Here is a 72,089-nt window from a genome sequence, read left to right as displayed (position 1 = left end):
TTCTGTGAACTAGGTGCATTTTGCCTAACTGTTTTGGTTCATTTTGCCCCTCTGATATGGTGCATTTTACCTCAGTACAATTAGCATCTTGACACAATCATGTACATATACAACTATTTTGTTTTGGTCTTAAATTTATGGGGTTTTTCGCTAATAGGACTAAAGTTCCATAAGCGATTACTACCTTGCACCTAAAATAACAAAATTAATAGATTAAATCAACACACATTAGCAAAATTAATTGAAAACTAATCGTGTTTTTTAAGAAGTGCATCTTTTCTTAGGAACTTCTACAAAATGTAAAAAAAAACTTTTACACTACCTAACGAGAATCTTAGCGATCTACAGAAGGTGAATGAAAGTTATAGAAAACAATCCAACATCGTTTTTTGTTGTTGTTTTTTTTTACTGGAATAACCAAAATTCAAACAAATGTATCATGTTAGAGCCAGAACAAAGCCAAATGTCAGCCATGATTTTCAAACAATGAAAAGACATCCTTACAACCCTAATCAACATCTTAAGCATAACCAATAGACAGTATGTTCTAAAACTTCACAGCGTAACGAATTGCGCTCCCGAACGGTATTGTTGAACATCACTCAATCATATTTCTATACAGCAAAAAGATGAGTCCTTTTTTGACATTCAAAAGAAAGGGTGCAAAAATAAAATTCATCTCTAGGCAAATTCCACCCGAAACAATGGGACTGCTCATCATCTTCCCCATCATCCTCATCATCATTGGCATTTTTGAGTGGGACACCGATTATGGACTGCAGAAAAAGGCGTTTTTACCGTCTCAAATTCCCTTGAGCTTTTGTTTTTGCTGCCTTCCGTCGACACCGCCTCACGCATAATGATCGTATCCTTTTCCACACCGAATGTACGCACAAATACGGTCACCTGCTGGCTTTTGGGCAACCATTGCCACTAAAGCGATACGGCACGGTAGAAACCTTTTGCCTCCCTCGACGGACACGGAAGATATGAGCAAACAGGACTTTAAAAGTGAGTCTGTCAGAAACGGGATGTAGTAACAAAGCCTACCCATCCACACGCACACAAAAGAAACAACTCACTGACCAGGATTTTAACACTGAAGCAAAAGCGCACCATAAATCAATGATGGGATCTTATCGTGCCTGCGTGAGCGGTGACCGTACAGAGTGCCGCTGCTGGGAAGGATTCGAAGTTAGCGAGCAGCAGTAACAAAAAATTGGCATGATTTCACGCATTTTACCAGAAAAAAGTCTCTAATCAACCCGCACCGTTGGGCGTCCAGTACCCCCACACCCCCTCGACACCGTCCATAAAAAGTAAATGAAGGATGTAAAATTAAATCGAAGGATATTCTAATGACCACCAACCGAACCGGAAGTATCACGGTGGCCGTTCATGGTCAGCCGGAATTTTCCACCATTCTTCGTGCGGTACGGTAGATTTAACACCTAAATTTCCCACAAAATAAAGCTTTGTTCTGGTGGACCTTTTGCTTTCCGCACGCTTCCGCTCCGGCGCGGTGTAAAGCTCCACCACAATCTGACGGTAACTTTTGCTTCCTTCTTGTTACCGCTTTTTTCCTTCTCCTACTCCTATTCAAAACAATTCCAGCAAAAACAAACCTGTAGGTCCTTTCGTCCCCGGTAGGGCGCGAAAGGAAAAGTGCGAAACAATTCCTCCACGCTGCGCACATTACGCTGGACGGGCGTACATAATGGGTTCGCCTGGTTTCGACCGCCTGTTCAAATGACTTAGATTTATGACCGTTCGGAAATTAAGATTCCGTTCGGTATCGCGATCCACGTCGCGGGGAGCTCACGTCTTTTCGGCGATTGCTTATGATATGCTCTTTTCTGGTTTTACCGGGCAGGGATGGAAAACCGCTAGAGTTGATTTGAGTATTTCCTTTCCTGCACGTTTTTTTCCGTTGATTGACCGATCCAGTCGCCATTGGGTTTCCAGAAGCCCTGCACGGTGTAATAATTGATTTCCATTATTCTGGGTTTAAGGGGAAATACTCACCTTGACAAAACCAGCCTACCTTGAGTTTGATTTCAGTCCAAAAATCCAATGCCTGAGACTTGCTTCCCAGGATACGTGAACCTTTTCATATCACACAGACCAATGGTACGTGACCCTGGACAAACCTTCTCCGTGTGCATTCCCGGCAGGAGAGATGGTTTAGCCATTTTTCACGCTCCTTAGTAGGTAATGATGGGTTTGCAGATTTATAATTAGCGATAAGCACCAAAACCGGGACTAAGGTCCCGGGTAGTTGGGCAGGCCGAAAGTTTTGGCCCACCCGTCGGGTGGGGCAATCATTATTTACGACTGTGCAGCTGTGTCTGGGTCGCTTAAGCTATGGTTATTGTTGAGGGACAAAGCGGTATTGATTAGATTCAAGTGAAGATACTCAAAAGTTGCGTGCCTTTTAAATGACAGCATTAATTTGGGAAGCATAAGTATATTTTTAAAGAACTCTTGCGTGGTATTTCAAAATGAATTTTAGGAAATAAATAACTGACTAATTTCAAAATTAATTGTTGCGGCAGATTTCTCAGCATATTCTTATTCGCGTAATCACTCTTGGGAAATATTATAATTATCAAACTAAATAGATATTATGTTGTTTCTCCTTCATTTAATATTATCTGCTGTTGTTTGATGTCTTTGAGTCATGTTAGTTACGGTTGGGTGTGATTTTTTTATCAGCATGTTACCTTTCAAGGCTGTTGCATGAAGATTTGCTTTTTGTTGTTGCTGTTTTTAAATGCGACTTTTATCCTTGTCATTAATTTTGTAGCATTTTAATTATCCTTTTACGTTTAATTGTCATCTCATGTAAACTTTTTTTTTATAAAAAATCGCAGTATGAATGAAAGAAAGAACATAATAAAAACAGACCAATTTCATATGAGGTAACTCAATAACATCCAAGAAGTTGTGTAGCAATATCACAATTGTTGGAAACTATGTTACACAAAACAACTAGCTACAACAAACAATAGAACCGTATGTTCAGCCAAATCTCGTATGCCAATAAAAAGTTTTAAGTGTTCTTGGAAACAAAATTATTCATTCCATTCCATTCCCAACAGCGTCAATTCGCGAGGAAGTGTTCACTAAATAAATTATGCGCCTCACAAGTGACAGTTTCTTTTATTTCTAATTTTAATAGCTAGAAACTTTCCACCCATACCTTTCCTGCTCTAGATAGCTCAACATCACGAAATCGTGACACCCACCCACGTCCGTTAGCAGCAGTAACTCAATCCTCCGCCCGTACTCCCAGCACCGGCACGGTGAAATAAATCCAAAGTCAAACGTGAGAGAAACGTGCGATAAGCAAACATCTCTGTTGTGTAGTTTACAGCTTCTCCCGCTGTCCCGCGTGGCCCAGTCAACGGGCGGACCACAGTCAAACTGTGTGCAATGCAGCTGCAAGTTGGCTATCGCCTGCACAGTGCCAAAACTTGAACGACAGCAGTACCTAGGTGCACGGTTTTGGGGTTCGGTATATCGGCTTCAGCTTGCGGTCGAGCAGCGGTGCTCCTGCGGTGCGGTGGATCCAATTGTGTATCTCCATGGTAAAATGATATGATTATTACAAAAGGTACAACTTTTCACTCGCTCGAGGGTGCCGGTAATACCCCGAATCCCAAGCACCGAAGGGGGTTTTCGGTTGCACGCGCGCTTCGTGCTTCGGGACGAGTGCGCACGGTACGCGGAATTTTCCACCTGCAACCACCGTGCGGCAGCGCTTCTTGCTGGCGCTACAGCTGGAAGAAAGTATCTCCAACACCATTCCCAGTTAGCTGTAGGAGCAGCAGCAGCATCCTGGCGGGAAGGGGCAAGTTGGGATGAAAAGTTACATCCTCTTAACATAACCCATACCGTACCGATTTCCCTGGGAGAACGAGAGCGAGCGACAACCAAGGGCAAACACTCCGGTACAAAGCGGAAACGATGAATTGTAGATAAAACTGTGCAAAACGATAGTGAAACTGTCGCCGGCGGTAGTAAAACGTTGCTCGGGCAAGGATGCGAAAGTAAAGTAAAAAAGCACAAAAAAAAACAAAGCACAAGCTGCACAAGACAAATCTAGCAAGTTGTGTCTTATTTCTGCGGAATACAAATTGCACAAGTTTTTCCCTCCGTTTTTCCCCCAAGCTCCCTCTGTCCTCCCTGGAAAGTGCATTCGGTGCATTTCGAGATGTGTCTCTGCAGCGTGCACAGACTTATCTCAAATAGCGCGTTGGGGGTTTCACTCCAGGGATGTGGGTAGTTGTAAAACTACTCATCACCAAGACCACGTTGTTCTATGCAGGGTAACTCCCTTGCGAAAGGAGAATGACAATGGCTCAGTGGAAGAACTGTTATGGAAAACCATAAGGAGCGGGAATGCCTTTCAATTGGAGCTACTGCTCCATCATTGGCACCATTTTCAGTTCAATTAAATGCACTCGGATGCAGTGTGATTGGTCGTTTAAGATGTTATCACAACGCATTAAAGACGAATAAAGCTGTCAAGTGTTTACAATGGATGGAAAACGCAATATTGCTTGGTAGAGCTGCAAAAGAAAGACTTAAAATTTTGTCTTTGGGAGGTAAACTGAAGTATTTCAGAACCTTCAACACTTCGGTACATCGTTCTGTTGTTTAAAGACTTTTAATGTTAATAACCTCACAAAATCGGATTTCTAATGCCATGTTGGTCGTCTTTTATCGATTTAATTTTATTGAATATAGTTTAAGGATTCAAAAGATGTGTGGACGTATTGGAAAACTACTAAAATATTATTAAAAACATAGTGCCTATTATAAATTCAGGATTCTATACATCCCAACGAATCTTCAAAATTTGTCCCAAATCTTGCAAATATCCTGATATGATTTGAACTATCACTCATCCGTAGACATTTTTCCCAACACTTCCAATCCTCGTTTCCTCCCTTTCGTTCATCCATCCTCTGACTTAGTGCCAATCAGTTTCACACCTACGCCGCAAGGTACGGAAATCGAGGCTTTTTTGCGAATGAAAAATAAACCCAACCTCCGACCAGGAAGCGGACAGGGACAACCGGATGGGACAACCGATTTCCTGCCCAGTTTGAAGCGCGTCGAAATGAGGATGTGTTGGGTTTTGCTTTCATTGCTGTTTACAATTTTTCATTGCAATGCTTTCACGCACCCGCACATCTACTCGGCGGGTTCTGTTCCCACTTCCCACGACCAAAGGCTCGCCTTAAAACCGCAAGGGTCGGACAAAAGCCACCGGGGAAAGGAGAGCAACCCGAAGGGACACGCAAAAATTGGCAAACCCAAGAAGCTGCAAATAAAGCACATACAGCCACCGTGCAACTAGCTACGGGGGTAATTTTCTGGGACATCGACAGTGTAACCGGGCGACCGTTTTCCAGTTCCGTTTTCGACCGTTTTTTTCGTCGCACTTAATGTTGGGTTTGTTTTTTTTGTGCAGCTATACTTTTCTTCTATAGTTATTCGTCCTATTGCAAAAACTGCCTCGGGTTGTATTTGACAAAATGTAGGGTTAATGTAAATATGATGCCTTTCATCTTTTGCTTCAGCTGTTTCTTTTTATTCTTCCTCATTTATTTGTAAACCATCCCGCTTTTTGGCCTCTCGCAGTGGGTTGTGGTTAGCTCAATTGCTTAGACAGACTTTTTGATTGCTGCCGCTGGTCTATCAACTTCTACCTGTGGTCTTTTCTCAAATAAAATGTAAAGAAAATAATAAAACATGGGTCTAGTTAAACGGGGTTTGCGCGGCCTGCAAATTTCCCTTTTCAAAGAAATTGCTTTCATTATGTTTTTGCTCTACTTTCTTCCTTCCGTGCCGAACGCGGGCAAAATTTCTCTTCATTTCTGGCAGTAGCTCATTCAACAATCAATTTTGCTCACAGCTGGCGGCTTGCTTTAACCAGTGCGCTCTTAACCCGTAATCATTTTCTGTCCGATGCCTCATTCTGATTTCCGGTGTCGATGGGGTTTATTTCCTGCGTGGCGTGGCATCGCAAACGTCGCCCATTATTGAACCCGTTTCGTTACTCTCGGCAAGTTACCATAGTACACACTTAGCGGCGTAAAAGTAGGTCAGAGGGCTCAGCTTTTCAAATAAATTGTAGAGTGTGAAAATAATTCTGAGGAAAATCCACCAAAATATGAACTAAAGATTCGATTGTTCCCTTGAAGCATGAGTTGTGCGTTTTTACGTTAGGATTTTTTAAAAGTTGGATCATTACATTTATTTCTGTATTTTTATGTCATTATCCGTAAATGTTATGCCGTTTCTTAAATTATTTTTTACATTCGTTATGCTTTAAGTTACATATTTTGTTTATGTACTATAAAAGGCCTAACTTTCTTCCTTTTTTAAGAATTTTTTGCGGTAAATTATTTTAATAATTATTGAACTAAATAACAAATTATTAAATAAAATTGAATAAATATGGCAAAAAAATCTCTTGATATGATTCTACTGGATAATTGTCTATTAAATATTTATCATAATATTTTTGAGCTCGTTTTCCTTGAAACTGTTTTATGTGAACATAATACAATACAGCCCTAAACATTTTTAAACCTTTACTAGACATGCGAATGAAAGCAAATCAAATGTTATGTATTTAAAAACAATTTACAGCAACTCATACAAGCAAATCAATGTTAACAGAAAATTCCTACAAAATGTTGTTTGTATTTCTAAATTCAAGCAAATACCGGCATCACCAGAACGCTATCTCATTGCACAAACGATCTTAACTAATTTAATGACATTCGGGTCGATAGAACAGAATAATAATGTTTAAACTGCAGCTGCATCCCTAGGTGCACCAAAAGCAAACACTAAATCTTCACTACCGGTATCTTCTCTGCAATTCAGCAGCAACAAAAACAAAAAAGCAGGAGCACCACAAAAGAAGAGCCTTCCGAATTTGTGCATCAAAAATGCACCCGACCAAACCCCCTAAAGCAAACTCATCCGGGAGTCAGCACACGGCCAAGCATGTATAAAAGCCCAAGAGTCATAAAAGCCCGACGGTCCGTTTTCCAGCCCGATCTCAAAACATTTGCCCCAAAAAGGGGAGGAAACCCGGGGACCGAAGGCTCCGGTCAAAAGCATCGCCAAAGACACCGTTTTTCGGGCAAGATGCGGACAATAAGCAAACACACAATATCGGACCACGGTAAAGGGGCACCCTGCAAACCCAAACGAATAAAACAGCACAATCCAACACACAGATGAATAAAATTCTACTTGCCACAGTCGGAGCCAGTGAGGACCGATCGGGCAGGACAGCCAGCTGCCAAGTTGCAAGGCTTGCCGTCAATCCAATCGTGTCCCGCTTTTGCAAGCAGTGCAACACGCTCGGCACAAAAGAAGATGGGAAAATAAATCCACAACCAGTTTCGTTTGCTGGCAGCAGAACAGCAGAAAACAGAACAGCAGACAGGAAGCGCACACAATATTGTTCCGGAGGCGAAAAAGTCTACCGCCGGGGTCCATCCCAAAAGATTCTCCGCAATGAAGCGGTACCAAGGCGGGTGCCAGTGGGAACAAATAAACTATTTCATAAATAGAGACTAATTGCATAAAAATATATTCTCCCGTACTACTCTTCTCCCCTGCTCACGAGGATTCGTTTTCTTCGGGTTTCTGTTTTGCTCCCGCTTCCCGTTCCGGTTTCGTCCGAGCCCGGGTGCGGTGCGTTTGGTTTCTTTTATGCAACGATCCTGGTGCTGGTTTTCTTTGCGTGCTGTGTTGTTTCTTACTTTGTGCCTTGAAAACCCGGAGCCTGCGGTACCGGATCCCTTTAGCTTAGCTTATTGGTGGCTTTTTTTGTTGTCAACGCACGGTTTTGCAAGATTTCTTTATTTACACGGGCCGTAAGGTCCCTTCGCTTGCTTGGCTGGCTTCGGACTGATGGTTCCCGGGTGGTTTCGAAATAGACTGTTTATGTTTTCGGTAAGCAAGCGAGGACAAAAAGGGATTACAAGGTCGTTAAGCAGCTCGTCCTGTTAATAAGCCGTCTTAAAGGCTACCGACACTGACGCCACAATGGATTTTGGGGCGCAACCGGTTCGAAGATATCTTTCGGACAGTATGGACTGTTTTGTTTTGAGATTACTTTGATGCAAACATCAGACCGCCGTTTCGCACCTTTTCGTAAGCACTTTTGCAGTAAAAACATGCACACACGTTGTGCATCTGTTTTTTAAATGTATTCTTCTTGCCGGGCTTAAGATTGTCTCGGAAGATTATACACGTTGACCACAAACTGGTGACGAGAATGCGAAATCAAACACGATCGAAGACAGGAAGCGATCACCGCAAAACCAAAGCCCGTGATCGACCCCGATATGATCGATGGGAAGGAAGTACGGTGCTTCCCGTCAGACCTGCCAACCGATCGTTCGTATGACGAATATGAAAAATCAACAAAACAGCGCTCGAGCACTGCATCCGCACCTGCCGGCCGGTGGTGGTCGTTTGTGATTTGCCCAGTGTGTCATATATTAGTTTGCATAGCAATGAAATCGAATCTTTCTTCCATCAATGCAGCCTATTCGCTGCGATGAGCAGGAAATGAAATTGCCGTCAGCCAAAAAGGTCCTTTTTTTCGCTGCAATGAATACTGCAGGGGTGTGGTTGTGCAGTTGATTTGTGGAATGCAATTCGATATTTTACTGAAAGTGCTTTTTGGCTGATTGTTTTGTTTATTTTTATTATTTTGTATGTGCTGTTGCCGGTTTGGGTTTGAACGACGAACGAACGAAACATACTGCTGTCGGTTTGGGTTCGAACGGAGAGCACTGCTATGTAAAGTGAAACTCTTACGCCATGGTGTAGCTTCATGAGAATGAAATTTGCTTTATTTAATTTTACGGCAGCATTGCGCAAAAAGTATGTTTTTATATTGGTTTTCTTGCATTACATAATTAAGTTCAAACATAGTTTAGATAACAAATTTATAATATAAATTTCACTCTTATTCATGATAAATTGTTAACAGTTTCGTATTAATCATACTTAAGGTTCATTTGGACCTATATTTTAACATTGGAAAATATTAATGGTGTTATGAGTGTAAATAAATAATAATAAATTAATAATAAAATTGGTGAATGATTATTAATTTAATAAAATTTATAATAAAATTCAGTTAATATTATGATTTAATACTAACTGAATTTTATCCCTTACAATTTGGTCAATAAAAACAAAGCCCAAACGTTGATTCGAATGCATTTATTATTGAATGACCTTTTTTGTCTTTACTGACCTAAAGGCTAAGGACCAATTGTAACTGTTGCTTTTTGATGACAGACAGATGTAAATAACTTGTAAATAATTAACATTGCTCTAAAATAACTCGCTCAAGACATCTTAAATCGTATTGACAACAGTTTCTCTTCCGATTTCTCGGCTATTTCAACAATTTGAGGATCTCTTAAGAATCTAATCCATGATAAAATACTTTCTTATTGTTCTAGGATCGCCTAGGAGTTCTAGGAGTTGAGGTTCATCGACAGAAAATTTAAAAAAATATGATATAAAAACCTTAACATGTTTCATTGGTAGCTTAACTCATATACTTCAAGGGATAAATATGTTCATTTCTGTTTTTGGTGTGCAAAGTACAACTCAGTTGATATCGACATATGAAGTCGTTCTTATTTGTCGCTCCAATGCAAATTAGATTTAAACTGCGCATTTCATGAATTTTGAGATAAGCAGATAAGAAAGAAAGGACAAGGTATTTTGATTCCTTTAAAAAGGGGCTTAATGCAAAACAAAAAGGTTAATTGAAATGACAAAACTCAAATTTTATTACAATTTCCCAACCTAGTTCAGAACCTTTTTAGATGCCAAGAAGCTCTTTTAAGGACTAACTCGCTACAACATGGTAAATCTGTAACATATCTCACCATCTTTTTGGATAAACTCAGTTGAAAACACATGCTATCCATGGGTTCTCGCCTTCCAACTTCAACTAAGAGTACGTATAAGGTAAACCATATTCCTTCTCTTTATGCTAATCATGATTATCGCTTTTTGTACAGGTAAGCGAAAAACAAACAGCGCACACAGCCGGTTTTCAATCGAACCATCGTCACGCTCGTCTACGTTTTCACCACCCTGATCCTATGGTCTAGATTTCCATTCCAGTTTTTCGCCCCTCTTCCTTTACAGGATACATTACTCCCGGCCGTACTGTGTACTATGTGCTTGCCGAGCTCAATAGCGGCGTGCGTCGACTGATCTTCTCCAGTTCTCTGATGTTTGATAGCCGTCGGGACAAATCCTTACCCAGGGACTCCATCTCAACGCCAGAGTCTTTGATACGTTTCACTGATTTTGAAACGGTACCGGCCCGACCGAACGGCGCGCGCGATCGACTTCCCCATTGCGGGTGCGGCAGTGCTCAGTATTCATGAGATTTACCTTTACGCTTACCTTATGCCTAACCTCCAGTTTCTTTTTTTCACCATCCACAAAAGTGTAGGAAAAATCCTGCCTGACAGTCCTTTCAGAGGGAAGTTTCGTTTTTTTTTGCTCCGTACCCAGTTCAAAGTGGCCCAACCAAGGTGTTTTCCATGTACATGAATTGCTTTTTATTTATTTACGTTCTTTCGCTCGGGAGGGTGTGTGTGTGTGTGCACACCGCCTTTAAGCCGGCTCCTTTGCAAGCTTTTCAAAGCTGTGTTTTTTTCCTGGTTTTTGTCTTGGGCGACCCACTTACCGCGGCAAAGGTTCAACGGCCGCCATCCATGGGCCGCCATCCGGAGTGTGTGTGCCTGTTGTGGGTCACCTAATCGGTGTGCGGAGAGTGATTATGACCAAATATTTGCGGGTTTTAGTTTCACCCGACCGGCATTGAATGTAAATCATTTTTAGATATCCTGGCCCGCTGGCTGACGTGAGCTGTGACGGGGTAGCGTGTCTGCGGTACACGGTGCAGACGGTGGGATTTTGTGTGTACCGGGATTCGTTACGCCATCCGTCGACTTAGGAGGTGTTCCTGCTGTGTGCTTACGGCTTCTGTTCTACTGCGCTAAATGCAACACAGTGTGAAAGGGCGCTTGAAAACGGTGCAAATCTTTCGCTTTCTTTCGTTTTGTGGGTTCAGCAATCTTCTAGTGTTTTCTTGTCTTTCTTCTTGTGCTGGGTGTTTAAACAGTAAAACAGCAAAAGTCACGGAAGCCCTAAACAAGTCTTGAATCAGGATCGAATGTAGATGTAACAATAAGACAGAGAGATCGGTTCAATGTGTGATTTTCTTTAAATAATACTCACTTGGACATGATGGTAGTTTGATACTAAAATTTTCTGGTATTTTTTCTTCTATCCTCAAGAGAAGTATCTGTTTAAAGGGAAGTTGTCATTTTTAAAAGACATTATTTCTTCTGAAGTTTTGTTTTATTTTCATTCTATACTCTGGGTCAACTAGCGTAAAATGACTGAAATCGGTGATTATGGCTAAAGTATTATGGAAAATTGTTTTGGATTAGTGATGTGCTCTCTACAGTTAATTTACTACTCCGGAAAAATCGGAACCACAAAGTTCGGTCCCTAGTCGGAGTCGTCTGGAGTCATCTGATGTCGGAGTCGGAGTTGTCCGGAATTGGAGTCGATAGTAATCTGGAGTCTGAGTCGTCCGGAGTCGCCCGGAGTCGGCCGGAACCAACGTTAAACTGAAGTCGAAGTTGCCCAGATTCGGTCAGGGATGGATCGGTATTTCATTTCAATCAGCATGTTATTGTATTTTTCTTTGCATGTGCACTTCGTAAACAGGTATTTGTTTGCTTAGCGACGACAGTATCTCCAGATTGTCTCCAGCCCTGACGCTATCTGTCCCCGGAGGACTATAGACTCTGAACGACTGCAGACAACTCTGGACGGCTGCGGATTGCTTTGAACGGCTACAGATAATGCTGGAGCTGTAGGAGTCAGTTCAAAAATTTTCAGAGTAAGATCAAAGGCGTATCAGAATTTTTCCAGTTTTATCTGTCACCAATTTGGACACTATATACTGGTAATTCAATATATTGCTTCTTCTTGTAGGCGTACACAATTTAGAGCAAAATTTGCTTGATTATCGAACCGACTGAGACTAGCTATCTAAATCTACTATGTTGAGGAAGGATTTATACGTTTAAGGATTTCGGATCATACCAGGATTGAGCTCAAGACAAGTATGTTATTGATTCTTACACCTTAACGAATCCCGGGATCCATTTGTCAATCAAGAAAAATCTTAGTTCTTGTGTTCATAATTCCTTATGATCTATGGAAATTTATAGTTAATGTGCATAAGCTTGAGCTTTTAAATAGCTTATTTGTCAGGTGCTGTAACCATTTTGAAATCATCTTACTGTGCATCGATGTATCAGCACATCCATTTTCCTTTCTAGCTTACACTTCGGAAATGCTTAAAAGTTGTTGTCAATACTTCTTGCTGACAAGAACAACACACCATCTGATAGGCACATTGTCTGCACTATCCGACCTAAATGCTGGTAATATACTGCCCATAACCAACCATCTGGGACCTCTGCGCCTTCAGATTGCCATCAATCTTGCAACCGCTAATATGCTATTCGCACTCCAATTGCGCCATGGTACATATTTATATCTTTCAACCAGCCCCCAAACACTATCTCCCCCTTCACACTCATCACGAGCACTTCATAGAAAATCCATAAGCAAAGAAGACGGCCTCCCGAAAGCCCTCTTTCATGGCATTTCGATATGGGCCCTCACCATATTAATGGCACACCATTTCAGCCGGCAAGCTTCATTTCGCGGCACACTCATTGGGTGAGACATTTCCACCGGCACGCCACTAATCTTGCAGTGTGTCTGTGTGTGGTGAATCCCCTGAAGAAGCTTTTGCGCCCGCCTAATGGTACCAGACATACAGCAGTGCTATTTGCGATGTAATGGTTGCGGTATATTCGATTTATATCCTTCGACACACAAACATACACTCACACACACATGCATGCTACTCTTGTTCTTCTATAGTTCTGTGGCTATTGTCCGCTCATCGGAAATTCATTTGAGCTGATTTGGAGCGTCTACTAAAAGGAAAGGGAGGTAAGCTCTTGCTCCCTTCTACCGCAGTGGAACTTATTTTCCGAAACAGAAGCAGACACCGAACTCTCCACCGCTGCCTGCTCTCACATCGAGGAAAAGCCGATTTTCTTCACCCCGAAAATAAGACCAATTGCCTCCCACCCCATAGCCGCAGGGGCAGGAGCCGGGAAAAGGACCTGGACCAGTATTTGCGGTCTAAGCAGTATTATAAAACTCAAATAATGATCATTTATTTCACTGTAATTCTATTATGGAAGATATGGTTCCGATCGAGTCGTCCGTCGTCCTCGCCGTCCTCTCCAATCATTGCGCCTGCATGCGAAAAATAAAACAAAAGCATCCCTTTTTCGCCAGCTCATGTGTGCGTTGTCTGTGCTGGTGTGTCTGTGTGTGCCTATGCTGGCGGCTTTTTCCCGAGCTGCGGCGGCATGCGGCACAGCATAAAGGAAAAGAAAGAAAAACTATAATTCTCCGCGTGCGTGTGCTAAGAGGAAGAGCCTCGCCCGAAGGAAGTTTACCAACGGTACCGTACAAACACAAGATCCGACCCCAGGCCGACGGTCGGAAGAGAAACAAACCTAATCTTGAAGCTTGAGCGCGTCTGCCCTCATCTGGTGCTGCCTGATATCGTATTACCTTCAGCCAAGGATGGTTGCAGAGTGGGTCGAAGTCGAAAGAGAAAGATAGAGACAGAGAGGGAGAAAACGGTGGCGGCAACCAAACTCCCAGACAACAACGGCTTGGACGAGCTGCCTTTGATCCTGGCTCATGTTTTCCCTACTGATTGATTCGTAGTTATTGCTCGTTCGGTCCAATTAGGTCAATCAGACTGAGAAGTATGAGACGCGGCCGGACAGGACGGGAGATGCTGTAAAAGCGAAACCCCGGACGCATCGGGTGACTTCGAAGCCTTCGCTGGAATTGTAAGCAGCAGCCAGTAAAGCATGACCGGACTGACCTACTTGCTGACCGTGCGTGCCAGCAGGAATGGGGAACGAATTCGCTCGGCAGCGGAAGTATGAATAATAGCGAGCAATTTGCGTTAATACTGCTATTGTTTTATTGAAAGCAAAATGCTGCCGATACGATCCGTGCCGTGCGGTATAATTCGGCAATTAAAAATGGCGAATGGAATGCTACTGCGTGGAGTAGCTCTTATCGTCATTTATCAATTTCATAGAACGAACAGTTAAATTCACCGAAAAATCGTAAAGTTCATGTTTTTTGGAAGGGCTTAAGCTTAATTTTTACAAGAATTAAAATACTTGCTGATGCACCAACTCATAACCAAGGATAACTTTTAATGTTTTTTTTACTATTTATCACAAGCTTCAAATAAATTTTCAAATAATTTAGACGAATCTTAGTTTCCAAACGTCTATATCGATAAGTTCTTAAACAAATATTAAGGTTTGAGGTTGTCAAAAATATATGACACGAAACAAATTAATCTTTTTACAGCCAGAACAATTTAGAATCCTCCCCAAAAACTTATTGATAATATTTTAATGGAACAAGCAACGCTCTCAATGTGTACATCAGTCTTTAAACAATCCTTAGAGATCCGATGTATTCTGGTAGAGTAATGGATATGTCAGCAACATCAAAACAATGGTTCAAAGATTTTGCCATTTACAAGACAGGATCATTAACAGAATAAAAACATAGGACATTGCCGACCTACGCTTTGAGGGTAATATGTTGTTCTTCAAGGGATAACTTCAAGGGTTAAGTTATCTATGTAAACCTGCTTCAGATTACCGAACGGTCCTGATCTACTAGATATTGAATAAAGTACCAAACGAATAGAATAAGGACTTTTATCTATTAGAAAATACTTTATATGGGTCAGGAATAAACATCAAACGCTCTCAAACTCATCCTCAACCCTTTTCATATACTTAATGTGTTTATGTGCCAGTAGCAAATCGGAAAGTTCTTAAGAAATTTAACCTAATCGTAGAAATGAAGCCATTACGCTTATCCATTCGCAGTGAGCCCCTTTATGACCATTTTCACTCTTGACCTGCCAAAGTTGCCATAATGTGTTTATCCGTTGACCTGACTCAATTTGAAATGCTCACGATGCCTTTTAAAAAGATATCATCCAATACCCTCGAACAATTGCATCTAGCCATCCCCGCCCAGGCCCAGAAAAGCTTCCTTAAATCAAGACAAGTGCTGCCATTAAGCAGGATAAGATAACACGCTGCAAGAGACATTTTCTGACGCCACAAAACACGCTGTCCTGCGGAGCAGGTGAACCGGGCTTTCGGTGTTTTTGAAAACATTTTCCAGGTTACTCAAAACAAAACCACTAAAATGCGTTTTAAGGAAAGGAAGTAGAACGAAATCATGTTTTTTGCCTGCAGACAGGTGAAACTGTTTTTGAAAACCCAAAACAAAATGGTAAAACAAAACAAAACCTTTTAGCGTCTCCACGCAGCAAAGCACAGGCACACAGGATCCTAAAAACGCAGGCGACACCGGTGTTTTGCCGTCCACTCGAACGCCTTCCCTACCTTTCGCGTTGAAATCTAATCTTAACGATAAACAGACACCAAGGCACGGCAACGGAAGAGGATCCCCGTTCGGCAGGGGTAAGATTAGAAACATGGCCAACCGAAAACACACCGTCCTTACACCGTCCGCATACACACACACACGGGCGCGTGTGCCAGGCAGAATGCATCCGGCATTCGATAAACAGACTTGATGGTTTTTCGTGCCGCAGGTACTACGGACCACGAAAATGCAGACGGACACGCGAAGTCTGACCGAACAGCAAAGAAAAAAACAACAGGAATAATAACAAGCCAAGCGACCGGGCACTGCCGTGTTCCGGGACCGGCAGAAAAGCGACAGAATGTGCAGTGCGTGCAGAAAAAACAAAACAAAACAAAACAAGAGCGATTCCGCAGAGAAGAACATGCCACGCAACGCATAAAGAAGCGGACAGAGAGAATGATGAACAAAAATCTTGCACCTGGCCTCTTAAGTGCATAAATTTCGTGCGGTTTCCACCTTCCGGGGCGGTACGTTTGGCAGCGTGGTTTTGCAATCAACCGGGCAAAACCCGGGATACCGGGAGAAATCAGTATAAACCCTGTCCGTGCATCTCAGCTTCATCTGCAATTCAGCCTTCAGGCCACCTTGCACCGTGGCCTGCGCGGATGCTTTGCTTCGCGGTAAATGTTCTTTGCGATGCCCCTTTTTTGCCTTGGTTGCCTGGTGCGATCGTGCGATCTGCTTTTTGGACGGTGCATAATCTTGTACTCTTTCTTGTTACTTTGTTATTTTTGGATATCGCAGAAGGCTTTTTGTTCATGTTTTACATTAAATTTATCTGCTGATATTGTAACTTTTTTTGAAACATTTGTTACAAACTTTAACGGTATATTTGATTATTAATAGAGCTATTTTTTCTTCTTCTCTTGTTAGATATTTTTGTTACGATTTATAGTTTTGTAACTCTTTTATTCTATTTTATTTTATTTTCCTTGTTTTCTCATGCTTTATTATTGATTGCCATGCTTACTGTAGCTAAAAGATTATTATTCAACAAACAGACATTTATACTTTTCAAATTCCAGAATTGGGTTTGAACTTTTAAAGTAATGCTTAAACCAATCTTTTCGGACTGGAATATCTACAAACGCTGGTAAATGACGGCTCAGTGCATCTTTTTAAACAAGCTTATTAGCGGATCAATTGAGGCCTCGTGCATTGTTGAAAATATTCACTTTTTGGATCCAGGCCGAAATTTAAAACCAAGAGCATTATTTAACACCAAATTTAGATCAACAGAATTTGGTTCCAAAGATCCATTACGCCAAATGATAAATAGTTACTCCTCTTTAAACAACATTGTCGATCTCAGCGTTAGTGTAAGTTAGCTTAAGTTAATATTGCGTAGCACATATTGATGACCAGAAGCTTCATGTTCTTTATTTATTTTTTTTTATCTATTTATTCGTTTGCCTAAAATCCTCGTTTGTTCCTTGTTCTTTGTCGTTATTTATGACGCACATTTATAAAATAATAAATTAGAAATTATAATAATTAATTTTATTTATTAATAATAATAACAATAATAATAATAATAATAATAATAATAATCAAAATAATAATTCTAATAATAAAAAAATAACAATAATAATAATAATAAAAATAATAATAATAATAACAATAATAATAATAATAATAATAATAATTATTATTATTATTATTATTATAATTATTATAATAATAATAATAATAATAATAATAATAATAATAATAATAATAATAATAATAATAATAATAATAATAATAATAATAATAATAATAATAATAAAAATAATAATAATAATAATAATAATAATAATCATAATTATAATTATAAAAATAATAGTAATAAAATGTTATTGTACCATACAGAATTATCTAATATATTTTCCTATAAGAAACTTTCGTTAAGAGATGCATTAATTCGATTTGAAATGCATTCATTTTTTGCATTCTAAAACTTGATCACATACTATTTGCAATAAAACATTTGTTTTCCATTCATTTTCAACCTTTCCATCGCAAGCTTTTTTTCTATTTCTCCACGCGAATCTTTCCAGACCCCAAAAAATGCGCCAAAATGTGCTTCTTCTTTGAGCCAAAATTTCTTCAAAAACCCAAAATCCTGCGGGCAATCGGGACCGCTTGCAAACCAAACCATTGCATCGTCCATGCTGGTTCGAAAACAATTTCAATCACTTGCCACAGCTCGACCGAAACTGTTGCACCTGCCGAAACCAGTTTGGAACCGAAACAGTCCTCCCCGTTCCCCGAACATCCTTGCTGCTTGAGTGCTGTGTTTTTTCTTCTTTCTTTAGTTTTGGCCTTACCACGCTTGACTTTTGATTGAGAGTCGCCGATGCACGCCGGCGGGTGAGTTAATTTAGCCCGTTCGCTTTTGTGCGTCCGTGAGCATCCGCACGCCAGGACCGCACGATGATTATTCGGCCGCACGCATGCGGGTGCCGCCAAAAATTGCATCCTTGTTGGGCCGCGCGATCTCGCACATCTCGTTTGTAACTTTCGAACACCCTTTTTCTTCTTCTGCTACCGCCCGGATGGTGCTGGGCCCTCAGAATTTGGTACCTACGCAACCCTTTCCCAACAAGGGACAGGGACGCAACGCAAATAATTGTACAGGTGAGCATTAATTTTGTTTTCGATCGATACCACTGTCACTTTTCAGCGGTATGTTTGAGGCGCAACACACAACAAAAAAGTGGTTGAATAAAAATGCGGGCAACCCAACAGTTCATTGCTGAAGCCTTCATTTTTTCCTTCACTTCTTATCGACACAGACAGACGCGCGTCCTGCTGCCGTTGCTGCTGTGTCACTGTACTAATAGGATCGTTTAAAGGGCAACGGCGACAAGATGTTGTGTCGCGCAAGGTTTCACTTTTAAGGCACCGAAAAGACAATAAAGGACGACTGCTGTGGCTGAAACTGTACATGAATGAATGGAAAAAGGGGTTTTGCGTGTTGGAAGCGTGTCACTAAATTGATGGCTGACAGTGACAGACTGAATGCGTTCATCATACGGGACCATCATGATGAGACAGCAAGCCTATTATTTAAAATGAAGCATTAACTTTGTGGTTCCATTATTTGTCTTGATGTATTAGTGTTTAAAGTGTCGGTTTACATATTTCAGAAATTAAACTGTAATTAAATGGTCTTATATTCGGTTCATGTTAAGTAAAATCCTCCAGATTGAATCATTCGCTAATGTTGAGCATAAGGATACAGTATTCTATGGATATTCATAAATCAGCACCACGAAAAATGAAGGCATATTCTCGTGCCACTTTATTCTGAAAAGGCTGCACATTTTTCTTCCCCGTTTGGGAGGCTTTTAAACCTCGCGATTTTTTTTTTTCAATCATCTCAATTCACAGACCTACACTTTGTATGCGTCAACCCGGGCCAAGGTCGCATCAATCCTTTCTATTTCATTTTTTTGCGAACGACAAAAAGCTTTCCTGCCAATCGAAGTCAAATGCGCTCACCGCCCACCGAAACGAATCGAGAAGTGCTAAGGAAACAAATCAATCCTTTCTATGCGATTGAAGTAGTTGGCAAAGATGCTTTCCCCCTGGTTCAACACGCCCCAAACACACACACACACACACCCTGGTGATCGAATATCCTCAAGCAAGTAGGGTAGAACCGCTGATGGAATTCCATTTCGGAGAAAAGCAGTTTCGGGTTTACACTATCTGACGGCAGAGGATGAATTTTGTGGAAAATTGTAGCTGAGTTAGAGTGAGAAAGGGAAAGGGAAACAGCAAACGATCCCCATAAGTCACTTATCCAGCCGGGTATAATCGTGAAGAAAAGGGTTGCCGAGGAGGAATATCTGTTTTCAGCCGGTCTATAGTCATATTTTGTTCATTTCACATGATGAAGACTTCGCAGTGAGTTTTATTTTATAACGTTTTAGGGTTTGATTTTGTTATTTTCGTTTAATGAGTCACGAGTACAATGTTTTACATTGTTTTATTGTCCAGTCCTGGTGCTACAACCTAGTTGATCTGGATGATTATTTTGTGTTTTTTAGTTTCCAATGATCTATTTTGATTCTTTTCGACAGCTGTCCTACAAACTTATCCATTTTATTAATTTATGTTTTTCCAAATTTATTTTTGCTGCCTCACTTTGCTTTATATACATTTATATTTTTTACCTTTGCAAAACAAGTTTCCTATTTACAAGATTTACATTTTTAACAGTATGTTTTATTTTTTCCTCTTTGTTTATTCCTTTCATTTAGCATATCACTTTAAATCATTTTATTTCTTATTGATGTTTTTTTTATTCACATCAACTTTTGGTTTTGAGTTTGTACAAGTTCTAAAGAATGTTATGTTATCTTTTTTACATGTTTTTATACCTTTTTTTAATGTTTGTTAGAATTTTTTTGTTTTTTTTTTCTCTCATCTTTTCATTTCATTAACTATTGTCAATGTTTTGATTGATTATAACATTTGTTATTTTGTTGATGTACGCAATAGCGTTTATATGTTTTATTTGTAATATTGTTTTATAGTGAAAAAAACATGACCTTACTAAAGGAATGCTCAAGGTTCCTAAATCTATTTCAACTGCAAAAATGCCCATCTTCAAAAGCAGCTCCCTTGCACACTACTCGGTGATAGAATTTAAAGTGTCAAAAGCGTCGTACTGCTGACGAGTAAAACGACCCAAATATGTGCAAGAATGCAAGCGTCCTCCAGGAAGCAGAAAATGGATAATACAAGCTGACGGGAGGAAAAAAAATGTTACGCCACTAGCGTCACGCGGGCGAAAGTGTTGAGCTGGAAAATATTCAGCAAAGCGAGCAGTAGGGAACAGCCGCAAGTACGGCAGGAGCAGCAGCAGCAGCAACACTGTCAGTGGAGATGAAATCCTATAAACCTATAAAAGGAGATTGAATAGAAAATTGAAGTAATAAATTTTGAGACCTTAATAAATTAAAGTGATTTTTGCTCACCGATGCTACTTTTACGCTTGTGTCGTTGCTGCGGGGATGCTGGTGAGCTATTTCTTTGCCCCGTTTTCCCCATACCCTGCCCGGTTCATTGGTCGAGCTTCGCCCAGCGAGACAGCGACAAAAAGTGTTCCTTTGAGCTAGCCAACATTATAAACACATAGACGGGCACACACATACACATACACACCCATAGTTTATACCACCCACCGTGCCTGAGGGGGTCAGAACCGGGAATTGTGTTGACAGTTTTCCTACCCCGGGCACAAAGGATGTAAAACCCAAACAAACTTCTGGCGAGCGAGGTAGCGCGGAGAAAGCAAAAAAGGTCCACTGGCGTCCTAACGGGGACACCCTTCGTCCCAAAAGATAAATGTCCAAAATTGACCAACGGAATTGCGGCAAACGGCGCTGCGATTATGGAACCGTGGACGATGGATATGCACATTCTTTGCCCGGGGAAAAAAACGTGAAGTGTTGCTAGGCTGTGTGTTAGGTTGCGTTAAGTGAATTGTTCGGTAAAATTTACGACACCGTCAGCGATTGTGGTGTAGGTCCGGTCCCGACGGTGTACCTGGTTGTTCCTGTCCTGGCTGCTTGATTGAAAGTAAGAGTGTGCGAAAATGAAGAACAAATAGGAGGGGGAAAAAAGAAGTCAAGAGTGAAATTGACCCCTACGGTAAAACGATAGACAGTTGGCTGTCAATTCCACCGCTCGATGTAGTACGCAATCGTGTGTCAACCCCGCGTGCGTGTGTGTGGGATCGGTCTGGGTGGTTTTGGGTTAGGATAGGTGCTGCATGGAATGGTGCCATTGCTTTATTTATGGCAAACGTCTCAGAAAATGGTTTTCAAGAAAAACGAATAGGGCCATACAATACGGTATCATGAAGTGGTGAAGAAAGTGTCCGATTGCAGGGATTAGAGGGATGATTGTTTGTAAACAGCAGAGCTGAAGTGAGTAAGCCTTTATAATGCCACTCGAAAGAGCTATTTAAGTTTTAGATCAATGCTAGCTTCTTCATGATCGGCTGAATGTTTGGTTTCCTTTTTTTTAATATAACAGCATTTAATCACATAGAAACAATAGAAAAAAATTTATCGTTGGCAGTAATCTTGTACGAACAACTTTGAGGTTGGTTTTTCTATTGACTCTGGTTATTTATTATGTTTCATGACATTATAAGAAATATCAGGATTTCTCAACAATTCTGAAAAACTAATAATTTTCCATTAGCTTTTCAAGCACCTAAAGTACAGTGCTGTAAACTGCTTTTAACCGTTTTACCCGATCCGTTCGTGCCTGCAGCTTTTTTCCCCGCCAATATTAAAAGCTTTTGGTGTCGTTTTGTCGCTCATACTCGTGATGGCATCGGTGTCAAATGTCGCGCATACAAGCAACACTCAAATATTGACAATTTTCCATTGAAATCCTTTCGGAGAGGATTGAAACGGCTCGATGATTGAATCATTGCGTTTGGCTTTGATCTTTGGTGTTGGTGCTTCTGGGCACCTCTACAGCACGGTGTAGCGGTGTAGGAACAAAGCGTATAACACTTGATGGTTCTTTAATTATTTTTTTTTAAATTATATTGTGCAATCGTTTGTGCTAATTCGCTGAACAGTTGGGAAAGCTTCAATACATCGGTATAATTGGATTTTTGATTATAAACCGTTTGCTGAAACTCATTCGAAGGGGAACGGTAGTTGCAGTTGCGTGGATACAATGATTGCTTCAAATTATTTCATAAGTGTCCTGCTATGTAATACGTACATTTATGGGGAATTTTTCTAAAAATATCAATCGCTTAGAATAGTTTCCAAATTCGATTGTTTGGGGCAATTGATATTAGAACTAAATTGCCGATAGTCACTCGTCTCTCTCTCTCTCTCTCTCTCTCTCTCTCTCTCTCTCTCTTTCACAATTATAAAAAAACATTTCGAAATATTTTCAGAATTAAAACCAAAATATTATGAAAGTTACTGCTGTGTTTAGTGTTTATAAATCGATGGTTCATAAAGCCCTCTCGAGGCAAATTATTTTTACAGTATACAATAGATAACGAACAGAACATTAATATATTGTTACGATTGGACACATTTCGAATACTTAAACGTGAAGTCAGTTCTGCTATCGTTATGCCAGGCTCGTAATCGAATTAAGTAAAATGCACATAATACTATCCCAAGAAACATTTCCCATATCTTTTACACTTAAACATGTCTTAAAGCATTCTTTACTATGAGTGACTGAGCCACATAGTTTTAACATGTCTTTTGAAGATGCTTAGCAGTCTTTAAAGTTGTTAAACCTTCAAAATGTTCTGAAGACGCTTATAAGACTGTCTGTTAAAACTAAAATTGGAGTTTTGATGGCTAGCTTTAATCAACCTGTAAACGCATTGTTAAGCACGTTTAAAGGCTTGTTACTTCAGACTATTACGCATATAAGGCTGTCTATTAAAACTAAAATTGGAGTGTTGATGGCTGACTTTAATCAACCTGTATATGTATTCTTAAGCACGTTTCAGAACTTATTATTTGAGACTAAGGCATCAATATCAATTGATCTTATTAAATGCATATTAAGTCTTGGACGAAGGGAACTTGAAACAGGCTATACAGATTGTACTTGAAATACGGTATTAACGGAAAACGTTGATAAGCCGAGTATTTCTAATCTCTTCGTAAATTGTATTTTGGGATTTTCAGCCAAACAATATTTAATTTTATTTTCCTTTTGCTTGCAGGATGGTTTTATCCCCTGCAAGGATTATTCGATATATGTCTATTTTTATTATTAATAAAAAATGAATAATATTGAGAAAACCGCGATTATGTAAATATGCGTATACCAGATTCCGCGTATCTCTGACACTGCCTGTACGAGGAGATTCTTAAAACTTATTAGTCTGCACAAGCGCTTTCTAAAGCTATGTGCTGTTTAAAAAGATCTTAGCCACACAGATTGCATTACAAATCAACTGAACTTTTAATCAGGAAAGTCCTTCTGATCTTAAGCTAATGGAATCCATTTTTATTTATATGATTGTTCATTTGTGTGTGGAATATGTGTCAGCCATGTTGATATTGTTATAAACAAATTCATAGTTAACATGACAAATAGAAAAAAATGGCAATTTCCAAAAAAAACCTTCAACTCATGTTTATTACGACACTCCTTTTGGTGCAAATTGAGGGTGTTTAAAACGAATCTGTATTTTTCAATAATCTAGTTTTAATTTAAAAAGCTGTATACTATTGAGGCGCTTTGATATTTTTCAAATTATTATAATGTATTTAAACAGTGAAATTTTCTTGGCATGGATTTTTGCTCGTATGCGAGCGAGATCATCAGAAAAAATATCAATACAACATAAAAATTCGCAAATAACTCTCAACCATTATTATGACTTCATATTCAATGCTTCATTGCTATCTCAAAAACATATCCATAGCAATATGTTGTAATTTAGATAGGTTATTTGCGCCTCACGTTTTAGAGGTCTACAAATGGTTTTAACTAGTAGTCTTAACAGAGTTCTGTAGATGGGCCCTTTCAGTCTTAAGTTAGTTTAATTTAGTCTTATGAGGTCATACACGACTTTTCAATGAAAAAGGAAGGCTTAATGAAAATTTCGTAGCAACATCGTTAAAACTATGATAAGATTTAAAATGTTCCTTGGGATTTCTACTAATTATTTTGTCAAAACTGTCACTAGTAGAGATATTTTTATTTTATTGGAACATATTTCTCACTGACATCTGATCTGACATGATTCTTTATAAAAAGCAACCTCGCATAATTCAAATTTTAGATTTTCTATTGTTTAAAAAAAAAAAAATAGGTTTTTAGGTAATAGTGTAGGATACTAGATTTTCGTAAAAAGCACTTTCCTCTGAAGAAAATAACTTACACATGGCCAAACCTTTGATCTATACAATCTTTCAGTATTCCCTGATACATAAAATGGATGCGTAAATTCAATCTTCTGCATAGTTTTTCATTAAAATTTATTGATTTCGGGTAAATGTCCCCTTATTACCACACCGTGCATCAAACAGGATGCAGCAAATGCAAGCGAGCGTCATCACAATCATCCTGCGCCTCGCTTCTCTACCAATGCCCAATAGTCACCACCAAACAGTCACAAGATACGACTGTCAACGTAATGGTAGCATGGCTCCTGGTTGGCAATCGAAATAACGATAACTGACTGACCGCCATCGTTAGCCTACCCTGAACCACACACACGCAACAGCGCCAGCGACGGTGTACGATTTATGAAAAATAAATACCACCCGCATTTTATCGCATCTTGTTGTGCATCGCAAACATCCCGATCGGCCGTGATGCATCAACGTCGTACTCAACGGCGGACATCGATGCGAACACTGTCTCTGTGTGTCCGTACCGTACTACGACATATGTGGCGTGCAAATAAAATTATGTTTTATATGAATTCATTACAGCCCACCAACGAGGTCCGCAGGGTGGACAGCGCATAAAACGATGACAACATGCAGCGAAAGTGTTTACCGAGTGGGAACGGGTTAAAAGGGCTCTGTTAAAAGTTGAAAGTGTTACGTGTGAGGCGTTCCTGCTTGCTTGCGACACCAACAAAAACCGCCGAACAAACCCGTTTAAAGGATAATCGCCTCCTGGATCGGTCTGTGGTTGACGAGATGAAAAACGTTTTTCCTGCTGAATTTCCAAAAACCGGTGGAGAACAAATGCAGCATCGCAAATAATTATTGTTTTCCTGATACACCCGCGCAGAAACTTCTTCGTACGCATGTTGCAGCTGAGGGTTTTAATCGTATTTAGATAATAAACGGTCTTTGGGCGGGTGGTCCGTTGGATGCAATGGCCGATTTCCATGGTCCAATCTCGACACTCATTTGTTTTTTGCTGCGGTTTAACAACCATCGTGCAAAGTTCCATCGTTCCATCGCTAGCCGGGCGCTCGATAACCGTTGATGGAGCACATCCATGAATATATGTCAACTTTGCGGTTTACGCCGTAACAGATGTTACTGTTGCTGTGGTGAGCTTTTCCGGGCCGAACTTTTCCATCACCTCCCCTTTTGTAGGAAAAACCTTGATTGTTTATGCCGGTTCATGCGAGCTTTGCGGGAAACGTTGACAAGTTTTAAGGCCGCTATAAACACACACACACGCAAAACGTTGTGCTCGCTAATGAGGCCGTCCATTAGAAGCACGACACTGGGTGGGTTAGGGCTAGATTACTGCATGTGTAAAGCTCTGTAGTGTTTTAGTCGAACAGTGATGGAGAGGAGGGTTTACAATGGGATGGCAACTAAAAATGAGCAAAACCTGTGAAACACGCGAATGTGTGAAGCGAGCGATATTGTTTGCCGAACGATGGTGTAGTTTGGTATCACCGGGCAAAAAGGGATAATCGGTTCCGGGATCACTCGGTAGACTTTTTAGTGCATATGCTGCGAGAGATGGACCAAAAAAGGAAACAATAAAACTGTAGTAGGATGAAGGCATTTACTTTTGTTTTAGGTTATTTGTGGGGACCAGTGAACAGACAAAAGTGTTGCATGAAACAATTCATGCTTCGTTGTTGGCTTGATAACTTCAGAAATTTAAAAGTAACTTTTTCTAATTTTAACTGAGGAGAAATAGAATAGATTGATGTTAGTTTTATAAATAGAAACTATTACTCAAAACATACAGTAGACATAGTTAATGATTATTCAATTTAAAGTTTCATTCCGGCAATGTGAAACGTGTAGATATTCTTGAGAAAAATCGGAATGGTATTGAGACTTCCCAACATTTTGTCCAGTATGTTTAGCCTATAGCTTAACTTTTGTCATACTGAGAATCAATTGATTGTTGTGTCCAATATTGAGATCTTACTAGCAAAAATAATTATTCATTAAGTTGTTCATTCCGTTCTCGTTTGGTTCGGTTTTGCGATTGATCGTTTCCTGTATGATTTCCGTAAACATTAGAGCGTTGGTTAACGACTTACCGAATTGTAAATAAATCTAAACAAGATTGTCAGGCGCTTTCGGCCAAGAAATTGCTTGCAGTGAAAGATGTACAGTAGGTATAAGAGGTACAGCAATAAGATTCCTGGAGTTAATAACGTTTTTCTCTACCAGAAAGTATCTTCACGGGACATAAACATTAACACTGTAAATTTTGTTATTGAACATTTACTACGTTTTCAACGATTTTTTTCAGATCTAATAACCCCATTCTTCATTCATGATGTTTTTTTAATGTGCGTAACAGTTTTTGTTTTAAATAACAAGAATTCTTTATAATCAAGTCAATAATTCCGCTATGCGACGTTGACCTGCCTTAGAAGGATCCGGAACCTCTCACGTTATCCTGGCCTCAATTGCGGACACCTTCACGCCATTTTGCTACCTCAATTTGGGCTTACTGCGCCACGGGTCGTTTGTTTCCATGCGTACAACATGACCAACCATAAGATTGTCCTTCCACACATACGGGGCCAATTATCCTTCTGAGCATCCAAAGCGGCTTACAGGGTTTTGTCAGATTTGGACAGTGTCTATGTCTCAGAGGCGTATGTGAGTACTGGTACTATATAGGTACTATATAGTCCCAGCTTCGTCCGTCGCGACAGGTTCTTTGAGGTCAACTGCTTTTTCAGGCTGTAGAATGACCGGTTGGCAGCCAGCATCCTTGCGCATAACTCAGCTTCCATGCTATTGTCGTTGGCCCTGACCTTTGACCTGAGATAAGTACATTTTTAGACAACTTGAAAAGTGCGTTCACCTATCTGTACGTAACGTCTACGTAGGTACTGATTATTTATTGATAAGTCCGCTGATGTTACCACCATTAATTTGGTCTTTGCCTCGTTTATCTGTAATCCGAGGTTCTCAGTCGCATGTTCGATCCCTTGGTAGGCTTCTGCTACCTAGGAGAGCCACAGACCAATGATGTCTATATCATCAGTTTAATTGCCTTGAGGATCTTGAGGAATTGATTGAGGATCTTAATTGACTTACAGAAGATGGTTCCCGAAGTCTTCCCGTATGACGCGCCAAGCTCAATAGGAGACAGGCAAGCCCGTCCCCCTGGAGCATTCTTTTGGTGGTAGCAAAAGGCCCTGAGAGTTTTCCATCCACCTTCACCTGACAAGTGACGTTAGCTATAGTCATTGTAACTAGACTTATCAGTTTGGTCGGGATTCCAAAAGATGTCATAGCGTCGTATAGTTTTACCCTGGCTATGCTATCATATGCTTTGAAGTCGATGAAGCGATGGTATATGTCGTGTCTGTATTCAGCCATCTTCTATAAGAACTGCTGTATGGTGAAGATCTGATCAGTGGTTGATTTTCCGTTTCGGAATCCTCTTCAAGCAATTAATAGTGTCTTTATTTATCTGTTATAGTTGTTACAAGTCGTGTAAAACTCACCATAAATGTTGGAGTATGAATAATCTAGTTCATAAACACGGAAATTGGGATGGTACAAACAGATATCCTAAACAAAACCAATACAGTTTTATGCCATACTATAATTCTATATCAATTTGAGTAGTATGTATCTACTATGCTGCTCCCAAGTTAGTGGTAAATGGTACAGTTTTTGTGTAGACATACAAATAAAGTGACAATTGTGCTACTTTGTCTATAATGCCCTTTCAATTTTAAAACCGGACCTGCCAAAAAAACTACTCATAAACAAAATTTCCGCACTTTCCAACTTCCAGTGAATTATTTATCTTCACTTTAGTCTCAACCGTTCATCGTCAGCTTTTCCTTTTGCTGCACGATAAAATAAAGAATAAATATTTTCTCAGAATTTGATGGAAGAAAAACATTCTAACAGTGCCCCAGTTCATCTAGAGCACTGGTAACAAGCAGCATAGAACCAGCCACGCCACAGAACGACTGGCCATCTTGAGTAGCAAAAAACAAGAGACAGGCTACATCCATTCCCATAACTCCATTGACCGTTGCCGTGTGCCGTTGTACAAATTAAACACTCGTCCACCGCTCGGGGAATGAAGCCGTGAATCACTGCGCCCCACAATGAGCACGATCAGTCTGCAAACATCGTTTGCCAATGTTGGCAAAGCTGTTACGGGCTTGCTCGTGTACCCCGCGTAATGAACCTCTTGAGACGCATCGCCGTTGGATATGATGCTTTTTCGGTTCGTATCCTTCATTAAGTAACCGGCATCCACGCTACCGCGCTGGCCCTTATCCCTGGTCCCTCTTCAACCACCCATTTGCCCATTGCAACATGAAGCAAGTGTCCGTTTTCGTTCGCTTCCCGTCCTAATTAAAAAGTTGTGTTGCGGGTGAGCGCGAGGACCTGCCGGTTGGGGGATGGGTGGGCAGAATCTGCCGAGGCTTGACATCTCGAGCGACAAACGGTGATGATGATGATGATGCCGGGGCAGATGCCGAACGTAGAGCAGCGCTGCAATAAACACCTCATTAACCCACTTTGTACCGGGTGAGCGCGACCGAGTGCGCGAATAAATTTACATAAAACAAGGCAGCCTATGTCCGGTGGAGTGGTGGTGGATGGTGGTGCTTTGTTTTTTCGCCTTTTATTTTGGGACAGTGACAATATTCTTTTCATTTGCCGGATGAGAGTTTGCTTTTGGTGTGTCGCCGCCGGTGAGCAAAAGTGTAGCGAGCTAGAAGTATGCTAAGCAATTGTCAAACCAAATGGCAACGCGATCGCCTTGTTCGAACGGAATCGTTCGTCCGTTTCGCATTAGTTTTTCGCGGATGGTACGAATCAAAAATTTAACAGAACGCGATGCTTTTATGGGCGTGACTGCGAGGGGGTATGAACCACTCCCAAGCTTCTTCAGACATTGTTACAGTCAAGGCATGAGGGCAGGACACAGTCCCAAGACCGTCGTCGCTGAGGTCGTTATCGAGCGAGCACTGGAAATGTCAAGCAGGTTTCACCGCTTCGAGAGCTTTGCCAGTCGTTGCCTCCGGGGCTCAAAAGCTTTTCCGTTCCTTGGTTCCGCTGCCAGAGTGCACTACCACCAACTCTCCCTCTCCACCACAGTTTGGAGTGAAATTGCACCGAGCGAAATCAAGTCACGACTCGGTTTCACGTGAAGCGCACATCGTGGCAATTCATTCACCGACACGAACACGTCCAGCGGCCACGACTCGGTGAGTTGACTCTGGGCTCAAGTGTGCTATCCTCGCTGCACCCACCTGCAACAAAAAAAAACGGATACTCCAAGTGTTCTGCACGTTCTAGACGGGCTTTTCGGCGGCTCCGAACCGGTGACGGTTCCGTTTGGGGCGGCGCTCGGTACTTACATTGTATGCGCTGTGAAATAATTTCAATATCCCTTAGGCGCACTGTTTGATGACTTTGACAGCAGCAGCCAGATAGGGATAGGGACTTCAAGAATCGAATCATGTTTCATTAGCAGGCAGCATGGTTTAAGTGGTGTGGTAAAGTATTCAAGGCATTACAGTAGAATGAATATTAATTCTATAAGCACAGCTAAAAGTGTGCAAAACAAACTGTTTTTTATAGCTTAGAAACATATTTTTATCATAAAAAGACAAAGCAGGACATATCATAGCTATGTAAGTGATACATATATTGTATTGAAGCATTTTACTTCATAAACATTTTAATACGGCCAAAGCCGTAATAATGTGAATCTAAATAAACTTCAAAACCATAAGATCACATTACTGTCACAAACTAAACATTACGATAAACAAAACAACAATATTTCGATTGAATCATTAATAAATGTAAGTGAGATTCCTGTGTTATTAGATGATTTCTATCGTATTCTTAAGTGCAACAACCTACGCGGTCATGTTACGCTGCTGATATTGGTTTATTCTAATATTCTATACATTTGTATTAATACTTGTACATGCTTAGTAAACTCATTTAAAATCAAATAACAGATGGTTTTACATATCTTCAAAAATTAATTGAAGAAGCGATGTAAAACGGGTCTATTATTTATTCCAGCATGTTTCTATTAGTTTATTATTCTATTATTCTGTTACTTATCCCAGCAAGATAAGTTTCTAATGGTTTAATTAATAATTTATTAGTATGTATGCCAATACTAAGCCATTGCGCGATGTTATTGTCCTTAACTAGAATTGCATTAGTCCTTTCAAATAATAATGATACAATCCAAATTATCCGATTTTTAAGTGTTGTATTCGCTGGGATGATATGAACTTAAAAAAAAACAGCCAGTTTAGATGTCAAACATTTCGCCATTATTTTTCTTATTCGCCATATTCGTTCATATCCTGAAATATTATTTTTCATCATTGCTGTAGGTTAAAGGAAAATTTATTAATCGCATAAATTTGAAACTGCGTTAGGTGCTCTGATGCACATGCGAACTGTTCGATAAATGTTCGATGTTATGAGTATTGTTGAAAGAGTATTGTTTGAACTGAACTTAACCTGCAATGCGAATACCAAAGCGCCTCTTAAGAGAAATAAATTAAGAAGAAGTAATTAAGCGAATAAAATAATGTTTATAATTTATCATTAAACATTAAAAAGCCTTAATGTACTAAAACATTATGTGACACCCTTCTGCTGCTTTTATGCTTAGGTATTCATCGTAACTTCTATTGAAAGCATTGAAGATCAGTCCCCACCCTCGCACCATTATCTTGCATTAATTACAACGCTTTCAATTCTTGATCTTCAGCCGCATTTCTTTACCAACCTCCAACTCCTCAGCGACACTGCCCGTCCTTTTCCCCGGGCTGCCACAAAAAGCATCGCACCGAAAGCTTGAAAAAGACAATATACACGGCAATTTGTCAGCAAACGACCCGATTCAGGAGCATCTTTCTGAGTCATTAAATCACTCCCCCCTGCAGACACCCTTGCACTGTGTGGTGCACCACTCATGCACCAGGTGTACAACTATTCGGGTGCACTTAAGCAGAAGCCAAAGTGCCACCGATTCATCCCATTCAGCAGCAGCAGCAAGGAAAATGCGAGAAATGCTGGCTTGCTGAAAGAGGAACGAGCGAGCAAGCGAGCGAAGTGCAACAGCGACGTAACAGAAGTAGAGAAAGGATAATATGCACCCACTAGTGTTGTGCCGGTGGGAGAGAATATGCTCTTTATGCTTTTTTTTTCACAAACCACCACTAACGACAAATCCAATGTCAATGATACTAGAGCGGATGTATGCAAGGAGGTAGGATACAGCTGGGTGGAAAATGGAGAGTTGAAGCGCTGAAATGGATCTTCTACCTGGAGAGTGGAGTGGCCTCGTTCCATTGCTGTCTGACGCCGCTCGGTCGATGTGTGCGACATTGTTCTACGTTGGGGAGAACCTGGCAAAACGATGGCCAGGTGGAGCACCATCGGGAGCTTGGGTTACAGCCGAGCTAATGGTGGTTTTGGAATAATTTGTGGCGCACGGTAAGTTTGTCACCCCGTACACGGGTGGAAGATGGTAGAGATGATTGTTTATGAGGAAAATGTGAGCATTGAAAATAAACACATCAGCAGCGGGAGCCTTCCACCCCTGGGAATGGAAATGGTTGATGTTCTAAGTTTAACCATTTTACGCTACAAACGTACACAACCTTGTGAGGTGAGGTTGTTATTTTTCTGCTCCATTTTCTTGCTACAGCGACTGAATTCAACCTCTTTCCTGCTTTCTTCTCTGTGCCCGCAAGGTCCTGCGCTGGGCCACAATAAATAATGAGCTGCGTGGCTTACATTCCACGCAAAGGGCGGATTCTGCATGCGATGCATCCTGGCCGTACGCTTCACGGTGCGCAAACATCTCTCACGACTCGCTCTTGTGTAATTGTGCGCATTGAAAGAAAAACAAATACTCAAACGAGGCAAGAGCGCACTTCCCTTTTCAAGCGGACGGATGATTATCCGTCATTGCGGCCGCCCATGTCGGAAATGGTGGTAACGGCCGCTAAAGAAATGTAAAGCCGCTCGTTCTGTTCGGTGCATAGAGGTAGAACCATCTCCACCTCAAAAGGCTGTGGGGTTGTCTATTTTTTCCCCTCTTCCAATTTGCTTACCGTTGTTCTCGGTGCTGTATGAAAAGCGCTGAAAAGCTGGAGGCGCCAAAGTCTCGCGTAAAGCGGCAAAAGGTCCGTGGGTGTGTTTTTCACTCTCCCTTTGCTGTCTCGTTGCCATGAATTATACCAACATAATCAAGCATACATTTTCAAAAGCATGGCCACGGTTGATAGACTTGTTTTATTTTTGTTTTTTCTCTCTCCTCGCTTGCCCTTCTCCTTATTGCCCCCTGTGCAACAGCTTCAGCTTATCTCGAGCATTTCCACTGATATGCAGCGAGCCTTGCTCTCGGTACACCTATTTTTTTAACGCCATCATTTTCTTTGTTTCTAAAGCTAGGGCCTAAATTCAGTTGTTTTCTCGTTGTTGTTGTTGTTCCATCTATCCACCAGACCTTTGTTCTGTTTTTTTACTCCAGACCAGGCCACAGTGTGTCTTCTGTTGCATAAACTTAGAAGGTAAATGCGCAATGAAAGAGTAATAAGCAGTGCGTCGGCTAGACATACAGCAAGGGCGCCCCCTACAATTGCTTAGCGCAGCGACGCCACAAAGAAGAGACGCCAACCACCAGAGGTGCGGACCACATGCGATAAGATAAGTGTGCTCGGTAAAGTGTCATTAAAGTGGTAAATTTATTAATGTAAAGGTCCCTTTTTTGTTCTTCCTTCTCCTTCCACCCGTGTTAGTTTTTCCGGGGGACCGCTCCCACCGAAAAAGGCTCACCACTCGTCGAGACAAATGGCGCCCCGTGCGAGAATAATCGTCATGATCCCATTTGCTCGCGGTATGGTACGGAAAGCTAGCGAAAAGAACGAAAGAAGAATACATTTCGAATATTTAAAAAGAGCTTAAAACCTCATCAGACCTAAGCCGCCGCCGCCGTCGTAAGACGAAGAAGGAGGGCAATAAAAGTTGCCGAATGTGGCCGCTGCTTCTCTCGGTACGGTTTTAAATGCCTCCCCCCTTGTTCATTTCAGGGGCTTCAGGCTCATATCGTTCTTGGGTGTGCGCGGTTGCACGAAATGTGACTCATATGTGCATCGGTAATGGTTGGGTGGTACATTTTAATATTTCTTGACGCATTGCATGGTTGAAATAGTTTAAAAATTCATAAGAACATTCTTTTTGGTTGGAATTTGCTTTTTTTGCAAACTATACTGATCCAACCAAAGATACAAAGATTGAGAACTTTTGTACAGTTTGATGTAGACATTTAAAAGATTTCATGAACAGTTATCGTGCCTGTTTTGAATTAAGGGATTATCTAATCTTCAAATATCAAAAGCTAGGTGAAGAATTCAATTGATTATTATTCAACATCTGTGAAAACTGGCAGCAATATATTGATATAGATCTAAAATTTCTAAGACCACAAAAACAACATATTCGAATGGATGATAAACAATAAGGACGAATGCGAAATTAAATCTATACCCTTTATTAAATTATAATAACTCAATCCATTTTTTGAGCTTACCTACGTTTAAGTTACAATTTTTCCATCAGTACTTAGACTAGTAAAGTTTATTACCCAAAACTGATTGGCATGAGATTACTAAAAACTTACTTTTTCAAAAATGAAGAATCGCTTTCATGTTCGAAATAAAGACTTCTTTTCATGGATTATATTATAGCATGAACTATCAATACCGAGATTAGATGGATACCTTGTATTCTGAAAATAATGGGGAACAAGAAGACCTATTTACTAGCGAAAGCAAGCACGAACCGTTTTGAAAATCATAACAAGTAGCTGTGAATTGGGGATCAAAATTACAATTAGCAAATGTAAAATGATTTACAGAACCATACAGCGGAAAAGAAAAATGCATTAAGGTTGAAAACAAATGTAGCCATTAGGCATCAAGATATAAATATAAAGTAAGATAAGTTTACTTTGCTTACCAATTATCAGCAGGACACAACCTTTTAAAAGTTTTGTTGCATAAATTCAAAAAAGTACTGGACAGAAATTGCCGTACGCTGCTACAGCCAGAATACCTAATATTTGCTTTCCAAATACCTATAATCCCAATATCCTAATACCTCTGGATATATCACTAAAAGATTTCACCCAACATAGGAAATGCTGCTACAATTAAGGCTAAGATGTTAAGGTCACAGTCATAAACAATCAGTCAGGCTATATTACACGCCTACCAACTCTGCAATCTAGGTACGCATATGACTTCAAGTATTGGAAAGGTTGAAGAGAGCCTGAAAAGCATCTGCATATGATCCAAACTATTCGATCGTTTATATAGAAGAAGTAAACAGATAGAATAAAATATTTCACTCTATATAACTCTATATAACAATATATAACTCTCAGCAGATGTTCGTGCGTAGCTAACTTAATTTAAATAAAAATAGTGAAACATTAACACCCTCTACGCCACAACGTCCTCATGCGTGAAAAAGCTTCCAGTCCCAAAATTTAATAATTGCTAGTAGCATAAAAATGTTGCACACACACACACACAAAACGCAACCGCCACCCAGTGACCTGAATAAGAAGTAAACAATAATCTAATTTCATTAAAATGTTCGCCTCCCCCCTAGAAACGGTCTCTTGAGCGCCTACCATCCTACCTGTTGTGTTTACATTTCCCTTTCGAGCGTCGGTTCAGTTTTTTATGTTCCACCCAAAACAAAAACCCACAGGCACAATGCTATCCAAACCCCAAAACATGTATGTATTCAAATTATAGCTTCACTGCATATGTTTTATTCCGATTGCCGATTGCATCACCGGGCACCAGGAAAACTGGGACAATAAAGCACTTTCGGCAGCAGAATACCGGCACACGGAGGACACACGCACCACGGGAGAAACGGCGGGCCCCGTGTCATTAAATACTGGGGCGCCTGGCGCACCAACAAAAACAACAACAACATCCAAAACCCGCCCGAATATCATTCAAATCGACTTTTCCAGTCACGCCTGCTGGGAAGCCCACCAGTTCCCCCAAAGCGGGCCTAGCGGACGGGACGCGTCCCGGAAGCCTTAGCGATGCCGCACCGGAAGTGAACGAACGTTTGTTTGGTTTTATTTTTCGGGTAATGAATAAGAAAAACATACGAAGCTCTGCATACAGCCACTCACAACCGGGCCAGACCGTGGCTACTAAACTGCAGCTCCCGAATCTTGCAGCAGGACGAAACAACTGGCAAGAACAACATCACATAAAAAAACGCAACAAAATAATTATATGTTTATGGTTAGCCGGTACAATATGTGTGTGTGTGTGTGGTTGCTGCTAGTGCTGCTAATGATAATTAAGTTGATCTATCCTCTTTCTCTCTCTCTTGGCTGCAGTTCACCCGTTTTATCGTTTCTTTACCATTATTGTTCATTTTATTCTGACCCCTCCGCCCTTCCCGAGTGAGTGGATTTGTGTACGCTAGAGTGCAGTTTGTGTTGTTCTTGCTGGCTGCCAGTTTTTGGTCAACGTTCCAAAAATTGAAACTATTTCACTCACCAGCAAAGTGCAACCACGGCACGGCTAAGCGGACGAGCCGTCCCGGAAGGATATTTGCTGCTCGTGCTGCTGTGACGGAGCAGGGAAGAGACTCGACGGTTCCGGCTGCCTGCTACGGTACGGTACGGCACGGTGAGAAAGTTTGCCTCCCAAAAGCTCCCGATTGCCGAGTGGTTGTGGCCCTATTTCCTGCTGGTGTACACACGTACCGAGAACCGTACAAAGTGTTTCATTTATCGCTGCACAGCGATTGTTGTGTTGAGCTGGGGCTTTGTAGATGCTTTTCGAGCTGCCGGGTGCTGGCCCAAAAGGGGTCTGAGCTTTTGACGGCAATGCAGCAAATGCAGCACTGGCCTGGCTGAAAAGAATAATTAAAACTCGAAACTTAAGACATTGTTTCGTCAAACAGAGCGATCGGTTTTACGCATTACTTTTACAAGAAAACGTACAATGTCTCATGGAAGCTGGTGGTAAATTTACTTCAGTTTTCTTTATACGCAGAACAAGAGTCATTTCATCTTACTAAGGAACGGTAAAAAAAGTTATTAAAAAAAGTTTTTCAATTCTTCAATTTTTAGGAAAAGGAAAGATAACGATGATTAGAAAAAAATGAATATGAGTTAATTATCATTGAGAAAACTAATATTTCAGTAAATTATTTTCAAGCATTATGCGCATAAGTTTAAACCATTCTTTATGTTCAGTTTGCGGTTGGTTTTACTACTTTAATTTAATTTTAATATTTGTAATGTTAATCTGATTCTTGTTAAAATGATTTTTTCCTATTTAGATTACGTTTAATTTAAACTATTAAAATATAACAGTCCGAAAATTATTATGTATTAAACCTAGAACTAAAATATGGAAAATCCAATAAGAAACGACAGTACTAGTTACATACACTCAATGCAATAATGAAATAAAGGACTTTGATTAATGTCCTAAAACTTCATTGATGTAACATTCATAAAACAACGAAGTAAATTGAAGTAAGAATGCAAGTAAGCACTTAATCTAGAAGAGAATTTAAAAATAAAAGTAAAGGAACCTCATCGAAAAAGGTCTACAATTTTATCCTAAAATATAAATGATAAAAGTGAACAAATTGAATAAAAAAAATCTGCATTAATCTTAAGTGATACATCAATGCAAACGTGAACACTGAAATAATGCAAAGAAAATCATGTGTTAACAACAACAGCATTTTGTTACTCCCGGTAAAGCTGTAAGGAATGTAACCAAATCGACCAACAATGTTCAGATCCTTAGGATCAATAAATTCCTTTCTAAATAAATCAACTAAATCAACCAAAAGCCCTAACTGACATAACATTTACTTTTGGACCGAATGGTTTCTCTTAACGCAACTCAAACTTTACTCACATGGTTTCCTGCCAACTGCCAGACCCATTACCTCAAACAAGAAAAGCTTCGAAAGGGTGCAAGAAATTATATTAATCGGCAGCACACACTCGCAGTCAGTAAGTCGGTGTGGCGTTGTTTTTTATGCTCCCTTCTGCCCTTCAAATTCTCCCCCTCCCCCGTTTTTGCACATGATTCTAACGCTTTACCGAAAGGTCCTTCTTGCCTAAGTAAGTTCAAGTGAAGCGACAGGCATTACCTACCGGAAGGCAAACCAAATCATGTCCTACCGTCTGAAATAACTGTTCTTATCGGAAACGTAACAAAGCTTGGCCACCATTCTACATTCTCCAGTGTTTTGCCTGCCGGCAGGGTGAAGCTGCAAGCGTGAGTGAGCAAAAACGATGAAGGATGCAAAATGTTATTCAACTTCGACCGTTGGATCGTTGTGGAGCATGGAAAAATGGCAAGATGATGATGCTGCTGCTGCTCCAATGCTGTTCGTTCGCTTACCGAGCGCACAGCGTCTGCCTCGTGGCCCTGAGTAAGGTGCCCTCGGAGAGATATGGCTTTCTGTAGGCGGCATCGCTTGATGATGACCGGCAGCGTGTGGGACTGAGGTCTGAGGCCGTGCTGGTAAGTAAAGGAAGTGCCGTGGGTGTGTTGGAAAGTTGCGCTTATCTATCTGTTGCACAGCCTTTTCCCCGGGCTGCGCTGGCACAACATGTAATCGTTCAAACTTTGACCGGATCGTTAGAGGGTTTTGCCGAGCTCGTGCGACAAACGAATTTTTCCTGTCGTGCGTCCTTTTATTTTTTGTTCCTCTGCCCAGCACAATTTTGTTTTCACATTTTTTTTTCTTGTTCTCGCAGGGAAAAGCTCCATCCCACACTAAATTGAACAGAAATAACTTTCCCACAAGGGTCCGGTTTGGTTGCGTGCGAACACACACACACACACAAATGGAAAATGTTTGTTAGCTTCAGAGGTCCCGGCTGGTCGTTTGGAAAAGCGTCGTCCTTTTTTGTGCTTCCTACCCTGCTGCTTGATAGTGCGTGTGATGCTACAAGCTTTTCGTACCACAAACGCACCATGCATGAGGGTGGAGTTCGCGACCGTCTCTCCGAAGCAGGGATGGCCACGAAAGCCGTGCCTTCATTTTCCCGTTCATTTAATTTTACTCCCACCGGTAAACAATGCCCAATGGAAAGGTGGGCAGAAGGAAATGTATAAGGACGAAGAAGCAAAAAAAAAAAATTACAGCCCCCATGGCAGTGTTCCGCGCAAGGAAGGAGGAGACTCCATTAAGTTGGGAGGAAAAATGTGCCAAAGGTGTGGCACCCACCAGATCAGTAATGGGTGGTGATGATGGTGGTGATTTTTCGTAACGCTGAATGAAACAATCGTGCCATGCAGAGGGGATGAAACTAAAAGCTTCTGAAAGCTCAGTGGAAGGCTTTGTGAGAAAAATATGTTGAGAGGATTTTACATGTAAGTACTTACATACATGCAGTACAATTTATTGCAATTTTTTCGAATCAAATATCCATTCGCATTCAATACAGTTAGTTCCTACATGTCAAGACATATTTAGTTATTTCAAAGAACCTTCTCATCGCAGATGTTTAATAGCATTTCTTGGGCTTATTTTTCTAGTCCCACCGACATGTAGTGTTACTTTTCTACCTCGAAAAATTACTCCGTTTCCTGTTCCTTGTTTAGCGGCATCCACTGAGCACAGCCTAAATGGTTATAGTGGTATCGTACCGTGAACCAGTAAATAAGTACGCAGAAAAGTCTCTCAGGAACTGCCACAATTAGTCGCCGGTCATTCAGAACGATTGCACGTAAGAAAACACAAACATGCTATTTTACCCTTCTACTCTCGCAACACCAACTCAAGCCCCAGGATCGAGATTGTTACAAGCAAACGCTCGAGGTTATTACAGGCAGCTTGGAACGACCGGGCACGCAGGACATTGGGCAAGCATTCTGGGCTGAATGGTGCATGCAGATAGGAAAAGATTTGCTCGAAACGGCATAAAGAAGTACCGCAGAAACTGGCACTCCTAAAGGTATGATACGGCAGTTTCTGAGTATTATGCGGGAAGGTTTGCGTTACTGCTTTCCTGTGATAAAATAAGGTAGGTTGTTCTTGGTACGCAGGCACCCCGGCAAACAATGCGAGGGTTGGTGAGGTACCTCTCGCTCTAATTTCTCTAGTCTAGTCTAGTTGCCTCGCTTCCTCCTATAGCGATTCTGTCGAGCTGAGCTTTCACATCCCTCACCACCGATCTCCTTCCTACCCCTCGCCTAAGATCGTCTGACGTCTCGCCTGACACCTTTCGTTGTGTTGGTGCTCGGCGGCTGCTGTCACTGTAGAAGTTAGGTTGTGTGTGTGTAAAAAAACGTAAACAGTGTTGTTGGCTGATCAAGTGCGGTAAGTTTTTAAATAATTAAGTTCTTAATTTTACGTAAGTAAGTGCCATTTTAGCTAAAGTAAGTAGTTGAAGTCCTGCCCAATGCGTGCTGGCTCCGTCGGAAGCGTTACGTGCATGTACCGGCGTAGGAAAGTGGTGTGGTGAACAACACAGCACAAGACAGCGGGTAAGTGTTATCCAGCGATTATCATGATAAAGAAACATTATTTTAATAGAATATGGCCTCTTTTAACTTGCAGATATAATGCAGAAACGATATGGGCCTGCCGCGGGTGTTTGCGACTGTGCGCTGTGTATGATTGTGTATGATACGGTAAGTTGTAAGTGGGCCACGAAAGAAGAAGAAGATTGTTTGGCGAAGCTAGGGATTAGGATGCTAATCATGGTGTTTTTTCCTTTTTTTGCAGCCAATTTTCCTCTATCCTGGAACGTGGGCTTACGATGAACCATTAAAGAACATCCTCCGGGAGCTGTACGGCGACGAATCGGGCTCTACCAGCACAACACGCTAGAGACCCAGCCGGCACCGGGTGCCCCGATTGCGCCGTCAGCAGTGGCGGATTTAGGGTGTTGGAGGCCCTAAGCGTTAAAAGGAGTGGAGGCCCCCCGGTTGGTGTGTCGAGCGGGGCATATAGTTGCATTAGGTTTTAATCAAACACAATTTCATGGTTTGCTGGGGGGGGGTGCTCAGAATCCCTGTTCTGGGCCCCTATAGTTTATGAGCCCCTTCATCCATGGGGCCCCTATCTAGCTCTTGCTGAGACTACTGTACACACTGTTCTATATGCTGGAATTACCATACACGGGGCCCCTACATTGACGGGGCCCCCCGCGGCCGCTCAGTCCGCGTACCGTTAAATCCGCCACTGGCCGTCAGACGGTGTCGAGCGCGCTCGTTCACAACGTTCAGGGCAGGAATTCAACCCTTCGGATCTGCATTATCCGCTGCCCCACAATAGCTGCAGCAGCAATAGGACCGAACCGACCGCACTACTGATTGCGGTCATATTTCCTGGCAGGAGAAAAAACCCCACAAGTAAGTTCCTTCTAGATGCACTATCGCTACATCTAGATATGTTGTTTTATCTTCTCTCTAAAACAAATGTTTTATATTCCCTCAGGTGTATCGATTTCATCATGGCACCACCATGCCACTGAATAACCCCGGAAAGGCGACAAACACTCATCTCCAGTGGCAAATTGTTAACGTGAATCCACTTCCGCACATCTACACGACATTACATTAATAGTGTTATTGTGTTAATTGGAAAAAAAAACTTGATGTTAACGAGTTAAGTTTAATCTTAAGTGCGCTTTAAGGCATAAATTGATATGCCTATTTTTAAGTAAAGTGTTTTGAAATGCGCGTGTGTGTGAAGGGGCGGAATAAGCGCTAATTTTGCCCCGTGGTCTTGAGGGGCCCCAAAAATGGAACCCATCCCCCGCTCGCAGGTTAAATTGCTACTCAATCCTTCTCTAGTCTAGAACATTTCCCTGCTAGACGCTTAAACCAAGCCTACATTTGTGTGACTGCTTAGGGCCTCCACTCGTATGTGCGGTTTTTACACTACATTTAAGATAAATAAATCTAGATTATATTCTCATAAAACACTACGCATTTTTAAAAGGGGAATGAACATGATGACATATATTTAGTTTGTTAGAAGGTTCATATGCACGTTCACTAGCGGATTTTTGCGGACTGCATTTCGATTGCCCATGTCGCTTTGCCTCGTCTTGTGTTTTACAAACCCCAATAGCAGGGATGCGGCTAGTCTATCATTGGATTAACGTGGTGGATCTGGTAGCTTGTAGCGCACCATACTCGCCTGTCCGCGATGGGTAGACCATGTCCGACTCCTGGTACTGAACGATCCAGCGCATAGTCGTTCTCAAAGACAGACAAAAGGAAGCTGTTCATGGTGTGTCAAAAAATGTGTAACAGATGGTAGAAGATGGGTACCTGCGGGTGAGAGAGTCCGTTTCTAACGTTTTATTATCAGTTGGTGACACGTTCAAATGGATGTGCACAGGTCACGGCCCGATCCTGACGGCTCACCGTTGAAAGAGGCACTGTCAGCGTGTGATGTCCTCAGAGAGGATCTTGATACGGAACCGAGAGTGGCTGTTCTCTCCCCCTCCCCCTCCCGCGTGTGTTTTTGGATGTGGCTTTCTTTTTCTTCTCCCTTATGTATGTGGCTTTATAATCATGTGTCAAAGAAATAAACCAAAGAGCTGTTGAACGACGTTTAAGTGTTGTTTTGTCGCACATTTTGTATTAATGTGGATACATAAAGGATGATAATATCATGCCCGTCATTGGTTCAAGCCTCACATAGACCGTCCCCTCGTAGTAAGGTCTGGCCAGCCGGGTGTGTGGTACTAAAAAGACGCTAAAGCTTGCATTGGCTGGCATGACCAGGTATACGACAAATAGAAGAAGAAGAGAAGGGAAAATGGAAAGAAGCAGTTAATAGAAGCTTCGCCAGCCTCGGGGCCCCAACTTCCATCCTTCCGGGGGCTAGTCGCTAGTACTCTGTCCATATGGCATACTATAAACTAGCGATCTACGAGGCCCCTGAATCGGCGGGGCCCCAGGCGACCGCCTAGTCCGCCTATCGTTAGATCTGCCACTGGTATGAGGAATCAATTAAAATAGTCAAATCGTATTGAATTGTGGGTCAATTTTCGGGAAAATCAGGATAGAAAATATTTGCGACATTTTTTAACACATGAATACATTATCTCATACGGCCGATAAAACCAGCTTACATCGGGTCGAGATCAACATTGGAGTATCACACATGATAAAAAATCAAATTTCCGGTACGGAATTATTCCTTCACTTTCGCTCGTTTGAAATTGGCTTCATAACCGTTGATCGACATGGCGATCAAATGGCCACATCAGAAACGGCACGGAACGACAACCACCAGCGTAGCACAGATATTGCTTCAACACCAGAATTGATCGGCTCTCGCATCGTCAAGGTCACAGGTAAAACCAAATACACTACATATATATGAACCAATCGCCCATTCAAGATACAACTACAACCCTACCATATACCAGTACCAGCTGATGAGCTATCGCACACAAGCGAGCGGCGCGCGCAAATAAGAGGAAGGGGCCTGAAGGAAGAGAGGACAGGGGAAGGCACCGGGAGAGAGAGTGTGTGTGGTCAAAATTTTTGGCCATTTAAATTTTGTCCACCAACACCGTTGCATTTCGGAGCTTTTTTCTTGCCAGAAAGAGATAGCCATACACTTGACATACAGCTGTCTCGCTCATATGACACTTCCAAGGCTCGCAAGCTCTTTAATGCGAGGGCTCTGGAGCAGTGAACTTGTATGGCGTGCGAGCCCTCGCGCGCCCTCGCAAATCGCTGTCACTTGCACTGCGGGACAGTAAACAATGTCGAAACGTTCCATACTAGCCTGTTACTACATTCTATCAATATTGAGTTATTGATTTGTTGGCAGGTTGAAAAAAGATGCATTGTGCTTTTTCATGCCACAGATATTGAGTTTATTTATCTTTCAATTCTCGGACTTTAAACCATACTTGAACAAGCCTTCACAAATTACTGAAAAATTCTGTCGAATACTTTAATTTCACAAACGAAAACTGTTAGTACAATTAACCTCATAAGGAAACTATGATATCCAAGGACAATCAAGCCTTTTCAGTATACATCTTTGTTACTTGTAGTCTCACCAGAATTTATAACATAAATATCCAAATTTAAAGTAAACTGATGCCATTTCATGATCTTTTAGCAACTAATCCCGATTTGAAAGGAAACAACTTGTCAATATATATACAAAAGTTTATGAATCAGCTGATACGCGATGTGGAATTAGCAAATTTAAAATAAACTATTTTTCTGTGTAAACATTTCGATGATACCATTATTTTAATATATGTTCACTCTTTATGATGAATATCTTCGTACCAATTCTTCTCGTATCGGAATCAGTTCCAAGAAATTTGTCATTATATGCTCAAAGAATGTCAAACTATTGGATTTACCATGCAACGAAAACATTGCTCATCATACAACGAATTCTTGATAAGAGTATAAGTTTGCAATTACAAAATAAACATTGAGTGCATAATCAAACAATCTTCTCTTCACCTCACTTCTGCTGTTGTAAGCTGGTTGGTTAACTATTTTAAACATTCATACAGTGCCAAGTAACGTCAGATGAGGCGATGGTTTGGTAGGCACAAAAGCATGATAAAAGAGCAAAAACTGGCGCGAGAATGGCCCTGCTTTGGCAAAACATTTTTGCAAAGATGTTAAATCTTGTTACAAGCTGTAAAATGAAATTGTTATAAAATATATTTTTTGCTAGTTTCTCTAAAAAAAAATCAGTTCGGTTTCGTTCTGTAAGTATTTTCTAACAATAAATTTTGAAAGATACACTTTTTTTGTTAATGTAAATACAGTCTGTTCCCGAGTTACGCGGTTTCTGCGTTCCCGACGAATCCGCGTAACTCGAATATCCGCGTAAGTCGAATTTCACGTTTTTTGACTAAAATACTATTGATTACTCGGAGTTTTTGATTTAATTTAGTTCTTTTATACATTTTATCATTTATTTGAGATAATTCGTGCACAAAATTCTAATATTTTTGGTTTTTAAGCGGTTTCAATTTGTTAGCCAAAATACCATTTATACCTAACTTGAAGCAAATTGTACTGATTTGACATTGAATCTGTCAAATTTAGAAAACCGCGTATCTCCGAATCCGCGTAAGTCGAGAACCGTGTAACTCGAGAACAGACTGTAGTTAAAAATCACATTTTGTGATTTTTTGTAATGTTTTTAAAATACTGCCTATTTTGTTTTCAATATAATTTTTTTTTTATAAGTGGTTTAAAAAAATTAAAAAAAAATTAAATTAAAAAAAACTATATAGCACATCAACAATTCTGAAACATGCATTAAATAGTCCCATTAAACTGCTTTTCAGATAATCTGACGGGGCCCATCATTAGCAGCACCAGGAATGTAGGTACCACCCAAGAAGGAACGACCCAAAATGCAACGAATTAATATCTGTAGGCGCCACTCTCACACACACACACACACACACACACACACACACACACACACACACACACACACACACACACACACACACACACACACACACACACACACAAAAGCTTCATCTCATCACTTAAATCCAGGTGCCGACTCCAACGTATCCTTCCCTTGTTACCATTCCCCGGAGGGTGAGTAATTAAAAAACGAAATGACATCATACTTACAGCTTCCCTGTTGCCGGGACGCATCAGCGTTAATTTTCTTTCATCAATCTGTGCGTTATTTTCTTTCCGTTTACGTTCTGTCATTCCTCCTATTTCTCATTTCCCGTACACGAATGCTCCACAACACGAACGTAACGTTTCATATCTGAAGTTTGATTTGTTTTATTAATTTTCTCTCTTTCTCTCTCCTCCTGCCACCGCTCCGTCTTCCACAAATGTCTTTCGTTGCTTTTCCATCGTTCTTGCATTCATTCTTGCACAATATTCAACATTTTCTCGCACCATACTCATCGCTTACATCACTATACAAGGTATTACTTGAATACGAATACATTGTTTTGTTTATTTTTTTTGTTTCGTTTTTTTTTTGCTTTTATGTTTACTGACTATAACGAACATCGTTCGGTCGTACTGTCGCTGCCAAGCTGCACCGCGCATTGATGCCTGCCAATTGGTGTGATCGTGTTTTGTTGTTGACTTTCTCTTCTTCTTTTTTTTATAAATGTACGAGAGTTTTTTGCTCATTCGCCGTTTCTCTTACTTAGTAATAACATTCTTACTTCGCTTCGATTATGTATTATGCTAAACATTTGTAAAAAAAAGAAGTCATCCAATCTCTCTACCAGTCCGTGCAAAGTTTCGAATGCCGTTTTTGCCGTTAAAATTTACCCGATTCTGAACTATGCCCGCAGTGAGGGGGTCGCGACATCCTGGGTCGCGCCTGATAATCCCTCCCCCTGGTTGGCTTGGGCTAGCTAAATGTTTCTGTGTGTGTGTGTGTGTGTTATACCTTACTGTCTACTACCAAACGTTCCCAACTACACATTTCCTTTTTTTCTTAAGTTTTCACATTCACATCAACGAAGAAAACATGTACAAACGATTAAACGTTAAACCATATACAAACAAAACCCGTTTGCCGTTGACTTTATTTCACTACAGGTTGCAATTTCACGCGTTGATTTTTGCTTTTGATTTTTCCGCTTTTTTTAGAGAAAACAAAAACAACCCATCACTCATACACACACACAGACAGTCCAATCGCTGGTTGAGCCTTTGCTGTCCTAACATTCCTGTAACATTCTGTCTGTTCGACTAACCATTCTACCATTCATTCTCGTTCTCGCTCGTGCTGTGCTTCTACCGCCTGTCTTGCTTTATCAGTATACGTTAAAAAAGTTTATTTACATAATATTTACAACTAACTGAGAAGTTTCCTCACGTCGGAAAGAACTACTAATACCGTGTTACAATGTTACTTTCCCACGCACACATACATATCATTACGCACTGTTGGAAACGGTTGTACTGTTCGATTTGTTTTGCCTGTTTTTTGTGATGCACTGGTTTTAATTTTTTCTTCCCTCATAATTTGACTCACAAATTGCATAAATAAAACGAAAAAAGAGTTCCAAATATATATATATATATATATTAATCAGTACTTTTCATCCACATAGAAAACAGTGTACCGTTTCTGAACGGGAGAGATTGCTTAAGGATGTGTTTCTGTGTGTATGTTTTGTCTTTTGAGACTGTTTGTTTTACGCCCGCATATGACGTCATTAAGTTGATAAATTAAAATTGACTAGAAGAAAATAAATGCGCTGCCCCAATCGATCGAAAATGGGAAAGCTTCCAGCGTGAGAAGAGGGTTCTGTCACGTCCCCGGTCACACAAGGACCTTATTCTAGCGAAGAACGTATTCTCGCGATATGACTGTTGGGTATCTCTTTAAACCAATTTTCGCCTTCCTCGTCCGAATCGTTTTCCCCAAGCTTTCCCAAATATCAACAACGATGCTTATCACTACTAATGTGTCTTGGTGAGTCTTGCGTGAGTGAGTGGTTAAGTGGTGGAAACCTGCTCTATTACGCGAAGCAGCGATTCCAATTGGTTTTTGTGCGTACGGGTTTTTTGTTTACTAAGGTGAGACGGTTAGTAAAATGGTGTGTAAAAGGTGTGTACTAGTGTTGGGTGTGTTGGGTGATACATATTTGCGTGAAATCTACCCCTTGCGCTTCCCTCCTTCCCACTGTTGCTACACCCGCCCTAGGTATCGGACACATTCTTGGGCACTTCGTATATGTGGTGCGCGTACTGCGGCGAGTAGATCGTGGAGGACTGCGTTTGGGCCGATACGCCCGACACGGTCGAACCGCTCGATGACAGTGCGGACGAGGACGTAGAAGAGGAGGTGGTCGAGGACGAGGTGCTCAGCGTACCCTTGGGCGTTTGGGGCAGCGGTGGCTGCTGGTGGTGATGGTGATGGTGAAGCTGCTGCTGCTGCTGAACCTGCGGCTGCTGCTGATGCGGATGTCCGCCGTAAACAGGAGCCACACCAGCCACGATCGAGCTCGGCCCGGACGGCTGCTGGGCATGATGGGCATGCGGTGCATGGTGTTGCTGCAGTGTCGCCGCACCGGACGAAACGGTCGGCCCGCCGCCGTTGCCGTGCGACTGATAGTGCGGGTACGGCAGCGTGTACTGACCGCCGAACGGATGCTGATAGTTCCTGTACGCCGGGTGGTAGTTGTACGTGTAGATGTTGCAGTGCGGCTGATGGTACTCCACCTCGCCGAGCGACTTCTGCACCTCGACGTCCTTCTCCTCGTGCAGCGTGGCGCGCTTGTTGCTGCCGCCCCAGCCGAGCCGGCGCAGCGTGTCGAGGATGCGGTGCCGCAGCCGGTACACAATCAGCACGAGCGTGGTGACGCTCGCCGCCGACGCAACGATGATCGCACCGAAGATGGCCCGCTCCTTCGACTGCAGATGCTGGCAGCCGAGCAGGTCGGGCGTCAGGTCGCGCAGCAGCTCGCCGTGCAGCCGGTCCGGCCCGCTGCACACCAGCTGGGCCGGATCGTCCTGTCCCTCCGAAGCGGGCCGCTGGCGCTGGAGCAGATTGCGCAACCAGAGCACGTTGCAGTCGCAGACGAGCGGGTTCTCGGTGAGATCGAACTCGACCAGATGCTTCCAGGGCAGCAGCTCCTCGTGGAAGGTGGCGATTTTGTTGTCCCGCAGCGACACCTTGCGGATGTGGGGCAGCCCGGCAAAGGCGCCCTCGTCCAGCTCGAGCAGCTCCTTGTTGGAGGCGATCGTAATCGACTCCAGATTCGGGTTGGCCGAGAATGCACCCGACTGTACCTGGCGCAGATTGAGCGCACCGGAGATGTCGATCGATTTCAGGTTGGCAAGTCCAAAGAACGCACCCTCCGGGATGGTTTCGAAGTCGTTCTGCCCGATGGTAAGCTCCTCCAGCCGCTTCAACCCGCTCAGCTGCACCGTGGGCACCTTCAGCAGATGGTTGTCGGAGAGGTCGAGCGAGCGGATGTTCTCCAGCCCGCGGAACGTGTCGCTCGTAATGTTCACCAGCATCGAGCCGTGTATGTCGAGGCGGCGCAGCTGCGCCAGCCCCTCGAACGCACCGGGCAGCACGCGGAACAGCGAGTTCGTGCCGAGGTACAGCTCCGCCAGCCCCTTGAGCGGTGTCAGCGAGAGCGTCGGTATCATGCTGATCGAGTTGTCGTCCAGGTAGAGTACGCGCAGATTGGCCAGCCCATCGAACGCACTCGCGTGCAGCGTAGCGATCCGATTCTGCCCCAAATTTAACTCCTCCAGCTTCGGCAGCGCCTTAAACAGCTCGCTGCCAATCTCGTCTATAAAGTTGCCCCTCAGATTCAGCACCCGCAGCTCGTCCAGCCCGCCGAACGTGCGGTTCGTCACCGCACCGAGCTTGTTGTTGTTCAGGTGCAGCTGCAGCAGCTTCTTCTGGTACATGAAGATGCGCTCCGGGATGTTGAGCAGATGGTTGTAGCTCAGGTCGAGCATCGTCAGCTCGGTGTAGAACTGTATCGACGAGTCGATCGATTTGATGCGATTGAACTTGATCACCAGCCGGCCGATCGAGGGGTTCAGCGCTATCGGCAGCACGTCCAGCTCGCCCTCGCCGCACGTCACGTGCAGCTTCTCGTCGTCGCAGACGCACCGGTTCGGGCAGTACGAGACGGCACCGACCGCGGTCGCCAGCACCAAAAGTCCCACCACCGCTTGACGGCTCATTCTCAATTCGATTTGCCGTTTTTCCTCCGTTCAACTTTGCCCACACACTCACTCACATACACACGCGTGTCTGTACGCCGTCACATGCGGTACACTGTCGAATGCATCCGGGGAACACTTCCGGGTGGCTTCACGGACTAGTAGCAGCGCGAACACACTTCTCCCAGCACAACCGGGCACACTCTGTGGCACACTCCAAGCGCCACCGGAACGGGACTTTTCCCCTGGAGGGGAAAAGCTAATCAACGTGCTCGTCGCCAAAGTTATGGACAGACGTCATACACACTTTTGATAACTAAACACACACACACACACACACACACACAACTTCCCGGCACAAAAGGCACACTTTGAGCAAGAGACACGTAAATTATGCACGTTAGCGCTATTTTGCGCTGATATGTTGCTGTCCCCGCCAAAGGACACTTTTCTCTGGAGAAAGTGTGGAGAGGTGATGAAGATGCCGGCGATGCCCTTAATATTCAGTCTCAATACACACCGGGCTCGACACAATTTCGGGGCCAGGGCGCGTTCCGTAGGGATTGTGAAGAGACTCGAACCTTAGCACAAAATCCTTCCAATAGCACACACGCACACACTACTACACAACTTCGATAAGAAGATACGAAACGGGGACCACACGGGAACGGATAACACAAATTTCCAGTCTTCACGATATGCTCCTGCTCACGCTGATGATGCCTTTTGGCCGTCGTCTTTCACCCAAAATCATCCACTCAACTGTTTTAAGTAATGATTTATGATGTGATTTTGTTTTGTTTTATTTCTTACGCTTGCTTTTTGCATTTGTATCCTTAATACGATTTTAAATAGCCACCGACACCGAAGACGCGAATGGATATTGGTAGAAAACGCGCCCTCGACGAAGTTTACAAACGAAGGTTTTTTGCTTGATAGCGAATGCGCGACGTTTTCTCTTCGGATAGTAATTTTAGACTGTGGGTCACTCAATATAAAACGCTTGCTTATATCGGTTTTCCTGGTTTTCCGACACGACCCGGTGTCTCTCGACGCTTACACACACGAGGAACTCATTCTCGCGCTCTCGTAGCTAACAATTCAATGCTGAGAAGATCTCACAGCATAAAAGAGATGCAGAGAGATACTCACTGAGCATAAATTCTACCCTCTCCCTCTCTGCTTTTATGCTGCCAGCATAGATCTCTTCCCATTCTACTGTCTCAACCAGGGTTGCTTTGGAAGAGCATGTGTAAACAAAAACCACTCACTGCGAATTGTGAGCAAAACTGTTCCATCTCTTCGCTCGCGGAAAATCTAATGCTCAACAAATAATTCCTCTCGCTCCCGTGAGTGCCAACTCCCATGCTCTCTCTCTCTCTTTTGGAGATAAAGTTCTGTCCCTTCGAAAATGTCTGTCTGTCTTTCGGAGCTGGGCCAAACCTAAATTTAGGCTCGCGGCTGAGACGAGCCGTGTCTGTCGTGAAACAAGCAACCGAGATCCTCGACGCGTCTGGTGACATCTGGTGCTGCCTCAAAATAGCTGTGAATGTTAAACGCCCCGCCGGAGATACACACGCACGACAAAAAAAAACACAAGCGTGGAAAGTCGGGCCCGATTATTAATTCCTTCAAGGGGTGACGCGCTCGCAGCACGTGGAATTTTCCCGGAATTTTCCCAAAGCAAGCGCCACTTTGCGGACCAGACGGCAAAGCAAAAAGCGGGCACAATTTGAAGCGCATCGAGTGTCAAAGGTGATGCCGCCATGCTGCTTGGTGCGACTCAGAACATCAAGAACCGACCGTCCTACTATAAACCGTTCGTACGCTAATGTGGCTGGACGGGAGTGAATTATGTGAAAATGATGGTACCCCGTCTCCGAGGAATGTCTCGACACGGCTGTGTTGTTGTTCTTCCCACGTCTCGCCTCCCCACGTCTGTCTGGGAATGGTGAGGTCTGTGCAATGCAATTTTTGCACTCTCCTTACATGTGTTAGCAAACAAGGAATGCGGCCACTGTTCGCGAATCTTTTATCGTACTCCCGTACCCACCCATCGTCACCCATTCCATAATATCATACCGTGTTTGCACGCCAAAAACAAATAAAGCGTCGATCAACAAGAAATATTATTCCCCAGCGCATTGATTAATGGTCATCGGTGGTAGCGCCTTTGCCGGGCATACGTGGTACGTGGAAAACTTTCAGTCTCGGGAAAAATTGATTCCGTCTCGTGCACCAGCGGAGCAGTGGGAAGCGAATGAATGAAAGCGAGAAAAAACAACAGACAGAAACTCTTGTTATATATAGAGCAGGGAAGTCCATTTCAGCAATCAAGGCGTACACACTCCACACACACACACATAAGGAATGATGCACACATGGAAGTCATGCTGTGGATTAGGAACGTGGTGGAAATTGGATTCGATATAAGTTTCACGTTTGGAAAACCCCGACTGGAGAAAAATTGCGTCCACGAAATGAATCACTTCCAGCTATAAGGATTTTATGTATTGGTTTGATAGTGTTTGGAAGTCTTTTAAAGACGAACTACATCATGAGACTGCAAACATGACTTAATGCATTAAAGCTACCAAACATACTTGGCATTTCTAAGGTTTGAATATTCAACTAACTCACCTGCAATATTGGGTAATTTACAATAACATGCATCGAAAACATGATCCCGTACTAGCTATAGATTGAATAGCTTTAATTGCTACTTAGGAATTTTATCTGTTGGTTTGTTAGTGTTTGGGAGTCTTTTAAACGTAAACTACATCATGAGACTGTAAACATGACTTAATGCATGTAAGCTACCAAATATACTTGGCATTTCTAAGGTTTGAGTTAGTTTACTCGCCTGCAACATTGAGAAATTTACAATCACATGGATCGAAAACGTGATCCCGTACTTGTTATAAATTGAAAGGCGCTAATTACAACTTTAACTACACTTCATTAATTCTTATTCTTTACAGGATCAATATGAATAGTTATAAACAAAGGACTTTTAATGTCCCGAAGCTTAACACGTCTTAAAAATGAAAATTTTGCAATGTCTAGCAGCTCTTCAACTTTACAATCCGCTTCATTCATCTCAATCTAGCAACTTTAGTTCATTCAATCTGCAACATTGCGTATAGATCTCGGCTCAGAAGAAGTTCTACGAAATGTATGGTATGGAGGCGTCAAAAATCAGGCTCAGCATACTATTGATCAGTAATGCAGAATACGAGTGAAATTGAGTGAAATTTAAGAAATTGAAGTGAAAGGGGGCAGGTCCTGTGGTACAGTCGTCAACTCGAACGACTAAATAACATGCTCATGGGTCATGGGTTCAAGCCCAGAATGGACCGTCCCCCCCGTAGCAAGGATTGACTTTTTAGCTACGTGGTAATGAATTAAGTCTCGAAAGCCTGTATAGGCCAGCATTTCCGCGTAGAACGTTACGCCAAATAGAAGAAGAATCAAGTTGAAACGTTGGCTTGATTAAAACTATTCCTAAAAATTGAGTTATTTGCACCAATTCCGATGGGATTTTTGAGTAAATTGACAACCTTTGGCTAGCATCTACGATCCTAAGAATTGAATCGACATATCTACACATACTGAACTTCTGAACTGTAGAATGAACTACATGCCATCAGACACTTTCTCAATCTGTTGGAATTCTTATTCTTATTCAAAACTTTTTGTCAACTTTCTTTCAACTTTTCTCGAATCTTCATTAAAAAATATCTTAAATATAATAACTAAAAAACACTCTCGGAGTTCATTTGTTCCACAAACAAACAAGTCATCGTTTAACCTCTACTTGCCGACGCTATCCAGGATTTCAATTTTGGAGACCGAACGACTCGATTGTTTATGAAACTTTTCGAACCGTTCTCCACGCAAAAGCCTAGCACATCCCACACACTCACACACATATCTATTCATTTTCCACAGTTAACTTCATCATCGCTAAGACAACTTCATCAAGCCCATAATGTCGGAGTCAACGACGGGTCTGCAACGCGATGAACCAAACGCGAAACCTCTTTTTCCCTTCCCTAAGCCTGGGAATCAAGCACGCCACCCATCAGGCGGCACACCTTTACCAATGACTGGCCAAAAATCATTTCCCACCTGCCCGCAGGCGTTGGGAGCGTGTTTCCAATTCCGAGCTCGCCGAAACACCGACAGCCACCCGGAGTTGTCGGCACCATAATCTAACTCCATCCGGCCAATGACTATCGCTATTGATAGCTATTTCCTGATCCGTGCTCCCAAAAAGTCCTCGCACCTTCACCTCGGGCCCGGGCCGAAAATTTCTCACACGGAATCGGTATCGCCGTTCTCGACTCAACACGCCCGGTCACTATCTTAAGCTTCCGGGCTGCTAGACACTGGGCCCCACCGTACGTCCGCTTGCGCCGCAAGGCATCGCAAAACAAACGTTGCGACAGCCCCGCACGGTGCTCCCCAGCAAAGGCAGACGCAAATCTCACACATGCCACAGGGATGTGAAATGAAACTCCGAGAACCCCGAGATACGTACGAGCATAACCACACCAAACGGAAAGGTCTACGCGTCTACCGATCGGGCAACGGAGGGGGACAAAATCGGAAAGTTTGAAAATCATGATTAGATTAGTGCCATTTTTCGCATACCATAGACCGTGCACGCTACAAATGGATCGGCTCCATTGAAATGGAGTTCCGAGACTGTGGAACGACCGGCCAGACAGAAGTTTAGTCTCGTACCCCGTGTCCGGGCCCGGGGAAGCAATCGATAGTGCCGAATTGTTTTAATTGATTCGGGAATCGTATGAATATTTAATGAGCCGTATTCTCACCGACCGGCGTACGGTACGGTGCGAGTGAAGCGATACCGCAATGGACCATTGCTGGAATTTGTGTGCGTGTTGCCGTTGTTGCCATCCATTTCAACGTCCATTCCCGAGGATGGTCAGAATACACAGTTCTCACCGACTGAAAGTCAAAAGAGCAGCAGCAACATAAATGCAACGAACCCTTCTGTATTTTTGCCCATCTCGAAATGTTTAGGAATTCCTCAACTTCAGCGGTCTTGTTCCAGCAAAACCCGCTTCACTTGAACGGTGAGAGCGAATTCCGTAAAATTAAATTAATTAAGATATGAAGAGATATGTTGGGGAAGCATTTTTAGAGCAGGTAAGGGTTGTCTAGTTCCTCGAAGGCTACAAGTTCGTTGTTTGCTTTTGGGCATCGAAATGAACCATTTTTATTTCGGTTCAACCTTAACTATACCCCCCCCCTCCCACCAAACTTCCCAAACTGTACAGACGATTGCGTTGGTGAGTTCCCAAATAAAATCGGACAGTGGGTACTGTTGGTACCGGCAATGTTTATAGCAGAGCTTGTTGTACTAGTTTATTACTGCTACTGAATGTTCGCTTCTCCATTACAATGTACGTTTAAGTATCGAAGAAAGAGAAAATAAAACCTCTGAAATGAAACAGAAAGGTACGTTCGGATGGATTCAGGGAGCCGCTATGAAATGTAATGTCCGCACCCATCAAAGATTCGATTTTCTCACCAGCAAAGACTCTGTGCCTGGTTAAGACTCATTACATTACGCTCCCATCGAGGCAAACGATCGCCACATTGCGCCCAAAGGGGGAGGAAGTAAACGTGTAGTTTATCTCCTTTTATGATACTTTCCCGCGCAAAGACTCTCACGCGCTTGGGTGTAGTTAACTAACGTGGAAGAATGTTTTGACCCAAGTGCTGGCGAACCTATAGGGTCACTAAGAACATCACAAACTCCAACACCAGACCTTGGGTGAAGAAACAATGCGTGAAAAAAAACCCAACTTGCCCTTTTCGGACGACTATCCCGTGTCGGGTGAGCCGGCTGATTAGATAAGGCAAGCTGAGCTGAGAACCTGTGACCATCACTTTCCCGGCATCGGCTTCCGCTGCGGGAGCTTCGCTTCCGATCCGTGAAATTAATTTTCTCCACTTCGGGGGAAGCAGACGGCCCGAAAACCCGCATGATCATTCGATCCTCTTCATTATCGAAGTCGAGCCGTTTGCTTCGCGGCGAAGGGGAGAAAATATTTTAATTGTTAAGGAAATTGGATGGTGTGAAGAATCTGCTACCCCTCGGGGATAACGCCCGCGGTTCTGGGAGACTGTGTTCGGAAGCTTTCCAGCGCCTCTGTGATGAGCAACGCATTGCAACGGCGTTCTCGGGCCTAGCTACTTGCTTCCTCGTCGATTAGATTGCAAAGTACTGTGGGTTACGGCGTTTTTTCACCTTCATTTACTTTGATGAGATTCCACAAAACACCACTGGAAGATTTTCCATTCGTTTCAGGTCGTTTCTGGTGCTGGAATCCAACTCGGCAGCAGCAGCAGCAGCAGAAGAACAGGTGATCTTATTGCGTCTCTCATCAGTCTCCATTACGCTTTGGCTAGAGTGCTCCCCCGGACGAACGGAAGGATTGCTCACACCCGCTCGATCATAATCGCTTTTCGTGTACAGTCGCTACACCGGACAAACCCGAAGGCCCACTGGAGGTGGCAGTTTGATGAAGCAGTTGGCAGTAGGTAGCGTGAAGCAATTAAGCTTACCGCGCTTCGGCCAATAAATCAAACAGAAAACTCATCATCGCCTTAAAGCGCCGCCAATCGGCGCTGCAAACGGTTGGGTGATTTATTTTTAGCTTTTGCTCTGTGTTGACCTCCCCCACACGCCTCGCAGTTGGATCCGTTCGCTAACCAGCAACATTGGCTTGGGCGGGCAAATGACTTTTGCAAAACGCTAACGATGGGTTGAAGCGGCAAACAATGTGCTTAAATTGATGCTACCAAAGTGTGGTACGGGTTGATGAAGACCTTACCGAGTAATTATCAAACCGTAATGTAATGTTGAAAATGGGAATAGTACAGCAAAGAGCGAGAAAAGAGATTTTGCCATTTTGTAACAAATAAAACTTGCTTGAAAAAGTTTAAAATCCAGCTTGAAAGTAAATATGAAATATGTCATTTCCTTCAATCCGGTTTGAAGGACCAGAAACGTCACCCTCAACATGTTCAAAGCAATTGCCTACTTTCAGGCGTATATTAAACAGTTTTTTGAACACTAAATTACTCCATAATGACGAAAAAACATGATTCATTCTTCAAACCAGTTCTCCACCATAGAACAAGAAAATGTAAACTATTTTGTTCTAATTTATTGAAACTCACTTGCGAGCATGATTAATGAGCCCTCAGCGTGTGGTCAGCCAAACGAACGATCGGCGAAAGATGACCAACGTTCATTAATCATGCACCCCTTACAGATAGATCGCTTATAAATCAATTGATAGACATCTAGTGAATGCCTAGCCTTTGTGCAGAGAGCAAAATTAATTTATCGCTTCCCCGTTTCGTGGGTTTATTCTTCGAGTTGTGATGTGATTGAAAACTGATGTTTCACCTACAGACAAATGGAGAAAACATTAAAAAAAATATGTCTATTCAAACTTGCTTACATTCGACAATCACAGAACAAAAGCATTTAAACACAATTATAACTCTTTGTAAATTAGCTTCTCGTCACATAATAATTCATGTTAAACACTTCGCCCGCTTACAATAACTCAAACCAGAACAACAAAACAGGCGGCCAAGGGGCTTTTAACGCTTCTAAAACTTATTAGTTTACAACTTAATTGAATGATCGATTCGTCCCCATTATTTATGGCGACAGACACTTACAAATTGAATTAATTTACCTACAACCTCATCCCCAGGGACAGAAGATTTTTGAATAAAAAAAAAACCCCTCGAAAAATAGATTATAGCTTTTCGATTCTTTCCCACCGTCCGTTCGGCGACGAGCGCACGCACTGACCGTCACCCTTTTCCGTTCAAGCATCACGCGTTTATTTTTGTTTCATCCCGTTTCCCCCGTTTGCACGCGATAGAGCAGCATTCGTTTGTTCATTAGACGATTGACTTGATTCGCTTTTTTTGTTGGTGCTTTCTATCACTGCACGGAAAAGGGTCGAAAGGCCAGAAAGCGATCCCTGGCACGTAACCCCGCATGGTCGCCACCGAACCGGTCTTCAAATCGCATCGACTTCGAACGATGATCGGTGTCGTAAAGCAATAACCGGAGAAGAAGAAAAAAATTATCGAAGGAATAGATAAGAAATGTATCGGTATGTGAAACCAAAGCGACATAAACGAGCGCATCGCATGCCGCTAATCCGGGGTGGATAAATAATTCGACGATGATAAAACGAGCGCTGTTGGACGGCGCTCTGAAGAAGCGAACTTCAAACACCGCTCGGTGGTTTGAACCGTCGGGAAGCAGCGGGAATAGAATCAAATCAAGGAAAGCGGGAGGGGAGAACGAGAGAAAGCGAACAAGCAAGGCAACAAACTGACCTAAACCTAACCTGACCTCTTCATTTCTCCTGAGCGAGCCGTAGCGAGCAGCGAGGGTGCAAACGGGAGGAAATCGAACAGGATTAAATCGAGTGTGGAGTGAAATTATGATCCCGGCCAACTTTTTTCACCCTTCCTTTGACCGATCGTTGACGTTTCACTCCGCCCGGCTTCGCCCGTTCGCCGTGGGTCTGCCACGTACAGTTCGATTAGCTGTTCAATTTCGACCGATCCTTGCCAAAAGGGTTTATCAATAAATTATGGTATTTCCTCATGCGGCCGCAGTTGCAGGAAGCTAAAGCGAGCAAAAAGGATGCGGAGGTGGTGGCATCCTTTCAGCTTTACAAGCACGAGAAACCCTTTGCCCTTTTTTGTGTGCTTCTCGAGGGCATGAAGTACGAGAAAAATAATCTTACAACAGTCAAAAAGAGGAAAGAAAAAACAGTAACCCCGGAAAGTGAAGAAAGGCGAAGCGTAAGGGGTTTATTTTCGCTTTACTACTTTTTATTTGGGCCCTCGCACTCGCACGAAAACTCCCACGAACCAAAGCGCTTTTGCTCCTGGGGTGACAGGGCGAAAATGGTGAAAATCTTATTTATGGATTGTTGGCGTTTTATATATTTTCACTGTGTTGCAGTCGTGTAAAAGTTGCCCCGTAGCCCAAAAGGGTAGCCTCGAGAATCCGGTAACCAAAATATTAGCCATCAAACTTGTACAGGAAGCTGTTTTTTTCGGGCTTTCGGGAAAGATCCCCATACAACCGAAAGGAAATGAGTTTTTCTGCTGAGCGCTTCCTGGCCTGGTAGGGTTGGTTGGGTCTGCTCTTAGGTGGCCCAAAATGTGCATTGCATCCATTAAAGGATTATGAAGCGAGCGCACCCTGATGGACAGTTCTCTGATAATGTGGCACTTTTTTGTGGGGTTCTAATCATTTCATGGTTTTTTTAAACTTTCATCAAAAATGTCAACTTCACTTCTTTGTCCTATATTCTTTTCTTTTCCGTCCTGTTCCTAACACAAAGAGCGAAAGAATTTTCCTCCTCATATCCGTAACCGAAACAGATTAAATGGATTTGAGCATTGATTTACATCGAACCGTCGCACGGATCGCTCCATTGACAGCGCGATGCATCTCAAGCAGTGGATTTAAAGAGGTTGCCTGGGACAGTTAAATGAGTCCGCCCTGCGAGTGTCCACGTCCGATCAATCAATCATCGACCGATTGGACACCACACATTTGAGGCCGACGAAGGTACCACCGAGCCTGCGGATTAATTTTGATTCAACTGCGACCGCACCACGATATACCTACCCGGTACGATCGGTAGCGGGATCGATTTTTGATGTCGCACTACGGGGGAATGGGAGAGAAAGACAAACACAATCACAGCGAGGTGGAAGCAGAGCGAAATCAATGGATTGTTGTTGCTTTTTATTTAATCCGATGGTATTATCGTGTTTAATCTTAATGTGAAAATCAGCCATCATTTGTTATGATGCTTTTATGCCTTCAAAAAATATTAAGCAAATGTGACAGTTGATGGTTATGTTGGAAGATTAAAGTGCACACACATGCCATTCAAATGATAATATATTATTTAATATTCTATTGTGGAGAGGAGCAAACAAGTTGTTAGTCTTTTTTATTTGTTTATTTCATCGTCAATGTGACTTGAAACAGTAATACTAGTTTGTTCATTAAAGTTATTGTTATTAAATAATTAATTTAAAATACAGGAACTGTCTAATATATATTGTAAAATCATTATAACTACGAGACGTTGCAAGACTGCAATATTTTTTTGTTATTTTGACAATATACGAATAAAAAAATTGTTTTATGAGTTATGTCATAAAAGCTACATAATACTAAATATTTTACGATAAACTTCCAGTAAAGAGTGGTAAAGTGCTGGTTGTATCATTTTTTTTAAATTGTTGTAAGTCGAAGATCCTGGATTCATTTGTTCCAAAAACACATGTTAGGATAAGTTTAGTCTATATTCTATTTTACTTCTTGTGTACATCGAACGAAATTTATAGTATTATCAAAAAAAAAAACAACATTAACCTGCATAGAAAACTGCTAAAAATCAAATAAGAAAAACAGGTGCCCATAACGTGGATTCTCGTAGAAAACAATAAAAAATCTAAAGTTTAATAACGCATGCCGAGCCAACAGTAGTTAGTTTATTAACAATACGCCTAAGGCAACAATAACATTTGGTTTGCTTGTTATGAAACTAAGTTACGTTTTTAGAAAGAATAAGGAACAGATACAAAATATACAAAAAACAGATACAAAGAACCAAAATAAAAACACTCACAAAAAATAACTATTGTAATGTAATCGTCCTGTACAACCTGCGATTATCCTTTTCTATGTAAATACATAACATTTTTTTCGATTTTCTGTAAATCATTTAGACAACTGGTTTTGCTATTTAAAATCATTCTTTTTCTAGCATTTATATAAAAAACTGTTTTCTTTATATGTAAACCACATCCGATAAGTCCTTCCAGCGAGTTGTCAATCAAAATGCACCTTTGACTGCACCAACACTATCCCTAAATGCACGTATAAACTTGAACCAACCCATTCCCCAGAGGATACTTGTGATAAAATATTATTCATATTTTTCCCCCGTTTATTCTAAACGATCCCCACAACGCTTTATTAACGATAATGACATCAGAAACCGTGTCGATGGACACTTTTCAAGCCAAGCTTTAAGAAGAAAACAAAAAAAAACAACCCACACAGATGCTTTTGTACCTCGTCCTCCGGGTTCGGAGCATCTAGATAAAATTATTCAAATTGAATGCACGAATCGCTGTTGGCCAGAGAAGAGAAATGTCTTCCTCCCGACCAATTGTTCGACCACGGGTTATTAGATCCATAGATATGTTTAAGCACCGGAAAGCGTCCCCCGAAACACATATACACACACACACGCACATAGAAACTGTCTCGAATGCCAACCAGAAAAAGGTTCTACTGATCGGAGCTGCTATTCGAACCATAGATTTGTCTTTCTTATGACAATTTGTAAGATCATAAATATATATCATCTCCGAGGTTCGTAAGGAGGCCCTTTTGGCCCAAGATTCTGCTTCATTATCTATACATCTTTATAATCCCCCACATCACAACCCGACCCGGCAACCCGCCCGGGAATTGCTTCCAAAGCACCAAGCGTCGTTCGATTCCGCTTCATTCACTGCTTCTCGCAAGACGCAAGAGCCCACAATACCACAGTTCCACAAATGCCATTGGTGCATTGGTTGCTGCTGCTCTTCGCACACTCATTCGTACACTTGTGGCTCTCGAGATCGACCATTCAACGGCGTCCCCGGATCGAACAAAACCTGTTCGCGTGATTCCGGCATGACCGGACGAAACCTCTCATACCAGCAGCATCCAGCAATGCGTTACCTGTGGTTCTCGACCACCACAAGCAGGTGTATTTCTCACGATCCAAGCCCATCGCGTTGTAGCCGAGCACCGACTGTTCCGGAACGCGTCGGTCCAGCTACAGCTCGCTCCGTCCAAATCCTGGCACATATCCTGGGGCCATATAAATAATAAAACACGCGGACCGAGCCCGATGGTAGCGTGCTGATATAGTGACGAAGCGTACAAATTTCGCTTCCATTCAGCCGAAGCGATCAGATTAAAAACGGAGGGGGGTTTTGCGGGCGACGCTGAGCGTACCGCTGAGACTTTTCGACCATCGGGACAACAGGTTACTGGAGATTTGTGTGCCGACAGCTTGTCAGGCGGAAAACTCTACGAATGTGTGTATCTGTATGTGTGTGTGTGTCAAGTTGTTTGCAAAAACAATCGTGTTGATGAGTTTTCGGAAACCACAACAGGCAAGAGGTACGGCAGCAGGAAATTAGGATATCCCGTGTGCTTCGCGCGGTCCTGCGAATGGTGTGGGAACGATCCGCTAAGGTGGCAGCACCGGCACCGGACATCCTTACGTGTTTGCTTTTCGAGTTGTTGTTTTTTCCCCTGTTATTCTCGTTCTTCATCATCATGGTCTGCTTCCTTTTTTTAGCCTGCCGTGTGGGCAGAAGGAAACGTCAAGCGAATTATGAAGAAACATATCCGCACACCGTGCCCGTGGATCGTGGTCCGTGGGTTGCTTTTTTTGTCCCTCCCACTCCACTGAAGCGAGTGGCTATGATTGGGAAGGCTTTTATTATTCACAGCTGTGTGGTTATTTCTGTGGGCCAAATGCGAAAGAACCCCCGAACGGGACGTGGCACGGCAGCACTGTGGGACATGGCTCTGGGGGGCCAAAGCCCGGAACCGAACGACGTTCGCGCTTGATTGCTTTTTCGAAGTGGCAATGGAGAAGTGGAAATAGAAATGAAAATGGCACGGCACTGGACAGGGAATGTCATAATCTATCTGGACGCATATTAGCCTGAAGCCGTCGTATAACTATCGTTGGTTGCCTAACCACGAAACACGAGAATGCGCTTAGGTTGAGCGAAACATTGTAGTGGGAGTGGAAAATCCAACTAGAGACTTACTCTTCGTTGGACAGTTCTTTTGAATCACTCATGGAAAAGTGGTTCATTTGTTTTATCGTAAAGTCATCTGCAAATAACCGATAAACTTGTCCTGCAAACTAGATGAACTTTTAGATTTATCTTGAATAATTTCTGAAATAATAATCTTGTACCTTCTTTAATGTCGATTCATTTTTATTATTATTTGATGTTTTACTTTCTTTTTTTCTGGATTTTTTTTATAAAAAATTAAGCTTATTAAAAAACAATATGCTTGACGCGACTTGGAAGCGCTTGTACGAAAACATTTAGGATACTTCCTGATTCCTTGTGACATTATGAGATATATCAAGATATTCAGAATTGTTTAAGTTGCTTGTTTAACATTGTACGTAATTTCAATGATTTTAGCAGTCATTTGATATATAGACTCAGGTATTTATAAGGCATATTCGTTTTGGTATGGAATATTTGACATTACGGTATGATACACAAACCCAGTTCCTGTAAAGAACATCCCCTACGCAGAACTAACTATCCTGCTATGGGTAGTCAATAAGTCACTGAAATCCAAGCCCACCAGTGGTGTAGACAGGCCTTGACTGATATAGGTTGTGCCAAAGCAGAAGAAGAAGAAGATCTTCTCAGTGATATAAGTTTGTTTACACTTTTTGCATCAATACAAAACAAAATTTGACGGTACGGTATACGATGGTGCAAGGATCTGTCAGTCAGATGGAAAGCCAAAATTAATTCTCTTGCAGATGACTTTTGTGGACTAGCCTAGGCAGACTGTGTTACACATCTAATTATTTGATAATTTATCCTAGAGTTCAGTAGAGGTATCAAATCGTATGTTTCATCAAATCGTATGTGATAGTGTTCTCAACTTCAAAGTCTCATCGTTAAAATATGTTACTTGATAATATCCTCCAAATTCAAGTACATACATGACGAAATGGTTTTATCTAGAAATTGGAACATAACTTGGTTATGAATCAACTCCTGTGGTACTTTATAACTCTCAGATTACCGCGTAGATTGTTACGATTGCTATTTTTATCCTAAACTAAAGACAACGCTGGCATGGCTTATTCGCCTCCATCAACTTGTAAACGCATCTAAAGCAACATTCTTAAAATATCACCTCCAGAGAGACCTGCAATTCCAACATTTTACAACCTGAATATTGATTAATCGGCTATTGACTATGATGAACGCTAAGTAGTTTCGTTAGATCTCACCTGAGCCTCACCAAAACGAGTCATTCCTACGCGCATCAGGTGGCTAGCACTTCTTTTGGTCAAAAACTTTTACCATTTTAAATATGACATCAACAATATCGTCTTACTTACTTACTTACTGCTTCTACTTCCTTTTTTTGTGCTCTAGTTAGTTAATTTAGCTTGTACTTGTTGCAACGAAAGCAAACTTCACAAACTCATAGGATTTCGAGTTTTTTTCGTTTTGATTGTTTGCTTCATAGCTCCGCTAAAGTTAAATTACTCACACCAAAACGTCTACTTACATTCGAGTATCATCACTTGCACCAGTTGTGTGTGTATGTATGTGCGTGTGAATGTTTTAGGAACACTTTAAAAAGTCTGCTACCGAACAGGGGCGCCTCCAGTAAATCATTCACTGTGAAAACTTGTAAAAGCGAAACCGACCAACAGGGAGGGTCGTCGGGAGAAACTTGACCGAAACTTTATTTTTCCCCCCTCTGGGTAAGTTGTTTATTCGCAACAGCTGAAGGTTTTCCTCCTTTCCTTTCATTCCCGAAACTTTTGAAATTTCGCTCTCCATTCGCAAAACTGACTTATCGCAGACCCGAGCGAGCGCCAGGCTAATGCAAAACCATTGCTGGACGTTAAGACGGGCACCCATTAAATGTGGGGCCTGGTGATAATGTGTATCTGCGCTCGGTAGATTTTCGCTATTTATACGAACCGGCCCACAGATGATAATCGTTCCATGAACGGCTAGCAACAGGAAAGCCTGACGGTACAACTGTTCCTGCGACGCTTTTGCTAGCTTAATTTTGAAGCAGATCATAAACAAGGTCGTAATCGTGTAGCTCACGTCTTTTTGCCCAGGAAACCGGTGACTATCCAGCTTGAAGCACCCGGGGTTTGTTCGAAATTTACGGTAACAGACGAGCATAACTCAATTTTGCGTGCCCGGGCTCATTGGACGGGGGGGTGGGGGGGGGCATGTCCTGGCGTGCCCCAATGGCAATGGCAGAATAATAGACTCCGGGGGCGTCAATTAGTTGGACATGGTGCGAGGAAGCAAAGCCGTCGCTTTTCGGTCGCTTTATTGGCAGGATGACTTTTTCCAAGAAGTCCCGACTGCTCCGTTTTTGTCCTTGAGCGTAGTAAAGGTGACGTGAGGGTTGGCGACGATTAGCGACGTGCTTACCTTGATTTTGGGCCATTTGTTTGGAGTTCCACGGCCTCGGCAAGCGAGCCGAATTTGCCGGAAGCAACGGGCGGGCAATGTAATTGCTGAACGTGTTTTATTTGTGCCGTTACCGGACGCTTAACGTCATCAAACGGGCTGCCCTGTCCGTCTTAACAACTCGAGGGAACGGTTGACTTTTCGACGGGCGTGTGGCATCTTTACAACCACTCGGACGGATCTTCCCGGTCCTAAGGGCTGAAGGTAATTAAGTAATAAAATTTTAAATCACTTCCCGTACACGCTGGCACGCTACCTGCAAGTACATCTTCCGTCACTGGGCTACTCACACACACCATTACGACGCAGCCAATGTCACGGACAAACACTGGGTGCGCGTTCCTCTGCCTAATTGTAAAATGGTGCGAAAAAGGAAAACGTATCCTCGAGGCATATCCGAGCTCGATTCCATAAAGCACGCCATGATTTCAGGGACGCTCAACAAACCTATCGGAGGATTGTTTATGTTGCCAACAATTTACTTTGCAATAATTGGTCGTTTTGGATCGTGCCGTTGGCATGAAGGTGATGGTCGTAAAAAGGTGAACCCAGGCTCGTGCCTGCATGGAGGCGGTCAAGGCGAAACGATTGTTTAGTTCAAGTCCTTGGAACATCGAATGAAAACTACAATCGAAAGATACGGAAAAGGTAAGCTACATGGTTAGAAAAGTGTAGTTCCATGGAATTATTACATACAATAAATCATTGTAATGTACTAAACAAACTAAAAGGGTGTATTGAATAACTTTATTTTAGCGATGAACCATACAAATAATTAGAATATGACCTTCTTAAGTTCCATATATCTTTATTTTGATTGCTATAATTGTTCCACCACTCGTTTCTACCAGAACGTTTCCCATCCAAAGGATTAAGTAGATTATTCTATCTTTGCTAGTACTAGGAATAAGAAAATTTGTGCATTTTTATCCTGAATTATCCTTTCAGGTTAATTCTTTGTCATGATATGTTAATATACTAAATATTTCATTTTCTCAATGAACACATCTTCTTATTCTTCTTCTTCTATTTGGCGTAACGCCCTACACGGATATGCCGGCTTTTACAGGCTTTCAAGACTTAATTCATTACCACGCAGCCAAATAAGTCAAATCCTTGCTACGGGGGGACGGTCCATTCTAGGCTTGAACACATAACGGGCATGTTATTGAGTCGTGCGAGATGACGACTGTACAATGGAACCGCCCCCACAAATGAAGACATCTAGAGAACAAAATTACACACGAAATCAAATTGAAAAGGGTCATTTTAGAGCTAATTTTCAAAATTCAAATAAAAAAAAACCCAAGTGCATTATAAAAATGAATTAAATCTTTCCAAACCTAATGTCTATGATTATTACATTTATGAGTTTGGCCTTTCCAAAGACGCCGCAAGGGCCAAAGGAATATGATGAAAAGCTCGAAATTTTATATGATTCAATTATGTTTATGATAACCCGGAGTAAGTTTTAAAAAATATTACTGGGGATCTTTATTTGCGAACTGCTAAACTAAGACTAAAGCTAACTTCTGGATTCGGTGGTATTTAGCTAGGCTGGTGTTTTCGGTGCTGCCAGGTTTGCCGGTCACGTTGTCGTCCACGTTTATGATGATCATGTTGCCTCGGTCCGTCTGAGCATACGACACCACACCTGGTCGTGGGAACCTGCTTCCAGTGGAGTTCCCGTTGGAACTTGACTCCGCGCGTGGAGTAACATCGATGGCTCGCTTGCGACCGTTTTCTTACTCAGCACCTGTATCATAGCGCGTAGCGCATGTGTACATAACTCCTCCCTCCTTAAACGTCGAGCGTCCTCGATCGACTTACCGACGTTTGCAGTGGGATGATGTTGTGAATAGCTTCGGTAGACATTTTCTTCTCTGCATGTTTGGTTTTGTGTTTGTAGATGCAAAATGCAGTTATAAGAAAGCCTGTTAGAACAACAATTAATATCCCTCCTGCAATTTTATGCGTGCGTAAGCGGAGTGTTATTGTATGGAGTTGATGTATGTTACTAATATGCATTGTGTGCAGATCTTGTATACTTGGCTTGTTAAGAGTTATTTCTGTTTTGCTGCCAGTTAAGGGTAGGAAGTAGTCTTCTTGGTCTAACACATCAATATGCGCAGTAAATGTGCTATTTAAGATTTTTACGGTGCAATTGCCGGTTTCAATTAGTGTGGGTACTGCTATTATTTGGCTGTTTGAACATGAATCAATGACTGGCACTCCAAGGGTGGTATCGATTAGAATGACTCCTGGTTTCATTTCTCGTATTATCGTATGCTCGGAGCTCGTGGTGGTGGTACATTTAGATGGATGATTTCTGATGATATTTGAGATACACTTGTCGTTTAGCGGTTGTGGGTTGTTGCAAATCGTGCACTCCTCGTTAACATTGAAAATGGTGTTTTTATGCTTGGTTACAAATTTTACATCCGTCTATTCTTCTATGTCTTCTACAGTTGTACAATATTATCAATGTTCAGGATAAGATTTACTTGTTCTATTTCAGTTTTTACGATTATTCATTTGATCTGATCTGATCTTTTATCTGATTATTCATTTAATTTTCGATTTTTTTTTAGAGTTTGTGTAATTTTGTTCACTGATTTTTCTATTTCGGAATTAATTCTAACTTGAGCGTTAATGTTGTATATGGTTTTGTTTTCTGAATGTTCTAAATTCTGAATGTTCTAAGTGTTTTCTGATCTGCGGTTTCCTGCATTTATTATGCCTCTCTTTTGTTTTCTAGGTCTTATATTTCCTCATTTTTTTTTTATAAGCTGATAGGATTTTATAGTCTAAGGTGTCCTTAAGATGGTTGGTTAGGCTTATATTATTGGCTAAATTCTGAATATAGTTAAGGTTAGTCTCTATAAATTGTTACTGTTATAAGTTTTGAATTTGTTAAAACTATTATGAGGAAATGAATCATTCCAAATTTCATTTTTAGTTTTTTATAGTATTCAGCTGTGATTTCCGTAAGGATGAGAAAGAATTTAAATAGTATGTTAGGTTTTTCGTTTCCTTTTCAATTTTGATTTATGAATTTTTCTTCCATTTCGGTCTAAAATATTTGTAACTAGGTTATCGAAAACTTTCGTTTCACGATACCTTTCTTCGTGTTTTAAATTATTTCTTTTCCTTTCGAAGATCGTGTCATTGTCTTTGAATAGTTCTGGTTCTTCTCGTGTTTTGTTTAATTTTTCTATGTATTTGGATTTTTTTTTCTTTTTGTTTTGTGGCATACACTCTATAAAGTTCCTCTTTTTGTTTAATTCTTTCTTGAAGGTCCTCAGGGATAGGATCTTCGTTTTTGAAGCCGAAAAATAGTTCTTTAGGGGATATGTTTGTTTGAGAGTGTATAGAATCATTGTAAATTGAGACTGCCAAATTAATTTTTGAAGTAGTTGATAAATTTTTTGTAGAATCTCGTAGTGAGATTATGTTGTGCAATTCTCTTATTGTTCTATGGACAATTTCAATTGTTCCATTTGAAGAGGATTGACCAACACTTGTATAATGAGATTCTATATTATTTTCTTCAAGAAATTGTTTGATTGTGGTGGATTTAAACGAACATTCTTGGTCCATCACAAGCAAACAAGGTCTTCCAACGTTAGCGAAGAATTGAGTTAGTGCTTTTAGTATATGTATAGCGTTTCTTGATTGTAAAGGAATCGCCATGGTTAGTCTTGAGAACTTATCGCAAAGGGTTAGAAAATGTTTATCACTAATTATAAAGATGTCCATATGAACGATTTCCAAAGGTTTTTTAGGAGTGGCAGTAATTTGATATTTTTGTTTATATGGGCGTCTTTCATATTTAGCTTTTTGACATATTTTGCAAATGTTAATAAATTTAGTAATTTTAGTTTTCATGTTTGGAAAATAATATTTTCTAGCAATATGTAGTTTGGTCTCAATAATTCCTCTATGGTTTGCATTATGTTGTCGTTCAATAATCAAATCTTGGTCAATTTCATCAGTTACATCTTCTAAAATTGTTTTTGTCCAAAATAGTTTGATCGATTTTGCGCGAGAGAAATAGTTTTTGTAGATAATTTGTAAGTTTTGTAAGATTTTTTCGCTGCAACAAATGCCAGTAACACATTTGGGAGATGCATATTCTTTGATTATGTTGATCAACATAGCTGGTCCAAAAAGAGGCGTTTTTATTGTTATTCTATGATAATTTCCGAAAAGTGTAATTGCTTCTCGAGAATCATTATTATTTTCTTCTAGTATTATTTGATTTCTAAATTCATTTAGTGGTTTTTCAGTTGCTGGGATGAATTCGTCATCATTAGTATCTGCTGAGTGTTGCGTCATAGTGTCAGTATTGTTAGAGGCAGTATTTGCATTTAATTCGGATGTTAAAGCAGGGTTTTCCGTTATGCGGGATAGTGCATCTGCATTTCCATTAAGAGTACCTTTTTTATACTTAATTTCAAATTCGAATTCTTCCAAGGCCAGTTTCCAATGAAGAAGTCTTCTATTTAAATCATTTTTCTGTCTTAGCCAAACAAGAGGTTTGTGGTCAGTTCTTATTTCAAAAACTGTTCCGAAAATGTACGGTCGGAAATGCTTTGTTGCCCAAACAATGGCGAGTAGCTCTTTTTCGGTAGCTGAATAGTTGCACTCTGTTTCGTTAAGCGTTCTAGAAGCGTAAGCGATTGGGTGTTCCTTACCATCTTCGAATTTTTGTGAAAGTACAGCGCCAAGGGCGAAGTCACTTGCGTCTGTTTCTAAAATGAATTTTCTGCTAAAATCAGGATATTTTAAAATTGGATCAGTAGTGAGCATTTGTTTACAATCATTGAAACAATTTATAAATTCGTCATTATGTGTTATTTTAGAACCTTTCTTAAGACATTTTGTGAGAGGTTTGGTCAGTTTTGAAAAATCTTTTATGAATTTTCTGTAATAACCAAGGATTCCTAAGAAGCCTTTAATGTGGGTTGTTGTTTTTGGTATGGGCCAATGCAATATTTTTTCTATTTTGTTTGGATTGGGTTTGATGCCATCTTGAGTTACGATGTGTCCTAAGAATTCACACTCTTTTCTTAAAAATTCACATTTGTCTAATTGAACCTTTAAATTTGATTCAATTAATTTTTTCAACACTTTATTCAAATTGTCCAAATGTTGTTGGAGTGATTTACCAAAAATAATAATATCATCTAGATATACGAGACAGTTTCTTCCTACAAGGTCACCTAAAATATTATTCATGGCTCGTTGAAAAGTAGCAGGTGCGTTTTTTCAAGCCAAAGGGCATTCGTATAAACTCGAAGTGTCCTTTTTCTGTGCTAAAAGCTGTTTTTGGTCTATCCTTTTTATCAACTTCAATTTGATGAAAGCCGGATTTTAAATCAAGTGTAGTGAAGTACATGCTTCTACCTAACTTGTCCAAAATTTCTTCTATATTGGGAATAGGGTATCGATCATCGATCGTTTTTTCATTCAATTTTCTATAGTCAACCACGATGCGCCATTTCTCCTTTCCACTTGCATCTGATTTTTTAGGGACTATCCAGATTGGGGATGTCCATGGGGATATAGAATGTTGGATAATACCGTCAGCAATCATTTCTTCGATTTGCCTATTCACTTCTGCTTTATGAATATTGGGGTATCTATAAGTTTTTGTGTGAATGGGTATATCGTCTTTAGTTTTTATTCGATGTCTAATAGCGGTGGTGCATGAAAGTTTTTCTTTTTCTTGATGGATGATGCCTAAATTTTGTTTAAGAATTTCGAAAAGTTTATGTTTTTCTTCTTTGTTTAAATGATCGGTGCGAATTAAATTTTCGAGATTTGCTATGTAATTTTGTGGATGATCATTATATGGGTGTGTGCTCATGTGATTTATTTCGATCATTTTGTCTAATTCATATGTTTTTGCTGGTTTAGTCCAATGAAATGTTAATGTGTCGCCGTAATTCCTGGCAAGAACTTTAGCATATCCTTGTTTTGCTTTATAAACGCCTGAAGGAATTATTGCATCTTTTATTTGAATGTCTTTTGGAAGAAAAATGTTTCCTTTTGTTTGAGAAACAGGAAGCTTTATAATTTGAGAATTATTAGCATTTAATGTAATTGAAGGGGGTTCTAATGTTCTTATTTCTAAGTCGATTGTACGATCGGGTAGAATAAGTTTATGATTTTTTGTATCAATTAGTGTTTCCATATCGGAGAGTGATTCATATCCGAGTATTCCGTCAAAATAATTGTGACATTTGAAAAGGTAAAATTTTAATTTTTTATCTAGAATAGTTATGAATGTGCATTCTTGTGATTTGAACTTACCATTTTTATTTTTTATGGTGATTGTTTCGCATTTTACTCTTTGAGTTAGTGGAACTAATTCTGGATTTAAAAAGTTTTTGTTCGCTCCGCTGTCTACTAAAAGTTTGATGTTTGAGCCATTTAATTTTGTTGTGTAAAAGGGTAGTCCGTTAATTGCGTTTAACTCGGTGGGTTTAAGTTTGCAGTAATTTGAAAATTTACATCTTCTTCATTATCGGTTTCTTCGTCTGAATCGGATTCTTCTGATATTGTTTTTCCGTCATCTTCTTCGGCTGTATGCGAGAAAATTTTGTTTCTCATATTGGACCGTAAGGATTGATCGACATCCATGGGAACAATTTTTGTACGATCTGAAGATGGTTTCATGTTATTGAATGGTCTATTTTCAAGGTGTTTAGGTTGTGAAAATTTATTATCCCTTTTTACATTTTTGTCGACACTAGGATGTTTTTCGAACCCATTATTGGTGTTTGATTTAGTTCTTTCGGCGTTTTGGAATCTGCATAGAAAGGCGTAAGCTGATTCCAAGTCTTCTGGTTGTGCGGTTTGTGCATATCCAAAATATGTTTTGCTCAGACCATTTATGAACGCAGCGAGGCATTCTTGTTCTAAAAACAGGTTAATTGCCTCCCAATGTGAAGCGTATACCGTATTCTGTCTTGCTACTGATTTCATATTGATCAAAATTTCTTTTGTTTTTCTATAGTGAAGGCTCAAAGATTCGTTTTGTTTTAGGTTCCACAGTTGTGTTTGATACGTTGCGATGTTGTTTCGATCGCCATAAACGTTCTGCAAAATATCTGCGACTTCATCAAAAGTAGTAGGGTTTCCGTTCACACAAATAGTATCACGTGCTTTGCCCTCTATCTTATTAATTACGGTCTGTTCGTAGACACTAAATATTTCTGGTGCCACATTGTTTTTGAAGAGGTCTAGTGTTTTTTTAACTGTTGTTAACCAACCGATTAACTGTTTTTTGTTTCCGTCGAATCCGGGAATGACCCTAATTGGATCCGGGATACGAAAATAGTCAGCACTGTGACTCGAGGTCGTTGGC

General features: G+C 41.5%; 1 protein-coding gene across 1 annotated transcript; it reads right to left on the bottom strand.

Annotated features, from left to right (window-relative positions):
* Positions 1–45,415: 45,415 nt before the first annotated feature.
* On the bottom strand, positions 45,416–50,290 carry LOC120903037 (insulin-like growth factor-binding protein complex acid labile subunit). Its single transcript, XM_040312221.1, has one exon. The coding sequence runs from the start codon at positions 49,340–49,342 to the stop codon at positions 47,336–47,338; it is 2,007 nt and encodes a 668-aa protein (XP_040168155.1). The 5' UTR covers positions 49,343–50,290; the 3' UTR covers positions 45,416–47,335.
* Positions 50,291–72,089: the final 21,799 nt, after the last annotated feature.

This window comes from Anopheles arabiensis, chromosome 3 (assembly GCF_016920715.1).
Source record: "Anopheles arabiensis isolate DONGOLA chromosome 3, AaraD3, whole genome shotgun sequence".
NCBI lineage: Eukaryota > Metazoa > Arthropoda > Insecta > Diptera > Culicidae > Anopheles > Anopheles arabiensis.
The sequence above is the reverse complement of the archived record's forward strand: the minus strand, read 5'-3'. Positions and strand labels throughout refer to the sequence as shown.

What these genes read in the sequence shown, in the direction of transcription:
- LOC120903037 (XM_040312221.1), bottom strand. Translation starts at nt 49,342, where the DNA reads ATGAGCCGTCAAGCGGTGGTGGGACTTTTGGTGCTGGCGACCGCGGTC.